This window comes from Parasteatoda tepidariorum, chromosome 5 (genome assembly GCF_982258835.1).
Source record: "Parasteatoda tepidariorum strain Cologne lab strain chromosome 5, Ptep-v5.0, whole genome shotgun sequence".
NCBI classification, from domain to species: domain Eukaryota; kingdom Metazoa; phylum Arthropoda; class Arachnida; order Araneae; family Theridiidae; genus Parasteatoda; species Parasteatoda tepidariorum.
The window spans coordinates 41842255-41914343 of NC_141759.1; the positions used below are offsets into that span (position 1 = coordinate 41842255).

At 28.4% G+C, this 72089-nt stretch overlaps 5 protein-coding genes, 1 long non-coding RNA gene and 8 other non-coding genes across 15 annotated transcripts; 4 read left to right on the forward strand and 10 right to left on the reverse strand.

The window, feature by feature from the left end:
* Nucleotides 1-2348: 2348 nt before the first annotated feature.
* LOC107448842 (uncharacterized) lies at nt 2349-3818 on the forward strand. The gene has a single exon (XM_087163778.1). It carries the CDS (start codon nt 2682-2684, stop codon nt 3771-3773), a length of 1092 nt encoding a protein of 363 aa, XP_087019904.1. The 5' UTR covers nt 2349-2681; the 3' UTR covers nt 3774-3818.
* Nucleotides 3819-11683: 7865 nt separating this feature from the next.
* On the forward strand, nt 11684-19267 carry LOC147809034 (uncharacterized). The gene is made up of 6 exons (XM_087162753.1): nt 11684-12062; nt 13326-13572; nt 13656-13893; nt 14445-14731; nt 17458-17643; nt 18179-19267. Exons 1-6 carry the CDS (start codon nt 11863-11865, stop codon nt 19265-19267), a joined length of 2247 nt encoding a protein of 748 aa, XP_087018879.1. The 5' UTR covers nt 11684-11862.
* A 1350-nt stretch (nt 19268-20617) lies between these two features.
* LOC107448924 (uncharacterized) lies at nt 20618-23512 on the reverse strand. Its single transcript, XR_001584713.4, has 3 exons — nt 23366-23512; nt 22496-22542; nt 20618-20803 (listed from the first exon to the last, which is right to left on the reverse strand). It is a non-coding gene; the product is annotated as an uncharacterized LOC107448924 (long non-coding RNA).
* Nucleotides 23513-28787: 5275 nt separating this feature from the next.
* mRpS17 (mitochondrial ribosomal protein S17) lies at nt 28788-33421 on the forward strand. Its single transcript, XM_043048160.3, has 3 exons — nt 28788-29023; nt 30276-30353; nt 33187-33421. The coding sequence occupies exons 1-3, from the start codon at nt 28916-28918 to the stop codon at nt 33355-33357; spliced, it is 357 nt and encodes a 118-aa protein (XP_042904094.1). The 5' UTR covers nt 28788-28915; the 3' UTR covers nt 33358-33421.
* A 5318-nt stretch (nt 33422-38739) lies between these two features.
* LOC107443507 (uncharacterized) lies at nt 38740-40904 on the reverse strand. Its single transcript, XM_016057403.4, has one exon. It carries the CDS (start codon nt 40739-40741, stop codon nt 39851-39853), a length of 891 nt encoding a protein of 296 aa, XP_015912889.2. The 5' UTR covers nt 40742-40904; the 3' UTR covers nt 38740-39850.
* Nucleotides 40905-47772: 6868 nt separating this feature from the next.
* On the forward strand, nt 47773-66251 carry LOC107443512 (beta-1,3-galactosyltransferase 5). Of its 2 annotated transcripts, none has more exons than XM_071185979.2 (2): nt 47773-47910; nt 64797-66251. In XM_071185979.2, the coding sequence occupies exon 2, from the start codon at nt 64840-64842 to the stop codon at nt 65878-65880; it is 1041 nt and encodes a 346-aa protein (XP_071042080.1). In that variant the 5' UTR covers nt 47773-47910; nt 64797-64839; the 3' UTR covers nt 65881-66251. The 2 variants fall into 2 exon arrangements, with proteins under 2 accessions (XP_071042080.1, XP_015912906.1); XM_016057420.5 differs by lacking the exon at nt 47773-47910 and adding an exon at nt 52107-52282.
* Nucleotides 66252-67920: 1669 nt separating this feature from the next.
* TRNAS-AGA (transfer RNA serine (anticodon AGA)) lies at nt 67921-68002 on the reverse strand. The gene has a single exon. It is a non-coding gene; the product is annotated as a tRNA-Ser (tRNA).
* A 953-nt stretch (nt 68003-68955) lies between these two features.
* Nucleotides 68956-69038, reverse strand: TRNAS-UGA (transfer RNA serine (anticodon UGA)). Its single transcript has one exon. It is a non-coding gene; the product is annotated as a tRNA-Ser (tRNA).
* A 340-nt stretch (nt 69039-69378) lies between these two features.
* Nucleotides 69379-69460, reverse strand: TRNAS-UGA (transfer RNA serine (anticodon UGA)). Its single transcript has one exon. It is a non-coding gene; the product is annotated as a tRNA-Ser (tRNA).
* An 85-nt stretch (nt 69461-69545) lies between these two features.
* TRNAS-AGA (transfer RNA serine (anticodon AGA)) lies at nt 69546-69627 on the reverse strand. The gene has a single exon. It is a non-coding gene; the product is annotated as a tRNA-Ser (tRNA).
* A 601-nt stretch (nt 69628-70228) lies between these two features.
* Nucleotides 70229-70310, reverse strand: TRNAS-GGA (transfer RNA serine (anticodon GGA)). The gene has a single exon. It is a non-coding gene; the product is annotated as a tRNA-Ser (tRNA).
* A 438-nt stretch (nt 70311-70748) lies between these two features.
* TRNAS-AGA (transfer RNA serine (anticodon AGA)) lies at nt 70749-70830 on the reverse strand. The gene has a single exon. It is a non-coding gene; the product is annotated as a tRNA-Ser (tRNA).
* Nucleotides 70831-71433: 603 nt separating this feature from the next.
* On the reverse strand, nt 71434-71515 carry TRNAS-AGA (transfer RNA serine (anticodon AGA)). The gene has a single exon. It is a non-coding gene; the product is annotated as a tRNA-Ser (tRNA).
* A 436-nt stretch (nt 71516-71951) lies between these two features.
* Nucleotides 71952-72033, reverse strand: TRNAS-UGA (transfer RNA serine (anticodon UGA)). Its single transcript has one exon. It is a non-coding gene; the product is annotated as a tRNA-Ser (tRNA).
* Between the last annotated feature and the right edge of the window lie 56 nt (nt 72034-72089).

Below are 72089 nucleotides of genomic sequence, written 5' to 3' on the forward strand. Positions count from 1 at the left end.
AAATTCTTAAGATTTATTTCAAAGTTGCAAAATAAATCGCTTGAACTTTATTTTTTTCTTGATTTTCAAATTTTTATACGAATCCCCAGTAATTAAGAATCAAAAAATCATAACAAATATTACAATTATTTAACAAAATACATAACTATTTTATTTTAAAATAAACATGTTAGCAATAAATTTCTTCATATTATGAATACAGTTCGCAAATATATTATTACCTTCATCGTTTAACATTAACGTCTTGTTTTTGCCAAAAGATATGGTGAAATACAAGAGAAAAATACATGTTTGTATTTTTATTTCTTTAATACAAATGAGTAAGCTTTTATTTTTCATTCAAGAAAGCAACAGTTGGATTTACTGCTTTTACTTTAATAATTATTGTTTTCAAATACAAAAAGCTTTTCATGCTTGTATACCCATTTCATAAATATATTTGCCAGAAATCTTGGAATCTGTAAATGCTTTTTTATAGGATTTTATGAAATGGTCATAAGTGTTATCCATTTTTCCACAAATAAAATGAGCAATATAGCGATCGCACTTATCTGTCGTCTCATCTACTTCAATCCATATAGGGCCATCTCCAATATCAGTCGAATATCATCCAGTACTTCTTTATATATCGGTTGAAGGTAGTTCTTTCTTAAAGTCGATTCATCGGGAATGATCTGATTGGTACAATATTTTTTAAAAAACTGTCTTAAGTTTGGATTATTTAACTTTTTTAAAGGAATATTGCTGCTTACTAAGGCTTTGCATAAATCACTAGAAAAATCACTTTCCTTTTTAGCTGCTTGAACAGGAATAGTTAATAAACTTTGAACAAATCCTTTTGTATTCTGCTTTTTCTTCGCGGAGTGAGCATTAGTCTTTATACGTTGATCGATTTGGCACTTTTTTTCCACAGGAAATGTGTTTTTGTCAAATCACACAAAATACTATTTCCCCATCGGTCGTAAAGTCCTTCCCATAGTCCGAAATCCATGTCTTCATTAAATTTGATTTAGTCGACTTAATTTTTGACATATTATAAAATTCAGCAGTCAAAAATCACGTTCCAAGCTTCACTAACTACGCATTCAACTGATGGATGTCGAAGCTATCTATCTATCGGATGGACTATCGAAATAAGTTAGAATAGCAGCTCTCTCCGAAAATGTATTCACTCCACCTTTTAACTAATCAATCACAGGAAAGGGAGGTCATTTTCTACCTACCACAGAAGCCTTATTTTTCCCACACAGATTGACAATTATTCATTCCAGGAAAAGACATCCCTTCATAGAATATCTGACCATCCCTTTCTGAGGTTTCTATGACGAATGTCTGTTTGGGTGGGCCCTTTGTACCCCCTTCCCGACACACACCTCATTTCTACATCTTTTTCACGTGATTGCAATCACCCCCAGCAACATCAATCCAGCTGACCCTTTCAGGTGATAAAGAACGACAAAACAAAATTTAAAGCGTTCCTTATGCTAACATAAAAAGAATAGTGATATGGTTTTAGGAGGGAAAGGCCATAAAATGCTAAAAATATGCATTTATAAGAGCAAATATATCTTTTTATGCATTTATATGCACAAATGGCAAAAAGTGCTAAAATATGCAATTGCATATGCACGTATGCAATTGCATATTATCCGCTGTCTAGTCATAAGAAAGGAATATTGTATTCCACGCGTTAACACACAGAGCAGGGGTTATTCTCTCAGTAGGACTAACCACAGCAATTTGGCTCAGTAATGCCATGAAGTTAATGTCATTTTCTTTTCTCTTCTTTTTTTCTCTAGTAAGTATATCAAAATGAATCTTTTGCGTTAAAGCCTCCAAACTTTGTATTGAAATATGTTTATGTAGCTCCTTGCAATAATATACTGTATTTGCTCTAGATCACGCGGAACTCATTATATCATTGAATTCATTTCTTGTGTGATATACTTTTTAAATTGTCAACTAATTAGTATTTAAAGACCATTTTCATGAAATAATGTCTACCTTTTATCTTAACTTTGATAAATAAAATAGAAGAAAATTTTGGTTTTATAAATTGTATAATTTGGACCAAAAATAATAAGAGCAAGGATTTAAAACTCTTATCAGATTTATATTAACTCTAAGTTTATTCTTTACTTTACTTCTTTTCTTAACTTTAGAAAAACGTCCAACTCAAACTTATTGCCTGATAAAAGCTAAGCCAATAATTAAAACTTCGATTCCTAGGATTGATTTTATCGTGGTAGTGAGGAAAGCGCCAATCACGCGAAAAGAGCCCAACCCTGGTAATCCAATTGAGAGGCTGTTGCCATGAGGCAAATTAGCATTTCCTTTTCTCTCTTGGGATTCCTATTTTCCAACTCGTGAAATTGTTCAGAAGGTGTTTCAGGTGCCTATTGAAACAAAATTAGGCAACCGGAAGTGTTGATAGCAACTAATTATTTGTTATTGTCATTAACAAAGAGACAGAAAACAAAACTAGCTTTTTGTGTAGATTGTCATTGCACCAAAGTCTTGCTACAAATTGTTATTATTATCCAACAATAGAACATTTAATCTCATAATCATAAAATACGGATGTATTTGATTTCATATTGCGCAGAGAGCAAAGGAATTTTTCTTATGATCTCATTTACCAGTCTACTTGACGTTCTGTTGAATTTGAACAATTGTTAAACATGCTAGTCGTTAATGCTACTAAAATCAAAAATAAAACACGATTAACTGTTGTTCCTCATGTTTGTGGAATCTGCAAAAAAGCATTCCTTCAAGAAAAATCATTGCTAGAACATTTAAAATCTCATGATGTTGAAATCTGTGAATCTTTCGAGTCGAAGACAATAAAGACTAAACTAACAAGTTCAACGAAACGAAATTGTAATAAAAATATAAAAATTAATGAGACATGGGCTGTAGGTTCCAAATTACGCGATAAAGTTAGTACTGAGACTAACGTCATCGGAAAAAAGTTGCATATTTGTGAAATATGTAATCGTAATTTTTCTTCAAAGACTTATCTTTTCAAACACATTAAGCTCCATAAAGGAGATCGATCCTACCAATGTGATGTTTGCCAAAAATCATTCGTTCTCAAAGATAATCTTGTCAAACATTCAGTGACTCATGATCCTGATAAAAAACGCTATTTTTGTTTGGAGTGTGGTAAAGGTTTCACATCCCGTCAATACAAAGAAAAACATGAACTAATACACTTAGGAGAAAAGCCACATGTTTGTCCTGTCTGCAAAAAAGCTTTCACACTAAAAACCAATCTTAATAAACATATTCTCATACATTCAGAGGAGCGGTTACGATTTTCATGTGGTGAATGCGGTAAAGGATTTTCATCAAAAGCCTACCTTGAAAAACACCATTTAATTCATGCAGGAGAGAAACCTTACGTTTGTGGCATTTGTTCGAAAGCTTTTACCTTGAAATCCAATTTGCAAAAGCATTACCTAACGCACACTGGTAACAGAAAATATGACTGTACTGTTTGTCATAGAAGGTTTAAAAGTCAAGTTGCCTTAGAAAAACATAGTACATTGCATTCCGATGAACATTTGTTTAAATGTTTGTTGTGTTCATTTGTGTCTAGTGAAGGTGCAGAAATGGAAAAGCATGCACAGACTCATACAGTTATTTCTAGTTCTGATAAAGATTTTTGTGATATAATTTCATTTAAAGGGGATTGTGTTGGCTTAAATGAAATTGTGATTGAAAGTGAGAGTTGTGAAAATTTTAAATATGAGGAGCCTTTAAAACCCTAATAATGATATTGTAATTATTAATTAATTAAAAGATTTTATTTAGAATTGTTTCATTGCTACAGTTTTTTTTAAATTTTTTATAAATGACATAATGATGAAATGATATAATTTACACCACAAGGTGGTCAATTCCTATATATAATGAAGTTATTTTTTTTTTTTTTTTGATACATAGTTTTTAAAATATTGACAGTGTTTTCACTACAGCACGAGAACGCATATTTTTTTCTTTTCTCACATTAAAAAATGATTACCGCGAGAAATTCGCGCATTCTATAAATCAATTTTAAAATTCGCGAATTTCTCTCATTTTGGAAAAAGCTTTTCATTACACAATTTGGAATAAAATCCGTTTCACTTTTCTTCCTGGATCTTTCATTTGTTTTAACATCTGCCCCGTTATCTAGCTTCCCTATTTACCAGTATTGTTTAGAACCTTTTTGAACGACTAAACACTACCCTTCCGAACCACGGAACCCCTTTCAGAACACATTTCTCTGCAACCACGTGTTTACTGTAGGTAAGGTTTCCTCATGTAGGAGATTCAAATTTTTTATGCACTAATGAAAGATGGGCAAATACCTTGTAAAAGCAAAATCTTCTATGATGATGCAGCAAAAATATTCAATGCTTTGAAAAATGGAAGATGTTAAAAATGTATTATAATTAAAGAAATTATTTTTTTTTTCAAGTCTATTTGTGTTTTTTTAGTTTTTAGCAGGGTTGGCAAGATTTTGCCGCAGGTGGAAAAAACCATGGTAAATACCTGTAAAAACCGTCCTGGCAAAAACAGGTTTTTGCCAAGCAAATTGGCAAAAAGTGGCAAAAACCTATATTTTCCAAGATGAGAGGACAAAAACACATTTTTGATACAAAATTATTCCTAAAATTGAAATATATTTTATGAATATAAATAGTTACAAAAAAATTAACAAAATTATTATTCCATAATTAAATGATAATGTAATAATATATCATTTTAGTAGTTTAAAACATTATTGATTGGAAAATTTGTGATTATTCTCTTTTTTCCAGTGAAATGAACTTATTTTAAATTAATATAACTATAATTTAAAGCATAAAATATCTTATCAACATGTGTAGTTAATTATTGTACAAATAATAATTTTTTATAATAAATAATAATATTATACAAATAATAATATTCATTTGTAAAAAAACATATTTTAGGATTCTAAAATGAAAGGAGATCAAAAACTTTCAATCTTTTAAAAATTATTACCCTTATATTAATTATTAATATGTTAAAAATAATTTTTTCATGTAATGTTTCAAAATTATTATTCCTTATGATTGATTTAAATTTGTTTCAATTATTTTGTAATAATATTTAATCGGCAATTTAGATAATTTGGTTTTTGCCGGTTTTGACCAGGTTTTTGCCACTGTCCTGGCAGCACGATTCCAAACCGTAATGTTCCCAATCCTAAAGACGGGGAATATGCAACTTTTCCCCTCTTTCTCGGGAATACGTGATTCTAAGCAATGACGTCAGAATAAAATAGGTTTGTGCGCATGTACCTCTTCTGGAAAAGTCGCAGCATGTTGATATACAGCTTCGAAATGTGCGAAGCTGAAATCGCCATGCCTGAAACAACTATTTATGTCATTTTCATTAAACAAAAGAAGAGAATCTGCTAATTTCCTTGGTTGGAGTATCGACACATTAATTTAATAAAGAGTTCGTGAGTGATGCTAGGTAAGTCTAATTTTCTTAAGAGTACCGATAGTTCTTTTCCCACCCAACTATAAAGTTTTAACGCTTTTTTTTTTGCTAGTTTTTCCTTTAAAAACCTTTTCCAGAAAGATACTAAGTGAAATTACGTTCAATATGTAAATAAACAGTTAGGATATGTATGTTGAATTATTAAACATTATTAAAAATATATGTTCTTAGTAGTTATAGCTTTGGCTCCGTTACGAATATTATATTAAGTTATAGAATTTTTTATTTATATTACTTTATAAATTTTTATTGCATTTGATTTGTACTGTTATTAAGTATCCTTCCATTAACAGTCATATGCATAATTCATGTCATTGTGCAGCTCTAATGCGACGTAAATAAAGTACCTATTAATTATTAATCTCTTCTTAACAAAATATCGTGTATGACTTTAGTTTAAGGCATTATTTTTTCTAACCAGTAAATAATATAAACAATTGTATCTATTAATTTAATTTTAGTTGCATGGAGAAAATTTTTTAATAAGCAAGACATTTCTAGTGACAAAATATATAACCTCTTACATGAGGCACATCTTAGTTTTAAAACACCTTTCAATTTCACAATATATAGAAATTGATAATTTAATATTTGTTGTTACTATTATATTTTGTTGCTACAATATATTTTTACTTTTGAGATATAAAGAGTATGAGTAAATAAGTTACCTTATATTTTAATGTTTAAAATATCAAAATTTATTTTCAAACACTAGGTTTTTATATAAAGCCATTTAAATAACATGCGTAGGTGTGTGGAAATCAGGGACAATCTCTTCTGTCAGATGCATCTGCAAAGTGGCATCCCAATGTTTTTACTGCAGAAGACTAAAAAATATTTGTAAATTTGAAGGAAAAAAATCATTGGAAAGATTCATATTTATTAAAATTTAAATATCATAAACTCATTTTAATTCTAATGCATGAAGAAATTATGGTACTTATGTATTTCAGGTGCAATAAATAAGTAACCAAATTATTTGTGGTGTTTAATTAAAGTGGATAATGGGGAACATAATAGAAAGATTGTGGTAATAGTGTTTTTCTGACTCCAAAGATTGATAATTAACAATATTATTCTTTTTTAAAAATTATTGTTTCTAACAAAATATTCTTCATTTTCCTTAGTGTCAAAAATATTTAAATTTTAATGTTAATCAAATGTTATTAAAATTGTTTAAAAATAGTGATTTATCCTAACTCGTTTTCTTATAGTAAGTACCTACCTAATGAAACATAAAATTTCTAGTAAATAAAGTTTGAGTATATTTATTTGTTAAACAGATACCCCTTTAATTGGATGCTTATGGCCTCACTTTCTTTTTTTTAAATTTTCAGCTACATTTATGCAGACAGCTTTCTATTTGATGAATGAGATGATTTTTCTACTGTAAAGAGGATTCTTATCCAGAAACAAGTTTTGATATCTAAATTGAGGACAGTGGCTAAGCTGAACTAAATATCACATGGCATCTACAGTGAAATCACCAGTGCAATTAAGACAATGACAAAGGCTAGTAATAGATCATCAAGCAAGGTTTTAACTGATCTTCCAAGTAACCTCCGTAGACCAGCGGCTGCTACTAACTATCATTTATCATAAGTTTCATAATATTTTACAATGCTCTACATTATTTATGGACATCTTAAGTCTTTCTTATTCTTTTCGAAAAAAAGAGCTGTGATAATAGACTGTAATTTATTGTACTTAAAGATTTTTAGCTGCAATTTTCATTTTTTAATATTTTGAAATTTCTGTTACCTTTATATTTTTCAAACGATTGAAATATATAAAACCTGTATTCATGAAAATGTCTTTGATAAATACATATTTTTTAAAATAATCTCCATGCTTAAAATATCTTAGTATTATGCATTAAAATTTTGTGAAAAATTATATTTAATCATATTTTATAAAAAATAAAAAAAATTCATTGATGTCTTAAACAATTTTGTGTTGAAATCATAAGATAGTGGTCACATATAGTAGTAACTAAAACTAATTTCTTTGTCTGAAAATCATTGAAGACACATAGCACTATTTTAACAATGCTCATTCGAAATTGCTGTAAAATTTATGCAAACATTTAAGACATATTGAACACTTGTTGAATTCAGTTGCATACAACAATGAGCCAGTTCCTTCCAACCTTGAGTGCGATTGTTGCCCAGCACATTGCAGGTTCAAGTGAATTTGTTTTGTAAGCCTGTGCTTGATTGTATTTAGTTTTATATTATTTTAAAAACAAATGATCATGGATTTTATTTGACATGCTGTGCTATTGATTTGAATTCTTTTCTTAGTTGCTTTAAATTCACATAATTTTATATTAATTCTACTTAGTAAAATTTTTTCCTCTTTTTATCTGGTAAACAAGTTTTTTAAAAACAAATAGAATTAATTTGTTTTGACATGCTTTAATGCATTGAAATTCACTTAATTTGATTTTAATGTTTACCTCATTTTTTCTATTTAGTATAAGTTTTTTAAAAATATCCATTTGATTTTTCTACTATGCCTATCAGTCAGCTTACTAAAAGGCATATAATATATAAATTATTAGTCGAATGGGAAAAATGCTATTGGGATAATAAATTTAAAAATTTTTTTAAATTATATTGGCAGATCAAGTTAATTACTGCTAGTTTCTTATTTCCTTAGGTGTAGAAATTTTTTTTTTCTGTCTGTATGCATTATTCAAGTGTTTCGTTCTATGTTTGATCTGAGTATGAGACCAGAAAAAAATGCAAGTTTTCTTAATACCCATGATTCATAAAGTTATTGTTTTAATTGTACTATTTTTAATTATTATTATTTCTTCAAAGCTTTCAGGTTTAAGTAAAGTTATTTCACCTGTGCATATTACAAAATGTTTAAGTTCATTATATTGTTTATAAAATAAGATATCTGAGATGTGCTTTGAAATCAGTCCCCATTGATAATAATTGCAATTACTAAAATATATAATAATTTATTAAATTGTTATTATTTACGTAATTAATTGTTATAGTCGACAGTAACATTATTTAAACCTCATTTACAAATTCAAATTTATTCTGTTTCAAGTATTGAATAAATTTTTTAATTTTTTTTTCTGTTCTTTATGAGGATATAAGATTTTTTCTTCAGTAATATTATTAAAACTGTATTTCCAAAATTCTGTTTTCATCTAGTTTTAAACATTTATTTTAACTGCATTTTACGATTTAGAATATTTTATGAAAAAGTATATTCACATTGCTTAGCAATTAGATTTTTTTATAATTTTAGTATTACATGCTTTATAATAGTTTCATAATCCACAGTGGGTATTGAATATTGTTTTAGTGCTTTTGAAATAAAAATTATTGTTAAAAAATTATGGTGCTTTCTTTTAGATTTTTTTTACTATACATAACAAAGTTAATACCTGTTTTTGAAATGTAACTGAAAGCTTTCTAGCATTATGTTCTTTAATATAATTTTTAATGGGCATTTTGGAGGCTTTTTCTTGAGGGATTATAAATATTTATTTCACTGGAATTGTTCAATTTAAGGTTATCTTCAAGAATTGTAGTTTTTATTCTATTTAATGAATTTGTTTTAATAACTTGACTTTATTATTCAACATATTTTATTTGTGCAAATGTTTTTTCCCCCCATGACCCTGTCCTTAAATTTTTTGGTCCCTGGTGACCTACAAAATAAGAAGTGTTAATTTTTGATTTCCGGTGGAAAAGTATATAAAATGTAAGAAAGTTTAGATCAACAAACTTTATTCTGCCTTACCGAATAGAAACTCAGTTTTCCACAGCGGTTTCTATTTTTTTTTAATTCATAATTTTTATATTCTTTTCCTCCTTTATCAATTATGCAAAAACATGAAAAGTTCGCTAAGACTTAAAAATGTAAATTGGATGCAATCAACATTTTTTGTGTGTTTAATGAAAATAACTAACGTTTGTTAAAAGTAAATATTATAAATAAATAATGTTTCGATTGAGTATAGATCTTTTATTTATCCTTTTTTAACCCTTTATTTTCATGTACTGTTGCTTTCAATGCATAAGTATTAACACCTTTTTTTTTAAAACTTGAATTCTAAAAAAAAGTGTTTAATGCAATGATTGTAGAATATCCTATTTTACTGGCTTACAACTTGCTTCTTAAACAGTTGCCCAAAATTTTTTTATAGTTCGTATTTTTATCCTGTTTGGTATGTGTCCTGTTACAAAGGTTAATTAAAATATATAAGGATTATTACAATTCATATTATCTGTGGAAAATATCTCAATACTAATGTAATGTAACACTTGGTAAATTATTAATAAATTTGTTCTTTGCTTATTGTGGTTTCTTTCAAGTTACATACTTCAAACAAGCATTTTTCAAAATTTTTAATTCAACCCATTTTGCTTTATTTAAAAAAATTTCTGGTAAATATCCTCATCTGATAATCAAAATTTAGATTATGTATTTAGAGATAAATTCAAGTTCTTAATAATGTTTTGATATAAAACTTGAAATCGAAATGTGTGAATCTTAAGAAGCAACTTTAATCATGACTAATGAAATAATTTTTCCAATTAGTTTTAGAAAAGGCAAAATTTACAGGCAATACTGGTAACCAGTTTTTGTCTTTAGAAAAAAAATTCCCAACTCTAACTACTGTTTAAATTTTAATAAATCTTGTAAGTTGATTTTAGAATGAATTCATATAGTTATGTTATTATAAATAATAAAATTTTGAACTTTCCAAAAATAAATTTTTTTTAAAGAATATAAACTTTAATACACGCATTATTGATGCTTCAAATAGTGTTCTTAATTAATGGGAAAATTACGTTTTTAAATTAATCTAAACTGATATTTTCTATTTTATTAATTAATGGAGCTGTTTAGGTGGAAAATTTTCCCAGGAGTATAAAATCTGTTCATAAAACGAATAAATATTTTAGTTAAAAAATCCTTAGAAACAAGTGATAAGATATTACTTTATTAAAAACTTCATTCTTTCAAAAATATACAAATAGGAAAAAACAGTAGACATATTTCAAGCGCTCTAAAATAGGCACCCATTTTCAAGACACGAAGAAAGAAAAAGTGATTTGAAATATAAAATGTGAAGGTACGTATTTTAAATCACTTGTTTCTTCGTATTCGCGTGTGGCAAAGTCTAAAAAAAAATGCAAGCTTTAAATATGTCGATCATTTCCAATGTATATATTTTTTTATCAAGTTATGTCTTCTAGGTTGTTTCAAATACTGTTACATATTTAAAATAAAGTAATCTACTTAAATAAAAATTATCTAATTTTCATTAAAAAAAGTCGAAAAATAAAACATGCTTTTGAAATTTTATTACTCGAAAAATTCTTTTTATTTTTTTTAAGGTCAAAAACCAGAATTCATCGAAAACTAAAATGTAAATTTATTAAAAACAAAGTACGCTTATATGTGATTACTTAACTCAAGATATCGCCTGCCAAAATTAATTAGCATATTTAGGGTTAGTTAGTTTAATTAATATTTAAGTTAAGGCCCCTCAATATATCAAGGTACATTCTATGAAAATATATGATTGCTGAAAAAAAAAGGTCTTCCGTTTTTTTTTCGCCCTCAGTACAATGGTTATTTAATTATTATTCAAAAATTAATTTTAAAAGCATTTCTAATTCAAATTAAAACTATCAAGACACTCCCCCCCTTATAAAACGAAAAAGTCGGTACGCGCCTTTCAGTTTCCAATCGTTACTTAAAACTCCTATCTTCAGAAAATCTTTATATCTATAAAATCTCCTTTATAGCCTTACATAATTAGTCCATATACATATATATATACACACAATTTGTTTCTCACGAATACCATATATATATTCTTATTTTTTCAAAATCTTATTAAGAACACATGTTCTAAATTTTAGCTTTCCATTTTCTTGATACTTAAATGATTCATATACTTCCATTAACTATTTTTAGATTTTACTGTAAAAAATGGTTTAGTTGTTATTGCTTAAAACCCATTACAAAATCCTGTAATTTTCAGTGAAATATTTCAACAATTTTTAAATTTAACATTGAATAAAAAACTCCTCTGAAAAAAATACTCCAGTCTGAAGACATATTTCTTCTATCTCTGGTGACCATAGTTTTTGATGGTCTAAAAGTCGGTGAAAATCCTTTGATTTCTCTCTCTGGAGTGCCAACGTCCCCACCCACAGGATCAGGGGTCAATTTGCAGGTGCAAATGTGGGGGTGTCAAGACATACTGGCAGTTTTAATCAAATGCAGACTTCTTTGTTTAATCTTAGCATTAGCGTTATTTTGTAACCCATGTTTTAATGCTGGCTTTTAAATTTGAGAATGGAGTTGAAAAGAAAAATACATTCCGAATTGGTTAAGTTTTATCCTAGTTGCGTTTTAGATGAAGATTCAAAAAATGATGAATTAATAGTTCGTCTGAGTCTACAAGATGTTAGTGAAGTTGAAGATTTTAAGAACACACTAAGCGGAATTACTAATACGGAGTGGATCACCAAAAAGGAAAATTCTGATTCTGAAAGGTATGTTTATTCTAATCTTCTCTGTCAAAAACTATATGAATTAATAAAACTAGCATATATATGCAAAAAAAAAAAGATATTAATTTCTATTAAAAAATATTTAACATAGTATATTATGAGAATTAGTTTAAGCATAATAAGTCTATTGTCAGAAATTATTTTGAACCATGATCAGAATAAATCTTTATTGGTATTATAATAAAAATAAATGTATAAATTACTGACCAGAACAAAAAACCTTTAAGCCAAAAACCATGTTTTATAATCATATTTCTTTTTAGCCTATACATGTTCATGGGCATCCACAATGAGAAACAAAAGTGTGCACTGGAAAATCCAACAAATTTTAATTTTTAGTTAGCTGTTATTGCTATTAATTTTTTATTCTAAATAAATAGAAATATTGCTACTTTTATGTCATATTGCATCTTTGCAAATGCATTAACTCGGCCTATAAGTTGCCTCTTTTAATTTAAAGCTACAAACCTTATTTCTGTTAATTATATGTGGTTAATTAATGTTGTGATTAAAAAAAAATTACATTTATCAGACAAGAAGAGCTGGCTTACTGTTTATCTTTTACTAAACACAGCCTTTGTTTATTTTTAAAAAAAATTCACAAAAAATAATTTTATTAATAAAAATTATATTACTTAATAATATTTTGAGTTTTATTTTAACATTAAAATGCATGTTAAGGATTTTTGTAGGCTAATAAAGTGCACAGCAATATTATGTATGATAATATGTAATTTTTTAAAGAAACTTTAAAAAAGGGGAAGAAATAAAAGACTTGTCACTAGGAATCTAGGATAAAATACAAATATTTCAGGTAGAGACAAATGAAATCTAAATTTTAAAAAAAAAATTAAAAAGGAGAAACATTATTTTGCATGCATTTCCCCTTTTCCCAAATATTTGTATTTTAAAAAAACAAATATATGGATAAAAATTTTATTTAGCTGTGTTTTCACAGTATTTACATTCTATTTTTACTATTCAATTATTCTTAAAAATAATTTTCACATCACTTTATTTTCAGCATTCGTGATTTCCTTTTTGTAATGATAAAGGCAATAATTTATTGTAGTAAAATTAATGATTAAAGGATGAAAAAATATAGAACAATCAGCTCTATTTTAAACATGGCATATATAGAACATTTGATTCATATCTTTTATCTTAATAGTTAATATAGGAATAGTAAAACAGCTACTATCACTGTATAAATTCTTGTTGATATAATAAAATGCCCTATTTCAGGTTTACTTTTTGGAAAAGATGGGTCTGTCAGCACAATCAACTTCATAAATCCCCTGATTCCAAAAGAAATGCAAATTGTAAAGCCCAAATGACCCTAATCATAAAGAAAATAACAAAACACACCATAAGAAAGGACAAGTTTTTGAAGCAATCACCTCCTTTACCAGTTTGGGTTACTCTGAGCACACAACACACTCATAGTGTTCATTCTGCAGAATCTCTTCGAATGTTAAGAGTTACTGAAGAGGTACTGGCATATATATTTGTGAATAATTTGTTTGTCTCTTTTTTTTTCTTTCAATAAAATAATTAGCTTTTTTGCATTTTCAGGTGAAAAACAACTTTAGTGAATATTTCTCTTCTGGAATGACTCCAGCAGAAGCTATTATGCATCATGAGACAAAATTTTTATTGGATAATAACTATGAAGATTTAGCAAATGCTTCTAAGAATCCTACGCGAAGACAGGTTCATTATTTGCATGATTGCTGGCGCACTATAAATTTAGGATCTTACTTAACCCCATTAGAGAAATTAAGAGAGAAAATTCCATCATATAATTCTAATGGTAAATTACTTTATTTTTTTTATTTAACTACTGATTCTGTATATTTAAAGATTTGAGAACTGTTTCATATACACTAATAAAAATTACGAAGCTGAAATAAAAAGGGAAATATAAGAACTTTATTATTTTAGAGAGACAATATTTTAAGCATAAATAATTGACCTCAATTGTTTGATCTATAAATAAGTAGCTTGCGAATTTTTTTTAGCAGCATTAATGGTACTACATCCTAACTCCATATGCTTTTGTCAATTCCTTGCTTTTCTCTTTAAAAAAAAATTAATAATGGGAATTATAACTTTATTTGTTCATACTTTTCTTGGAAGGGAAAAAAAACATATTTTTTTCTTTCAAATTTTTGTATTTAAAAAAAAACTTTTCAAGCAGCTTTATTACAAGAAGTTAAATTTGAATTAGATTAATGTTAACCTCAAATTAAAAAAAAGGAAGAAACAAAGATATTTTAATATAACAATTCAACATAAGCAAAAATTATTTAATTAAAAATATTTTAAATTTAGGCATTTAATAAAATTTTTAAATATTTCTAGGTTCAATAATAAAAATCTATGATGTGAATGATGGATGGGCAGTGCTTCTTGTTTCTCCAATCATGAAAAGAACCCAATTTTTGGCAGCTTCAAAAGAAATGATTTTCATTGATTCAACATGTAGCTGTGAGAGAACGTCATCAACTCTAACAGTTCTATTGTCAGCAACAAAAGCTGGAGCTATACCAATAGCCACACTTATTCATAAATGTCAAACTACAGAAAATTATCTTAATGCATTCACATTATTAAAAGAAAGTTTTCCCAAATGCTTCGGAGGTGAAGATGTAAGTATTTATTTTTAAAACATCTTATTTACATAAAGCAAAGTAATGAAAAATTCATCTTTTCTTAAAAGATTTATAAAAATAACAATAAATATATTAATTTAATAGAACCTTAATAAATATAAGCAATCTAGATTCATTAAGTGAATAATTCCAAGAAACTGAAAAAAAAAATTTTTTTTATTCGATAATTTAAAAATTTCATTCGCTTCAAAAATTATAAAAATGGAATATATCAACATGTTTCAAGAGCTATTTTATTCTGATATGTAAAAATTTTCTGCATTTTCCTCATTCACATAGGGCAGGGATGGCGAACCAATATCACGCCACATAATATTTTGGGCACGCCACCGATCATGAAGTTCATTGTGAAGCAATTTACCAATTAAATTAAAATTCACAAAAACAAACATAAAAAAATAAACAATTATTAACAAAAAAATTACAATTAATGCCAAAAAACAATTAATTACCATAAAAAACAAGCTAAGAATAAATAACTAGCAAAAAAAATTAACAGACCTGCTTAAAATAACATCTTACAACCTAATATAAATTATTTGTCATCTAATTTGCAACAACAGAAGTCATACTGATGTTACTTTAAGTTGAATTACGCTTATAACTGAGACATTGCGAAATGTATTCTTTTTCATAGTAAATAAAGAGTTTTGAGTTGATAGTATTTAGTGTTATTATTTTCCCAATTATCACGAAGTCAAAATTGTTTGACGGTACGTTTATGACCAAATTAAACAATTTTTTTTTAGAAAAAATGGCACGTTGGTGCATAAAGGTTCGCCACCCCTGATATAGGGTGAATCTAGAAAATGGGTGCCTATTATAGAGAACTCGAAACATGTTTACTTTTTCCACCTTTACAATATTTTTAAAAAATTAAGTATTTACATAATCTAGATTATAAATTCAAGATTAATAAAACTTTTCACAGTTATTTAACTTAAGGTAATATAATATATCTCAAATGTGTCTTTAATACAGTACAGAACCCGATATCCGGAAATCAGAAAACCGGAAAACCAAAAAACCGGAACGAAATTCGATAAATTTTCCCGCCATTTTTAAAAAAAAAAATTTTTTTTCCTCATAAGGTTTTAGGATTTTTTTTTCTTTTTTGAAAGATGTTCACCTTACCATCATTTTGGAAATAATCATTAGTGTATTACTTCATCGTTTTTTCTTCTTTTTAAGATTATTTCCAAAAAACATTTTTTTTTTTAGTTGGGTTTAACAATAAAAAAACGGCTTTTTGTAGCGATTCAGAAAACCGGAAAAATCAGTTATCCGGAATAGCGATGGTCCCGATCGTTCCGGATAATCGGTTCCCTACTGTACATACACAAGTGCATGACAACATTTTGATGAAAATTACCATTTGAGCTTAAAGAATGAAAATAAAAAAAAATCCTAACTATATAATTTAGAAATAAGCATTGAATTTCTCTAGTTAAGCAATGTATTGTTTCATTATACTGTATATTTTAAACATCTGATGGATTTAAAATTTATAAAATTTAGTCACTCATAAATTAATTTTCGACTCTGTAAGTACCTCTTAACTCTTTTTAAATAACTCTAAAACCAATGTTTTCAGAAAAAATATGAACAATTTCTTTAATGAACAAATTTTAAAATATGTAGTATAAAACCTTTTGGAGCTTAAAAACTTTAATTAGTATTTCAAAACATTTACTAACTGAAGAGTTTCCATAAAGTTTCAATAGTTCCATTATCACTCATATATCATTAAGCCATAATAAAATAATAAGAATAATGCAGGGTTCCAACTCTTTAAACAGAGCAAAAATTATAAGACTTTTAAGGACTTTTTAGAAAAATTAAGGACCTTAAACATAGTATGATTATCTTTAATCGAATACCACCAGTGACACTTATTTACTTTTCTTAAAAATCAAGTTATAAAAAAAAGAATAAGAAACAATTTTATTATAATGTAAGTACTGATATAATTGTATTAATTAACAGGGTTCACCGAAGTAGGACCAAATAATTTCAGCTAACCAGGGTTGGTTTTTTTTAAAAAAAAAAATCTTCAGATTGTTAAATGTTAACAACATCTATGAAGCTAAACTGTATTCCATTTTTAATGATTTCACTGAAATTGAATTGTAAAATTTAGTGCAGAAATTAAAATTCGCATTTTTTCCATACATTTAAAAAGAAGAGTAAATAATGAAATCTGGGAAACACATTGAAAAAATTATTAAAACAAGTTTTTACATTTCGCTGTCAGGCACGCATAACATATTCAGTTGTGGGTCGATCATGCTAAATATTAAGTTATGCCAAAAAGTTTGTCTCTCCAAAATTCTCTGCCGTCAATGCATGGTCTCATTCTAGGTGATAAAAGATTGACTTTTTTAAAAAATATTTTTGCAAGACTGAAAAAATTATTCCTATTAAGTAATAGTGAAGCAGAAAAAATTAAGGACTTTTAAGAACCTTGTACCAAAATTAAGTACTTTTAATGGCCCTTATTTTCCAAAATAAGCAGTTTTTAAGGACCGTGGGAACCCTGTAATATCAGAAATGTTTCCATACATTTAACAAGTTATGTTTGTATGCTTCATGTCCATTCTTCATTAAAATGCCACTATTTAATATACCAGGCTTTGATATAAGATGAAAAAAAAAATTTTTATATAAATATTTGAACTCATCAAAGAAACATATTTTTCTAGTTCCCTGCCATATTCATGACAGACGACTCAACTGCTGAGAAAACTGCATTAGCCACTGTTTGGCCGAACAGCACTCAACTACTGTGCCATTTTCATGTAGCCCAAGCGGAATGGCGTTGGCTATTTTCAAAAAATAGCAAAGTTCAGAAGGAAGAAAGACCTAGACTAATGAAACTTTTCCAAAATGTAAGTGTCATACATGGATTTATATTTCAACTAATTTCTTTTTAAACATCAATGGATCAATGCGAGGAATGTTAACAATATAGTATATTTTATAACATTAATTTGATTTTTTTTTTTTTTAATTAAGCAGAAAATATTTGTTCATAACATAATTTATGTACATAAGGCAAGCCTCAACTCCAGCACTCACCATGGCTTGAAAAAACCTGGATTTCTTTGGGGGAAAAAAAAAAAACAAAAAAAAAAAGACTAGTATAACTAAGGGCTAAAAAGTAGATACCGAAGGACTGGTTCATTCCTCATTCAGAGCTGAAGCTACGATTTCTCACCTCATGACATCTAGAAAAATCGCATCCAAGGGAAATAATTTTACTTAAATACTAAAGCCTTAGACTTACCCTGTGAAATTAAGAAATATATGCAATTATTAGATATAACTAATTATTATTAGATATAATTATTATTAGATATAACTTTACTTCCATTACAATAAGATAGTAGTCTAATTAAATTGTTATTATTAATTATTTTTTAGGTAATGTATGCTACTACAGAAAGAAACCTTTCTGAAGCAGTAAGGGAAGTGCAGAAGGAAAAAAAGCATCCGCAATTTGTAACAAGATTTAACTCCTTTTTCCTAAGAAGAAAAGAATGGGTCTTGCTAGATAGATCCCTAACAAGGGATAATAATACCAACAACTATGCCGAATCAACAATTCGCATAGTTAAAGATATTGTCTTAAATAGGACAAAAGCTTTTAACGTTGTAGCATTGATAGAATTTTGTCTGGAGGTTTGGGAAAAATTTTTAGCAAGAAAACTTTTGGAATATGCACACTCTCGCAGGAGAAATGTAGACTTAATATTTAAATCGGTATATGAGAAGAGTAAATTCATAAAAGATGAAAATGTGCGAGAGTGTGCACCAAATTTGTTTGAGGTGAAGAGCGATAATGTTAATAAATCATACACTATTAACACTGATTTAGGGGTTTGCACTTGCCCTACTGGAATGTATGGGGCATTTTGCAAACACCAGTGCTTTTTCCTTATGGAAAAAAAACTTTCTTTGCCTAATGCACCCCCCATTTCAGTAGAGGAAAAATATGCATTGGCCAAATTAGCTTTAGGTGATAAGTGTCCCCCTCCTTCCTTTTTCTCTGAGTTTATAGAAAGAGATACTTCAAATCCTCCTTCACTAGAGGAGGAAATGTCAGCAGAAAATAACCAATCTTATGAAACCTGTGACATGGAAATAGAACCTCTCAATCAAAATGCTAATGATGAAAAAAAAAATGAAATGGCTGTTGAACTCGATAGAATAAAAGATGTTCTTTGTCAAAGTACATTAAAAAATAGAAAAGTTAATGATATTGTTAATAAATTAAAACAAATCAAATCAGCCGATGATTTTGACAAACTAATGTTTTTCAAGTCTACTTTTCGTGAAAGAAAAATTAAAGTCCAACCGACTTCTATTTCCAGACGGAGAGTAGGCTTGACTCGCACTAAAACAAGAGTACCAGGTGGACGGCCTCCTGGAAAAATAACCAAATCTCTAAAAAGAAAGAGATGTTTAAAATCAAGTATTATCAAAAATATACCAAACGCTAAGTCACACTAGTCAAATTAATAAATTTTAACCTATTCTATTGTTTTCAAAATTAACTTTAATTTTTTTGTTACAATTTTTTTTAAACATAAAATTTGTTCACTTAATAACTTAGTGTTAATAGTATCATATTACGGATTCACAAACTTTTGTTTTTTTCCAACTTAAATTTTAATTTAAAAAATTCTAATGTTCTATAGCCATTTTCTTTCTGATGAGATAATTAAATACATAAATTCTTTTATCGAAATTTCGAAATTTTTTTAATAAATACTACAAATTCTTTTAATTACAAGGAAATATTAAATTTTTTAAAATCAATCTTTTGGTTATTTTCTGCTGATATTTGGGTAGCTCTTTGCTATAAAGTTTAAATGGTAGACGATTAGTCATGGTAATAGTTTAAGAAAATATTTTAATGTATTCACAGGAATAAACTTGAAAACCAAATAATGTTTATTTCCACATTCCCTAACTGAATGACATTCTTGAGACGCCTTTAAAAACATAAGAATCAATTACAAGTTAAAAAATATATTTGTATTTCACTATTTTAATATATTCATAAACAATTTTATTTTAAATTACTAAATCTAATTAAACTACTAATTATTTGCCAAAACAATAATTTTCATACTAAAGAAATCTCTGACATAAATCTTTATCGATGTTATATCACTATTTGAAAATAGTTCATTTATTTCAACAAATCTTCAGTGTTAATAGTGTAAGATTTATTAATTTTGCGCAATCAAACCAATTATTTTTATTTATTGTAATATAGCTGTATTATCTCATGTGTATAATTAAGAGAAAAAGTTTTAACTAAATTACTCCAGACTAGGTTAAGCTGTAATATCCATATGCCTACATTAATATATATGAAAATTAAACCTTTCCATTTCGAATATCAAACCTAAACAATTTGTTTATTTTTCTTCATGTAAATATTAAATGCGGGAGCATTAAAGTTTCCATTCTTGCAGTTCCTGTGCTGAAATATTTAAGAAATTTTACTTTTTTAATCATTTACTTTATTAATGTTTTTTATTTTATTAATGTTTATTTTAACATGTGTTACTTATTTTATTTTTTATATGTTTATTTTAATGTGTACTCAATTCATTAATTAAATATTTGAGAAATGTCTTAAGATTCTATTTCTTTTCTTATATGCTTGTTTGAATGTTTACTAAATTCAGTTTAACTTCAATTGAGAAAGAAAAAAAGGTTGCAAGATAAAAATCAGATTTTTTACACATATTTATGAATAGAAATGTAATTGTTAGTTGCAGCAATTGGTAAAATACCATAAAATAAATAAATGTAGGGTTTATTTAAGAATTAAAATAAAGTGAGAAATCAATTACGTAAATTTTTTATTTCAAAAAACATTTGCAAAACATTTTTAGCACAAAATGGTATCAAAGACAGATATAAAAACCCTTTATAATATATACCTGGAACAAAATAACTTTGTATCTGCTGTATAATAGAAGAAAGTTCCAAAGAAAATCTCAGACCCTGCACAACAATTTTTCCAAGAATCTGAAACAAAAATCATACACAATCTTAAATTACAGTACATTTTAAAAATAAAATCACTTTAAAAACATCATAGCAACTGAATTTTTGATGAAAATTTTTCTACAAATTATGTATTAGATAAAACTATAGTTGGGGTTACGACAAAACCATAAGCCAGAAGGTAACGAGCTTAGCTCAATATCTAGGTTTTTTCGATAATAAAAAGTAAAATAAATCAACAGAAAACTTTAAAAAAAATTTTTTTGCCCAGGGATAAAAAAAGTTTGTCAGAAATATTCTAAATATATATATGTATAAACAAAGGAATTAATATAAGGAACGATTTAGGGATAGATATTTTAGTCTTCCATTTATGCGCATTATAAAATTACGGAAATGAAGCTTCAGAAAATGTAAAGCCTGTTTTAAATTATAGATAAACACACAAATAAAGAGAATTACTAAAAGCATGTCAAATCACTCCTTGGAATGTAAAAGCACATATTAAAACATTCACTGCACAAGATAATTTTACTATATTTTACGATAAATTAATTTGCTGCAATATCTTGTAATTAAAAAAAAAAAACATCAGTTTGTATCTTTATAATACTTTTATTTTTATAATTTTTGCATTTGATTGTATGAAAAAAACTTTTAACACTTAAGTACAGATTACATAATTTTATGATTTAATTGGGTATACATAAATGTTTATTAGAATTAATAAATTAAGAGTAGACAAATAAATTATTCCAATAACGAACAAACAATTACAATGTGCATGCACATTTCATTAATATATGTTAATACATTTCATTCATCTTATACTTTCATGATGTTTATTATCCTACATCTTCACTACAAAATCTTTTTTACTAGTTTATTTGTATCATAATCTGTTAACAAAATTTAGAGTACTGAAATAATTTTTACTTATACATTCTTATGGGAATATGTATAGTTTCTGATTTATATTTATTACAGAAATAGTCAATTTTAAAGCACAACTTTATTTCATAATTTAAAAAAAATATATATATATATATATATATATATATTTGAAATTTAATTTTAACGGATAAAATTTGCAAACTTCTCTCTGTAGGTTCAAGCTATATCTCCTTGATAAACTCTGGATAGTATTGAAATCAACAGATACAGAACTGTCCGAAAAAATCAGAGGTCTAAATACTGAAATATCAGATATCTAAAAATACTTATTGGTTGCTAAGACCATGCAACAAAGTTTTAAACTACAATATAACAACCAAGATATAAGCTACAATAATACACCTAGGTGAAAAAAATAAATATCTAGGTCATAATAACAATACATCCAGAAGTATACTGAAATCATTATCAATAACACAAAAAATTAAAATGATAACATTATGACTAAAACAATGATAACTATTATAAAAGGTTAAAAATATCATTCGGTACCAAAGATATTGACAGATGTTAAAATAACATAAATTATTAAGGTTGGAAAGCCTAGAAATTTATTATTAAATATTGTATTATGTATCATAAAAAAAAATTTACTTTAAAGATATGCACGAATCATTAGGCATATTAATTTAAACTAAATGAAAACTATCTAAGTAAAAATAAATATCTGAATGACAAACTTTTAATAAGAAATTCTTTTATTTTATAACTTGAGGGATAAGCAATAATTATTTTAAATATTAATGAAAATTTAATTACCTCTTATGACTAAAACCAACCATTGCTCCTTCCATCTCCACCTGCATCTGAAAGGTAAATAAAACAAAAAAAAAGGATTTAATGCTTATTATTGCATGCTAATTAATAATTATGCTCTTTTAAATATATATATTTTATTATAATAAACATTCTATTCTGATATATTAATAATAAAACAGTCTTCTGTTTAAATAACATAGTTCTGAACCAAAACAACTGGTTTTATCAGTTGCTGCTGAACTAATTTTTTTTTATAAAGCAAAACTCCCATACATATCAAAATTAATGACGTGAACATAATTTATAAGAGCAATTTAAATTTTAATATATATAATTGCACCTGTAGCCTACACTAGTGCTATATCTACAGTAACTTCTCTTCCTGTTAGTAGTTTTATCTCTTTTCTAAAGCATATAAACTTAACAATTTGCACATGGATGTCCACAACAAAATTAAGCTATCTAGAAATTTACATATTGCAATTTAAAACTTTACGTTTTGGGGACATAACAGAAAAACGCAACAGCACAGCATTATTCAAACCTTTGAATACTGCATTACAGACACGTGTAACATTTATAATAAGCAATAAAAACCAATACTATTTAAATGTTTAATTCACTATTGCACGATTACATAATTATAATTTATTTAATTCTAGGATTGATTATGGAACGATGAAGTATGCTCAGCACATTCCGTAACTTTAATTAATGCAGGGAAAAACTAATGGCACACACACTATAGCGAGATGTATGGGGTGTTAGATAAACAGTAAAAGCAAAACAATTAATTAAAAACAAAATATATTAGACATTTATCAGTTGTAATCACAAACAAAAGTTTAATGAAAATGATAAATTACTTACTTCACTGCATTATTAATCCACAGTTTCGCGCTCAACAGTTTCAACTGAAAATAACAAATAATAATGGTTGAAGAGCTTTGCTGATTCCCGCCACAGCACAGCGCCAGAAGACAGTATATGGCATGCTGCGCGCGCACAATTTTATTCTGACGTCATTGCTTAGAATCACGTATTCCCGAGAAAGAGGGAAAAAGTTGCATATTCCCCGTCTTAAGGATTGGGAACATTACGGTTTGGAATCGTGCGTCCTGGCAAAAACTCCAACCCTGGTTTTTAGAAATCTCACTTAACTTTTTGAAATCTCACCCTGTTTTTGAGAAATTCTCACCCATTTTTTTTTTCCTATGTACACTGTATTGAATTAGTTTATTTGTGTTCAGTATTATTTTAAAGAAATAGGATAGTTTTGTTGACCAAAGTATTAAAAAAATCTATTTCTTCTAATAATTTTGTGCCTAATTAATGAAGCAAATGACCTCGGTTATGTTTCACAAGCTCATTAGATTTTCTCTAAAGTGTTGTATCTTATTCAAACCATGTCAAGTTTTTTCAGGTTTTCTCAATACAGGGCTAATCCATCTACATTTCCACTTTTAAATTTTGCAAACACAGATTAATCGGCAATTTTTTTAGACATTATTTATAGATTTTATTGATGGTTCTGCTTGCAGAATGTGAAATATCAGTCTCATTAATAGTACAAATATTTATGTTTATAGATCTAAAGTAAAACTAGTGTTTTTTTTAAAGCTAATTGGCATAATTTTTTAATGCAGAATTTACACGAATGTGTGAATGCAGTTCACAAAAAATTTCTCACCATCGTGAAATTTTTTTAAACTATTACTGATTATTAAAAGTAAAAACTGTCAGAATTTCCATATTCTTACCAGCCGTTAATTTTAAAAAACTAGGATACAAGATCAGACAATTTGTTAAGTTAATAACTAGTTTTATATCTTTTAAAAACTGCTAAATTTAAACAAATACATGTTAATATGCTTAATAATCAATATAGAGTTTTATAAAAATTAAAACACTTTTTTAAAAAAATCAATAATTTTGAATAAATTTCGTCAAAATTAGGTGGCAGTGAAAGGAATTGGGACTAGTTACAAGAGCATATAATTACTTACAAAAAGAAGTTTTTTAATTGATTTTTTTTTATTTGTTTTGAAAAAGTTTTTTATTTGAAAATTAAAAGTTTTTCTTTTTATCTAAGTCCACTAATTGGTAGATGGCAGATCAATTATCAAAGAAATATCCACTTGGTGTAAACAAATATTTATTACCACTTTTTTATATAAGTATTTTTCATCATGCATAAATTATTTTTTGTTATTTTGAATTAATGAGTTAATTTATACAAATATACTTACCACAGCAGACTGATTGTAAAAAACGGTTCTCAGTAAATCACTAAAGTCAAGCATCATTGACTGTGTTCAGTGAGTGTTGGTTGACCATTTTGATTAGCCTGTAAAGGGAAACCACAAGACTAAACTGTTCTACTGTTACCAAAAGTGAGATCATCCCCTATGCAGCGGATTAAAATTGTGATGGCATGTCTTCAGATCATTTACAGGGATGTTTATCAAGACTTTCGCTCCAATTGACTGTTGAGCAGCTTAAAGTAGTAGTACTACTATTGTACATATGTATAAAATTTTGTTAATAATTATTACATCGAAGTGAAAATTGTAGTTTTGAGCTGAAGAAATAAATTTTAACTTTATATTCACATTTTCTGTTATTGGTTTATTTTATTATATCTCAAAGTGTCAAGGAATTTTAAAATTTTTAAATGTCAAGGAATTTTAATGAATGTAATAACAAATATAAGGTACATATTATTTTAGTTTTCTTAATAAAATAAAAATATTTTATGTTATTCAGCAATTTTTTTGGTCTTTAACTATAGTTTAACTATAGGTTTTAGTCTTTTAACTATATAAAATTTCAATTTTGAATTAATTCATACAAAATTGTCTAAAGAAAAAAAGTAATTTAGAAAAAAAAAAAAGACGAAATCAATACTTACATATTATCCCGTTGACCATTTTCACCAAATCCCAAAATAAATTTGTATATGATTCAGATCTAAATATTTTCTCATTTTTTTGCATGGAATAAGTTATATTTCGCATTTTTTCTATTTCTTTATGATCAATTACTATGTAAAAAAAATTTGGAAGATACGAAAATGACGTTGCGAAATGTTGGCGAAAATCATCATACAAAAGTACCAAGAAATCTTATAGTTAAATAGAAACATATTGTGTGGAATCTGCATTTAATTTACAAACCTAAAATCTCACATTGTCTTACCTTTCTAAAGTAATGATGGCATAAATCTTTGATAGAATGATTAAAGTTTTTCTATTTTCAGAAATGTATTCTTTCAACCAACTCAACAACCATTGAGCTTTCAGTGGATCTTTAGTTAACTCATATTTTTATTGTGGTCTATATTTAAAGTATACTTATGCTATAAAAGGTTATTTAATGCCAGTAGATTTTTATTTAATATATTTGATCTTCTAACACTATTATCTTAATTTTATGTTTTCTTATAGTAATTACCAAAAATAGCATTAAAATTTGTTCAGTATTAGATTTTTAATCCTAATTTAAAGATTTCAATAGCTTTTCAAATACACAATTGTTCAAAATAAAATTTTTATGTCTTCAACTGTGTTACCTAGCTGAGATTTAAGTTCCTAGTAGTTCTCTATTAGTTAGGAACATAAAAAGAATTATTAGACTTGGTTTTTGGCACGTGTATTAGATTTATAGCCTAAATATATTTTCATTGTTTCTCTTTCAGTTAAAATTTAAAAAACCAGCAGGGCAAAGTTGCCCAAAATCAGGAATGACTGAGCTCACTATATAATTCCAATTGAAAACAGTCTCTGAAGTCAACTTCTCAGAAATGTTATCTTTGCGGAGGGTGAAATGAGCAAAAATATATTTGAGAGCATTTAAAAAAAAATTAAATGTTTTTTTTTATAAATCATATTTGTAGTAGGCTTTTGTTAGATATTCATTATAAAATTTTAGTAGATAGCTGTAATTTAAAAATTTAGTAATGTGACTCGTGTGTTTTAAATGCATTTTAAAAAATCTTTAGAAAGAAAACTTGCATAAGCATTTCCTTTGAGATGAAATTTTAAGAACTACGTCGATCAGAGAACTTTTCCGGAGAAGTGAATAAGTTCCTTTTGTATCTGGTTATAAAAAAAGGAAACTTTTAAGTTTCAAATGTAATGTTTAAATTCTTGGTGGAAAATCTCAGTTTTTTAAAACAAATTTCACAACCATAAAGCTCTATGCTGGTTAGAAAAGAGTTTTTCGTCAATTGAATGTTTTATTACATTACATTTCCTTTTTACTCTTCCATCATTATAACTACCTGTTTCATTAGTAGAAATGTAACATCATTCTCGTTGCATATCGTCATTAACGCATACTCCATATTCTATTGCATCATTTTGACTCTTATAGGGGTAGGGAAAATTAATTCTAAATTTCTTATGGATTATGGGGTAAAAAAATTTATTGAAAAATTCATATAAAAATTAAGTCACAAAAATCACTTTATCATATTCTACATTTTATTATTGTAATTCACACTAATAAAAATGATATAAATTACTAGTCATTGCTATGGGCTTCACGGATCAAAGTAGAATAGGTACTCAAAAATATTTACTTAAAAGTTATTTAACTAATTGATTATTTCCACATCGATAAACACTCACTAAATGGAAACACAACTACCTCAATCTAAACAACATTGCAACTCACAGCCATTATTACAAGAGCAGAGATCAACAAAAAACTAGTATTGACCTCTCAAGCCATTTTTTCTTTTAAAGAGAATACATAAAATAACTTTATATAGTAATGAAAAAAATATTTAAATAAATTACTAAAACTAAATATTAACTACAAATTTGTCCTTATACTATTACGGAATTAAAATTTATGTTTAAATGCTTATCATTGATTAACAGTATAAGTAACTAGCAATGAAAGCTATTTTAAGAAAAAATATCTAAAGGGACCCAACCTGGGAGGCCTGTATGCAAGCGCATTTTTAAGAATCATCGCCTCAACGGCTATAGCCGTAACAGCAGGAGAACAACAAGTAATTGTTTACTCAACTGCCCAAAACCTTGAGTATTAACTCGATGGAGAAAGGGGAGCGAAGGCTTAGGTCCGAACCCACAGGCCCCGTCATTAAACAACCTAGCCAAGACTAGGGGCTGCATGTAGCAGAGCAAACAGACTCACCCTGACCCATTGAACCAACTTCAAACGAAAAGGCAATCGAACCGTCTTTATTTGCATATATACCTTACAAAAACTGGAATTCAATCAAAAAATAGTCACAATTCAAAATTTCGTTATAGATTTACATCGAATTTTAATTAAGTAGTTAAATTTAGAAAACTTCACATGGCTCAAGAATCTATCAGACTCCAGGAACCAATATATATAGTTGATGTGACTTCTCAACCTCTTTACTGTAGTAGTTCATTTACGTCGCACTAGAGCTACACAATGGGCTATTGGCGACGGTCTGGGAAACATCCCTGAGGATGATCCGAAGACATCGCAATTTTGATCCTCTGCAGAGGCGGTGGCACCCCTGTTTCGGTAGCCCGACGACCTGCGCGCGAAGTCGAGCACTTTACGGTAGTACAGTTTAACGAGGACCAATACCGCACACCCTCGGTCCCTACGCAGACTGATCCAAGTGGTCACCCACCCGCGCACTGACCGTGGCCAGTGATGCTTGACTTCGGTAATCTGCCGGGAACCGTGTCTTAACGATCAGTCCACTGCGGGACTTTATTCTATATGAAAATCAAGACAGAAACTAACGTACTTCCATATTCTATGACTCTCTACACGCTAATGGTGAAAGAATGTGAGGTGCTGCCATAGGTAGAGAGTTCTGCTCGACGCCATCTGTAGCCCATTTCAATCGCCAATAAACACTAGAAGGTTATGTTCATTTTACCCCGTACGTGAACCGCACACAAAAAGAATGACCCTAAAGAAAACATACATTACTATATATCCATAGCTACGCGTCCCGCAGTGGATTGATCGTTAAGACATGGTGCGGATGGGTAACCACTTGGATCAGTCTACGAAAGGACCGAGGGTGTGCAGTATTGGTCCTTATTAAAACTGCTCTATCGTACAGTGATCGACTTCGCACACAGGTCGTCGGGCTACCAAAGTAAGGGTGGGGGGGGAGCATCCCATCTATAGAGAATCAAAATTGGGATGGCTTGTCGTCCTTGGATCATCCTCAGGTATGTTTCCCAGACAGTTGCCAACTGTGCAGCTTTAGTGCGACGTAAATAAACTACAACTATCATAGCATCGCAAACTAAGCTCAAAGCAAATGTTTTGATACAATTATAAGATTATTAATTTGAAATTATATCAATAAAAATTGTTACACTTGAAAGTTTTTTAAAATTATTTTTGTAATTTATGATTTAATCATAAAAATTCTAATTCTTTAGCACAATGAGCATTCGTAGTGTACTACTTTTTGCTAAAGTCATTACATCTGACCTGCGTGATGTAATGAAAGTTTCTATAAGTAAATATGTCATGGATGAAAGATTAACAATGGTATTTTATATTTCTGTACAATTAACAAGTTTTTTTAGGGATATTTACGTATCGTGATCTGTGGCAAAATATTATATATATATATATATATATATATATATATATATATATATATATATATATATATATATATATATATATATATATATATATATATATATATATATATCACAGAAGGAGACTAATTCGTATCAATACCTGGGCTAACCTTTAAATTTTTTTGTAAAAAAAGAACTAATTATTATAAAAATACTTAAAAAATAAATAAATAATAACTTCTAACCTAATTTAAAGTTTAGAATCAGTCAAGCTCTATTGAATGTTAAACTTTTTGTGTTTAATTAAATTCATTTATATAATTTCTAAGAAATTTACAAAGAATTCATATATTTGCGATCTTTTAAATGAAAATGTACCCTAAGATTTTTTTCAATTTTAATATAAAAATAAATTAAAAATTTTTTTAGCACCTTAATGTTAATATTTCAGCTTATATACGAAGAAGTTAAAAATTCTGCTCTGCTGATGTAAAGAATATTTTGTCCTTTTGTTTTATTTCTGTTTATTTTATTTCTTCAGTGACTTTTTTTTATTACTAAAGAAATCGTGAATTTGTAGAAAAATCATTCCCTTCAAAGAGAGAAGAATTTTTTTTTCTTTGAATATCTTTTTGATGTGATTTGTTTTTCGTCATTTTATTCTTTTGCATTTTTATTCTTTCTTTTGGTTTGAATATTTATAAAAAAAATATGAATTTTACTTTTATTTTTATAGGCATTTTTTCCCCCTACCATATGCTACTTCAATGCACTTTTCACAATCAACGCAACCAATTTTCAGGATTGGAGAGCTAGGCCATAGCACCTACCAATGTATATTCATTTTAATTAAATTATAAGAGTTAAGGTATTGAACACACACAAAATTAAGAAAAAATGAAAGCGCGAAGCAATCCAAAAAAAAAATAATAATACATTCACAAGTAGCTCTGGGGATGGCAATTCATAATAAGCAAATATTCTTTACCTTTAATGTATTCAAATTAAAGTATAAAAACTGGTGGTATTGAGTAAGACTGAGATAAAATTGGTGAGTGAAGCAAGATAAAGCGTATTGGTCAAAAACCTCTAAGTCATTAGTGACATAAATGTCTTTATGTTCTTTAGAAAGCTGTTTTATTTATTTAAGTGATTACTTTATATTTAAAGCAAATCTATTTGTGTAATTGATTGGAAATATTTTTTTTTCTTAGTATTTTAAGGAATCTTCCCAGCACTATGTTATTGATACAACTAACAAATGTAAAGAAGGAGACTATGTTTTAATAAGAGTAAGTTTCTGAATTTTCTTATCCTTTTCTTTACAAATAAAATAATAATAACATTTTAGTCTTATAATTTAAAAACTATTTGATATTCATTGATATTAGTATTTATATTTATTTATTTGTGATATTTATTTATTGTATATGTGATATTTATTGTATTAAGTGATATTTATTTATAAATTTCTCTACATCCTATTTTTTTTCTTTTATTAGGTATGTTCTATTGTCAATTTTAAATAATTTTTTTCTTCCAATTCAATAAAAACTTTGTTTTAAAACATTTAAACACATACTTAACCTTTTAAATGTGAGGCATTGTATAGTATTATAATTTAAAAAGGGTCAAGCATTAAATAATTATAGTTTGAGAACAGGAGTCTTAAAAAGCAAAATAGCATATCTCACTGATTTCTTTATCGTTTAAAAAAATAATTAGTTTTTACAAATTAACACATAAAACAAAATATTTTTGCTTGGCATAAGGAAATAAATAGTTTAGAAAAATTAACTATTATTTTCAAACATTTATATAAGTTTTATTTAAAAAATTTTATAGTTATTTTATTTGGAATATATTATGTATGTGCTATTTTGTTTGCAAAACCAGCCAAAACTTAAAATTTCTTATCCAAAACTTAAAATTTTCAAAAAAGGCTGATTTGTAACTTTTAGTCGAAATGAGATAGGAACTAAAACTCTTTTGTTTAAGAAGCATTAAGACTGTGTGTTTTAAAACACAATATGAGGAGGCTGGGGCAAGTCAAACGACAGAGTATTCATTTTTAAAATTTTGGATTTGACCTGTTTTGAAACTCATTTTGGCATTGCCTGGTTTTGTTATAAATTCGAACTTAAATTTCTTTAATTTACTGTAACTACTGGATTTTTCAGATTGCAAATAAGCAAGAAGGATAAGTTTAATTAAATTGCATTAAACTAAAATTGGAATCATAGTTTAAGTGAACTATATTTCAGATTACTTTTCTATTTTTTTGAACCCCAGGACTTTCAGAAAAGTGACTAATAAAAAAAAATGAAATAAATAAATAAATTAAAAGAAAAAAAATTTAGAAATCATAGCAGATTTTAAAATTGACTTTTGAGAATTATGAAACTCATAATATTGACTCTTAAGTTATAACATCTGTAACTAAAAAATAAAAATCTTGTTTCAAATGAGTTTTATATAATATAATATGATAATACGTTTCTAAAATATTAACCAGTGATGAGTAAATATTATGAAATCTTCAAATAATGTCCAAATATAACTGATGTAAATTTTGACTACATGTAGCTTTGATGCTCGCTATCTTCAAGATTAGGGCTAGGTTTGCAGCAGAACATATTTTTCCAATTTATATAAAACATGAATTTGATAAAATTAGCCATGGTTTCTGGTATTTAATCAATAGAAAAGTTTAATTAAAAAACTTATTGAGCTATAAAAATGCATTTCCACAATCTATGGAGGTGGCTATTTTTGCAACTGAAATGCATGTTTAATAATAAGTGATCATTAGTGTAAATTATAAACCATTATAAGGTTTAAAAATATATATATATATGTAAACGAAAATAGAAAACTAATCATAAAATGTCAAACACTGAATGCCACAGTTCCATTAATTTTAGACTTCCTAAAAGGGAAGTGGACACTACGATCATATTTATTCAATTTTGGGAAAACCTAATGGCACATCATACAATCATGAACTTATTCCACTGCTCCATTACGTGCTGCACAACTTCCTTACACACCTCTCAAGCCATAACTTCAGTATCATTTGATATATATACATACCCTCCAACTGCTACGGAATTTCCGTAATTTCAAAAATCTTCTTTTCAGACGGTAGCAAAATTAATGTCTTAATATTTTAAAAATATTAATTTTAGCGTAATTTGTCCACTATTACTTATAAAAGTGTAGGCCATATGGCTAGATTCTTAAGTTCTGATAAAAGTTTTATGAGAGATCCATTTGCTTTAAAAATTTCTACTTTGGTTCTCTACCACTAGAAAGAATTATTTTCAAAATCCTCATAAGTTAGAGGGTATGTATATATATATGCTATTGCATGTAAAAGACAGGCTCCATTCATGGCACCATAACACCTATAATGTTCGAAATTTCTGCAGATATTTTAGAAAGAATCGAAATTCAAAGATCAATCACTTTGTAACTAAGTTTTTATTTCTAATATTGCACTGTATTTTTATTTTCGCACTTTAACTATTGAAATATATTATTAACTGTTTGAATACATTACGCTTTAAAGGAAAACTTATGATATTGAAATAGGACAGGTTGTTAAAGTATTCTGCATTTGCATTTATTAATTTATCAAATCTTAATTAAATCTGAATACGTTCTACACTATTATAGGCTACATGTTTCTTAATGATGAGATATTTAATAAAATGATCAGATATTTAATAAAAGTTTATTACACTGCCAAGGAGACAAAAATCTGAAAAAAATTAATTAAGTTGCAAATGATTTTTTCTTCAAAATAATTTTTAACCTCAAGTTTAAGTGGATGAACATTTATTCTTTATTTCAGTGCTTGATTTTTATTATTAATTTTTTCTTATTGATTTTTATTATAAATTAAGTTGCAATTGATTTTTTCTTCAAAATAATTTTTAACCTCAAGTTTAAGTGGATGAACATTTATTCTTTATTTCAGTGCTTGATTTTTATTATTTATTTTTTCTTATTATAAATTAAGTTGCAAATGATTTTTTCTTCAAAATAATTTTTAACCTCAAGTTTAAGTGGATGAACATTTATTCTTCTTTTCAGTGTTTGATTTTTATTATTTATTTTTAGGAATTACCAGAGAAGAAAGGAGAAATTACTCATGCAATTGAGAAGATTATATATGAGAGAGGAAATCTTATTGATCCTTTAACTGGTAAAAAATGTGCTGGACATGAATATATTGACGATATAAAGAGAATATCAGAGTTATTTGGGAAGAAACCTTCTTATTTAGAATGAACCTTGCTTGCTACTGCATATTTTTTTGTACATAGAATTAGCTCATAAATTTTCATCAACATTTTATGGATTAAATTTATTTTTATTTTGATAACACATTATAACTTTATTTCTTATTGATATTGAATGCATATTCAGGCTAACTTTTTTCATCATTGAAGTTTTAACAAGTATGTAAAAAAAACTTATATTTAAAATACAGGTTGCAAAATGATACACATTTCCACCCTCTTAATTGTATCAGCTATAGTTATAAAAAGGTGTATATTAATGACACAGTGGCTATGCCTTAAATGATTGGATTTTTCCCCAGCCATCTGGTTACGAAACTTTGGAGTTTCTTAAGAACGGTTGAAGATTGACCTGAAAATTCAAATTTTCAGTTAGGAGCCAGTATTCTAATGACTAAGTAGCTACTTTTCCGTCAAATTTAATGAGTTTGTGACCAATATTAATAAGTCCTTTTCATTTAATAGCCACTTTTTTTTTTGCTTGGATTTAATTTTAATTAAAAAAAAAAAAAAACTCATATTAGAAAAAATCTAAGACTATAAAAATTTAATTCAACAATAAAAATAATATAAATAAGTGACAAAATTTAGTTAAACATACTGACTTTTAAGGTTTGGAGAGGCAAAATTACAAGTATACATTACAACTTTGAAATATGTGAATTTTCAAAGCGAATTATAGCTTTGAAATATGAACCACTTTCCACCACAAATTGATGGATTCTGAAGGATCAAAATTTCGAATAGTGGCATTGAACATAGTAAAGAAAATTCTGTTTTCCAGAGTTTCTTTCTACATTGATGTAGTTTTATCATTAAAACGATTTTTTAAAAAAGCGATATGAAAAAGTAACCAGTTGTTTATTTAATTTAAGTTCATTCCTTTTTGGTTGACTCACCACGTCACAAGTGGTTATTTTCAGGTCTAGTTCAAGATAAGGAGAAAATGAATTACTAAGTTGTAGAGAGCTTTATCAGTTTAGCACACTTTAGTAAGGAGATTAAGAACCTATGACATTTGTACTAGTAGACTAGTAGATGGATCTTCACTGGTATGTCAGTGGCACATGAAAGATACATATTAAATTACTTTAATACATTAACATGCTGTAATTATAATACGTTGTATATACTGCTGTAATTATATATATGTAGTGGTGGTCAAACTAGTTTATAATTATTATTATAGTGAAAACATCGTCAATGATAGTTGTCATTATAGGCAGATTCAGAAAAAGTACAATTTTGAGTATCAATATGGCATTTTTCTACTCCACTAAGGAAGTCCATATTGCAAAAGAGATCTAAAAAAACTAAAAATGTTTAGCATTAATTACTTCAATTTAATATTATTGCTTAGAACAAAGGGAGCCTGCTTTAGGAATTTTTATCTTAGCTTAATGTGAAACCAAAATATTTTTAAAATACTATTAATTCGGTTTCCATTTGAAGCAAGTTAATAACTTAACCGCAAATATAATTACACAATTAAGTTCTATAGTTTAAAATCAATGTATAATGGTTTAAAGATTATTTTCCTGGAAGAAAACTGAACAAGTGGCAAGCTAGACGCCTAAAAATTATAAATCGGATTTTAACTAGAAATCTTTTCAAAAAGGTTCACCATCTTTGCCTCAGTACAATTAACAGCTAACAAAATAGCACTTAAAACATACATTTTTTTGTTGCTCACAATGTCCTGCATGTTGTGACACGATGAAACATTCTTGAGGGGAAAGAAACTAGTCACTTTATACTTTATTGTAAATGCACTAACAGCGTGTAAGTTTTATTTGAAAACTTGAAGCTAAAAAAATAATACTTAAAATGCAAGTTTTATTGTTCACAATATTCTTCGTGTTGTGACATGAAATGATTTTAAGTAGGAAGAAACTTATCACTTAATGCCCTTGTAACTTTTTTTTAAATATACCTCTTACTGTATTTGAGATAGGTACTCTTTACTGCAAAGTTCCATAGTTTCCCAATAAGTGAAAGTGATTTTATCTTGTAGTATAGTCATTTTACGATACCTAGACACTACTTTTATAACTGTCACTAATATTATAATTGTTCTAAAGCTAAGAGGTTGTTTAGGGACTTTAATGAGAACTCTGAATGGAATATACTTTTAGTTACTTTCTGAAAGGCAAACAGTTTAATTCACAAGATAGTTAGCAATGCTTTATTAATCAATAAAATAAATCATGAATGTAATAAAATAATGTAAAAGTGAAATCTTCTAAAATTTTTTGGTTAATGTAATAATGATATCTTCCATTTAACAGTGAAATAGAAGAGAAGAAAATAAGAAGGTTAACACCATGCAACCATAATACATGGTAAAACAAAAATTTATCTAAACACAGCTTAGGCCTGGAAGCTGCTGAATAACTTTTAATTAGTTTATTAAATAATGTACTTATACTAAATATAAAGAAGAAAAAATGTATGTTTGTATTATAATGAAATTTGTTGGCTAAAAAAGCATAGCTGAAGATTTTAACAAAGTTAAAAAAAATATTCAAATTTTAAGAGATTAAAGTATTGTTTCCTAGAATATTTTAATAACTATAATTTTGCATTGACAAAGAGGTTTAGAAGTTATAGAATTTCCTTTTAATGATTTCAAAGTAAATTACAAAACTAATATGCAGAATTAGAAACACATTTAACATTCTAAGTTAACATTTAAACACTTAATATTGCAAACAATTTTCAAATAATTAGCTTGAACTAAAGAGTTAAAGTATAAAATTTTTTCTTTGAACTGTAAATTTTTTTAGGTGCATTAGTCATTGGTTAGTGGAATCAAAATAAGTTACCAAACCAAAATGCAAACAATTTTCAAATAATTAGCTTGAACTAAAGAGTTAAAGTATAAAATTTTTTCTTTGAACTGTAACAATTTTTTAGTTGCATTAGTCACTGATTAGTGGAAAAAATTGTTTATTGTCATCTAATTGGAATGGAATTATTTATGTATTATAATATTAAAATTCCTTCAGTTTTTTAAACCCCAAATGCTGGATATTGCACTCAAAACTACTTAGTCGCATCGAAATTTATAAAAAAGTGAGATATGGGTCAGAAATGTCCTGGGTAATGTTTTACATCTGGTCTCTAAGAAAACCTCAGTTTATAGGTGTTAAACAAAATATTAGGTTCTTTTTCACATTCACTTTTATGACCACATATTTATCATTGCTTTTACAGAAAGCTAGGAATCTCGATTTGTTGGAAGGTAAAAGAGTCAGGTGTATGTTTAGAAAAAGGAGTATTTTTATTTAAAAAAGAATAATGTGGTTTTAAATTAACAAGATCCTTTTATGTACCATAGTTTTTCTTAAAAGAGGATTTGGCTTTTACTAACTAGTAAAAAACTAGGATGAAGGCAAAATTATCTGAAACATTCCAAAGAAAAAAAAATATCTGGGGTCCATTTTAAAATAATTTTTAAACTAAATCTGGATATAAAACTTTAAAAAAAATTTACATGAATTCCAATAAAGTAAAAGAGTCAGGTGTATGTTTAGAAAAAGGAGTATTTTTATTTAAAAAAGAATAATGTGGTTTTAAATTAACAAGATCCTTTTATGTACCATAGTTTTTCTTAAAAGAGGATTTGGCTTTTACTAACTAGTAAAAAACTAGGATGAAGGCAAAATTATCTGAAACATTCCAAAGAAAAAAAAAATATCTGGGGTCCATTTTAAAATAATTTTTAAACTAAATCTGGCTATAAAACTTTAAAAAAAATTTACATGAATTCCAATAATTTGGAAATAAAAACCTAGACGAAAATAAAATTATTTTAACAATTTCTGAAGAAAATTTAATATGATAAAATCTATATCCGTTTATTTTTAAGCTTACGAAATACACTCGGAAAAATTCATTATATTAAAAAAAATTTTCATAAATGAAAATTGAGCTTTAAAACTCCTATTGTACAGATTGTAAAACAACTATTCCTATTGCTGTGAAGTTTCAAAAATATTTTACAAGGATGATTTAAATTAGTAACTCAGTACATATTACATACCTGCCAATTTTCTCTCATTCCAAGAATGGATTTTCCAAGTGGTATAAAAACTATTACCAAAAAATATTCTTACTCATAAATATGATTATATTTTGATCAGATTGGAATTTGGCTATTATAAAGATTATTATGCTTTTACAAATTAGTTGTAATTATTTACATGTAATGGTGATCAAACTCATTTATAATTATTATTATAATTCAAAATGTTTAATTTATAATTATTATTATAATTCAAAATGCAACTACTTGAAATGTGGAAATAAAATCTTCTGGGAAAACCAGAAGAGTTGGCAGCTATGATATTAGATATCAGTATTCCTTTTAGAATTATTAAATATGCCCATTGGTTCAAAAAAAAAAAGGTTGAAAACTATGAGATTTTTAATTTTTTTCATGTATTAAATGCTTATGCATATATAACAGGGTTGCCACTCCACAGGGAGAACATGAAAAACCTGGAAAATACAAGGAATTTAAAAATCACCTAAAAAAGCAGGGAATTTTTAGTTTTTCTTTAGAAACTGGAAAAATACAGGGAAATTTGTATCTTATTTTCTTCTCTTAAAAAATGGTAACCACTCAAACTGTAATATATTGGATATTTCAGCTGTATTAAAGTAGAAAAGAAATATTCAATGCTTAATAAACGTCTGAATTACAAAAATATTAGCTATCTGGCAGGCGGGCAGAAATATGAAAAATCTTATTTTCTGCGCGTATAAGCAGAGAAAATAGCTAAAATAAGTTAAAATGCGGAAGGGTTGGCAGCTACGTAGATTGAATTTTCTGTTTATCTTTGAAAATTGGAAATGAATATAATTATTTTACTTCAATGACTGAATTCCCAGAAAAAAAAAACGGAATATTCAGAAGGAAAAAAAAAAAAAAAATGCAACTTTTAGAGAATCGGAGTTTTTGATAAAAAGGCTGAAATTTGGGAGACAAAAGCGGAAATCCGCTAAAAAGCAGAAAAATCTCATCCCTGTACATAAAACCTTTCTTATCTTGGCAAGGGAGAAGGAGTCATGATTTAGGAATGGCTTAAACTTAAAGAGACTTGTTTAGGCCTTACTTAGATTTCTTATAACATCTAATTCTAAAATCAAGTTTAGATACAGTAAGTCCATTATGTTTGATAAAATTTTTTCCCCTTCAAATTTATGCAATACGAGTCATTCTAATGTATAATATTATAGAAATGAGCAAATGACAATTACACAGCTATACTAAATAATTCATAGAATCATTTTAATCAGCAGCAAAAAACTTTAATATTCAATCATAAAATGAATTTGTATGTTCAAGGTAAAGAAAAAAAAAAGATTTTCTTTGGTAAACAACTTTATTGATGAAATACTGTAGTTATAACTAAATAGAATAATGTTCATTTAATAACAATGCACAGAGATAAAATAGGCAAACAATAAACATTATGAAACAAAATGCAAAATGTGAATTAAAAAAAAAAAAGTAGGAAAAATCATTAATTTTTGCTAAAAAACATTATTAACAACAATTAGAAAATCTTAAAAATGAACAATGCAAAAATTTTAATCTATAATTATGTTGGAAGAATAACTTCATAAACTTAGAACTCCTATGTAGGTCAATTTTCTTTTCAATTCAATTGTTCTTCTTTTAGATATTTTAAAACATGGTTATTTAAACATATTTGTTATAGGTCATAAACAAATATCTCAAGCATCTCGTTGAACTTTATCAAGTGGCATATTTTATTAATAAAAATTTGACCTGTTAAACAAAATTATTTAAGAGATATTATTTTACATAAAATCTTTCCTAACTTAGCTTGGGAGAATGCATACAGATCCTGATTAGGTCAAATGTAAGCGACCAGATGCACAAGTGCTTCTAACCTGCACATGTAAGAAAATGTAAAGAGGTTTGCATGAAGCAGCTTGTTCTCTTCTGTGATTCTTTTTTCAACTTTTCATATTGATTTTACTTTTTACTTCAGTGCAATTGGTTGTGACCACACTTGATGACATTTAATACAAGCATTGATATAGTAATTTTCTCATAATCTAAGTGAATCCCAATAAAATGCACGGTTTCACTTGTAATAAACAGATAAGATGTCTGCCAGCCAAGGTTTATTTTAAATGTAATATTAACTTTGACGTTAACTGACATAATAAAACATTAAAAAACAAATAATTTTATACACAAATAAATCAAAAACAAACATTGTAACAGAAAGGAGGCTTTCCTATAATTAAAGAGATTAACTTGCATTTCCTGAAAGCAAACCTAGTTATGACTGTTAGCAATACCTTAAAAAAGGCACCACCTTATACCTTTGAACAGTAAAAAAAAATTGCTATTGACAAATAACAAATTCAGCTTTATAATTATTAGCTACAAATAATGATGCATTTATTTATAATATGAGTATTTACAGGTTTTAATATCATCAATCACCAACAACCAGATGTGTCCTTTCATGTTTTTCACAAGCTTTTTTGTTTTTAAATGTCTTAGGACACGTTGTACAGCAAAATGGTTTGACTTCAGAATGTACTGCATAGTGCTGGTCAAGTCCAACCTTCATTTTAAATCGCTTGCCGCATTCCGGACATTCAAACGGCCTAATCGACGAATGCGTAGAGTAATGCTTATGAAGATTTGTTTTCAATGTAAATGCTTTAAAGCACACACCACAAACATGAGGCCTCTCATCCATATGTATTAACCTGTGTTTCTCTAAATATCCTTTAGATGTAAAACCTTTCTCACATAAATCACATACATATACACGCTTCTGATCAGTGTGGGTTAAGAAATGCTTTTGGAGGTTGGTTTTCAATGTAAATGCTTTACTACATATGTTACAAACATGAGGCCTTTGGCCTTTATGAATTAAATCATGTTTCTTAAGGTATGCTTTTGAGGTAAAATCTTTTCCGCAAACCTTGCACTCATATCTTTTTGCTTTCTCAGGATCATGGGTATAATAGTGCTTCTGTAAATTTGACTTGTGACTAAAGGATTTGTCACACACATCACAAGAATATGGTTTTTCCCCACTATGTAACGAAATATGTTTCATAAGATATGCTTTACTAGTATATCGATTTAGACATAAATTGCATCGAAAAACTTTGAGATCATTGGAAGTGACATCGGGTACTATTACTTCAGAACCATTGCTGCTTGATGCACTTTCATATCCATGGGTTTGAAGAAGATGCTCAGAAAGATCAGTATATGTAGTAAAAGCTTTTCGACAAAACTTACACAAATGAGGTATAACCATATAAGTGGTTACGCCATTTTCCACCTTTAGAACATTAGACACAATCATTTTAAAAAAATGTTAGAAGATATAATTCACTAGACTGAAAATACGAATAATTATTTAAAAAAAAAAACAATCAAGAACTTTATGATTGTAAATAAATAAATGTAATATTTAAGTCAAAGTAGCAGTAGTAACGTACGGTACCAGTCTAGTCGAAGTAGTAGTAAGTGCGATTTTTCTGATGCTGCTGCATTAACCAATAAGAAAATGCACAGCTCTTGCGCAGTATTTGCAATTTGATTGGCTTAAGTTTTTCGTGAGAGGCTGTTACAAGTACAATTTCAGTTTTTACTGCATACAATTTACGCATGTCCGATCATCTTCCGAAAAAAATGAGAACCTGATTAGTGAATTCTCTGCCTAAAGCTTTGATAGCATTTTCACTTTATATGATTCACAGGTGCGATTACACATAAATGCGATTCATGCTAGCTCAAGCAGTTCCTTTTAAGGACCATTCACCCTGAATGCTGCTGCCGCACTTCCGATCGCCATATAAGAAATACTAGAAGCTGATTTATGAAATATATTTTGCCGCTAAAAACTCGCCAATCAAGTTCTTTTCTTTCTCAACGGCGATCGAAGGTGAGGCAATCATATTTGGTATGAATGCTTCTTTATATGTAGTATTCTAAACATTCACGTGCGAGTCCAATGGACAATCAGTCAAATTTTCATTTTGTGACGTAGCTATAGCTACGCCTCAAAACTTAAAAGTTAGCCGTTAATCTAGCTTAAAGCCAAAATATCTGTAAATACTTTTTTCCAGACACATGTTATACTAGAAAAACCACTCATGCCCAATGAGATCTGAAAAAAGCTACGCGCTATTAGTATACTACCTACGTGACACTACAAGAAGGGATAGTTTGGGTTTTCGAGGAATTTTCCTATTCCGTTACAAAATTGGTATTTTCGAACAAACGAAAATTTATGTCTGCTTATGTATCTTACTTTTGTTTACTAATATCCTTTTACTAATATAGCAATCTAAAATTCGAACTGCTTAATTTCTTATTTTAAATAATTATCAAACAGTATTTTAGTTTAATACTCTGAGATATATATTTCAGATAGCATATAAAGATTTAATTTCTTTCAGACTATAAAAGAAATTAAAAGGTAATTAAAATTAAACCTACTAACCTAAAGGTCGTAGGTTCGAATTCCAGAGGTTACATGAGAACATTTCTTTTATCCTATTTTCTAAAGTATTTTTAATTTATAAATCAAGCACTAAGCACCTATTTTATATTTATATATTGCTATTTATTTTAAATTTATTAAGCCATATGTATTTGAAAATGTACCTTTAATTTGAATTTTTATAAAAAATTTCTAAAAATGTTTTTAAATTAAACATTTTTATACCTTTATCATTTAGTGACTATGATATATTTTAATTTTGCATAAATGACTGTAGTGCTTTTTTTTAATGTAATAAATTGAAAAAAAAAAATTTATATATTTCAGTTTTCTTTTCGTTATAAATAGTTTGAAGCAACTCTGAGCAAATGTGATTAGAAACGTAATGATTCATTTTCATAAATGAAATTTACTAAAATTCTATAATTTATAAAATTTTTTGATTTTTGGCAGTCAATTGAAGAAAATTTTTAATGACTAGGAATTTTAACTATTTAGTTAAAAATGGAATTATTAAAATTTAAATTGTATTAAGTTCTTTATATTTAAAATTATTTTGATTTTATGAACAATATACGTTTATACATATTTTTATTATTCTAAAAAATTTTATTAATTTTTACCAATAATATAGATATACATATGAAGAACACATACATCTAAAGCAAATATTTATTTCTATATCATTAATTTGTTTAGCATTAACACATACAAAAAAGGTAATATGTAAACTTCTAAATATTTTAAAATGTATATATTATTTTAAAAAGGAACGAAATTTCATTAAAATGAAAATAAAACATTTTATTTTCTCTATACATAAATTGTTTCTTAAAAAAGTATCGTAATTATGTTGATTACAATTAGTCTTTTGAAATTTAACAATAACTTTAGTTTGGTCATCATAAATAATAAAAATTTTCAATTTTAAATAAACATAAAACTTATTTAATTAGAAAAATCTATTTTTTATCTATCTATATAGATAGCTGCGCCCGTTACAAAATTGGTATTTTCGAACAAACGAAAATTTATGTCTGCTTATGTATCTTACTTTTGTTTACTAATATCCTTTTACTAATATATTAAATGAGAAAGAAAGAAAAAAAAAGAATCAATGCTAAAGGAGCTGGGATTTAAAGAATATCAGAACCTATTTAGATGTCAGATAAAATTTCAATTATTTATTATAATTATTTATATAATAAATAATTATAAGCAATGATATTATATAAAGATATTATTAGAGTTTAAGTAGTCACATTTTTTGTTTGAAGATTTAATAACAGAGAGTAACTTCTCTTCATTATATGACATTCATTTTTAAAATTTCTAATTTGAAAAAAAATCGAAATATTTTTATTTTTTTAAAATTCTTCTCTTCTTTCAATAATGATGCCAAGTAGCTTAGGTCTGCTGTTCAACGATGGTTATGATATAAAGTGTAAAATATAGTTTCAGATCAGATATAGTTTCAGATATAGTATAAAATATAGTTTCAGATCAGATATAGTAGAAAATATAGTTTCAGATATAGTGGAAAATATAATTTCAGATCAGATATAGTTGGAAAAAAAAAATGAAAAAAGAGAAGAAAAATTATAAAGTTATTTTTTAAACTTAAAATCACAAAAGGCGGATAATTTAAAATGCATTCATCTGTTAACCAATGTATGAACTACAAATGCTATCATTAAAATTATAATACTGAAATATTTGCGCATTCATCTTAAAAGGTGGTTTGTTAGGACAAGTTCACGTAGCTGAACGTCAGCAGCAGGCAGATAATTTAAAATGCATTTATCTGTTGAGTAACGTATGAACTACACATTCTATCTACAAAATTATGAATGGTTGACTGTGTAAGGATATCACCTCCTACATCAAGAAGCCTCCACATGGTCTTTTATAAGTAGTCCGCGCAGACTGTTTAAAAAGTGAACCAGTTGTGCGCATGAACCAAAATCTTTTATAAAAGTAATGGAGAGAAATTTATCTTATATATTTGAGAATTGAATTTGTATTGGTTGACAAGTGAATAAAGCAAACCAATAATATTCATAAATAAAATAAATTTTCAGTCATATATTTGCTACCACTTTCTTATTTTAACTATATTCTGTATTAAATGACTCGTTCAGTAAGTGGATATCCTTCACAGTGGTCTGATCGGACTAACTATGAAAAACCGTGTGAAGGCTTTCAGTTATAGGAGGCGTTGGTAAGGCTAAGCGCAGATGGCTCTAGGGGTTACTTCCTAATGATTTTTGCGCCTAAGCTTGAAAAAACGCACCAACCAATATGGTTATATTTGTAGTGTTCTCAATATAACACGTACGTACCTTCTATCTAGCTTTCAAAGAAACATATAACAAATGAATTCAAAGACTCCACAAGCTTGCTATGATGCTACCCAAAAACTAACAAACAGTGCTATTTTACACAAATATAGCCAAATAAGTGATAAAACTCAAAACATGGCTAACCTAAAGGCCTGTTTACACGGTCCAATTTCTTGAATCCGAGAAATTGGACGGATTTCCCTGTCCAAGAAATTGGATGATTCGTCGACACTATCCAAGTTCTTGAATGTCACTGATTCCTTGAAAGAAAAACTTGCGCATGAGCGTTGTTCATATTCAACATTATGAAATAATACTGACATAAGTTTAAAATTACTAAATAAATTTAAATAAAATCATAATAACACAAATAAATCGCAACAGATCAATTTATTTGGACTAAAATGACAACAAAATGACATGCCGCCTGTTTGTTGACGTTACAAAACCTAAGACGCTGATTGGTTAAGGGAGAAAAAACTTGGATGGAAAGTAGAACATGCTCTACTATCGTCCGAGAAGTTGGACCAAGTTCTTGGATGATTGTTTACACGATCCAAGCTCAAAGCAAAACAAGTTTCCATCAATATCAATCAATCTCTGTCCAAAAAATTGGATCGTCTAAACAGACCTTAACATTTCATTTATGCTGTGATATTCATTTTGTTAAATTTGTTTTAGGCTTACTAAATATTAGGATTAATTAATTGCAGAAAACTCTTATGAATGGCAAAATTTCGCGTGAATTTAAACAAAAATTGCAATAATAAAACTTACTAGAATATTAAGCCTGTTCACATGTCACCTCGTAAGCATAACATAAAGCGGAGAGATACACTGGAAGTTTTCTAAATTTCTTCCAGTTTTAGGAAGCTTGTTATTATTTACATTCAGTCAACCATCCATAATATTAAAATATTTGGGTATTTATCTCAAGATGTGGTTTGTTAGGACAAGTTCACGTAGCTGAACATCAGCAGCAAATGAGAGTCAACCCCTGATTGGCCTGTTTGCGAAGTGGTCAGCATACGTCATCAGAGAACGTGCTTCAGATCTGTTTCGTTTTGATTTCAATGAAAACAATTGCCGTTATTTTACTGTCCAGAAATTTTGAACTGTCTCTGTAGACAATGAGCAATTGTTTTTCATTTTGTTACGTAGCAGAGCTAACATAAACTTTGCCGTAAGGAGAAGAAAGAATTCGGAGAAATAGAAGAAATTTCTTCAAAAAGCTTAGAAAATTGACAGCCCTGTTGTTGTTGTTTCTAATCCCACACTAGCAAGCCTACTTGCCACACTAGCAAGCCTGCTTGGTGAAACCGAGCAAATTTAAAGCAGAGGGTACGTTTCTTGTTCTTCAGTGTTCATCTATGGCCAAGAATTCGTCTTCAGTCACACACACGCCACAGCCTGTTTATAGGGCAGATCCATTCATTCATCCATTCATTCATCCACAGATCGTAATTTTGACCTGAATCAGAGAACGGTTGATCTCCAATCCTGTACCCTCAGAGGTATTGATTTTTTATGGGAACATGGAGGACTATGCGACTCGACAGATTTAACGTGCATTAGTCACCACATTTACTACACGGGGAATCTTCGGCCTGCGGGGTTCGAACCCACGAAACTCTCGAATATGGTCCCAGCGCCCTACCGACTAGGCTATCAAGGACCGACAGCCTTGTAAATATAGCTTATTTAAAAAAAATATGTCTGTCTCTTTACAATTGTCTGCACACAGTGGTTAGATCGGGCTCTTGTCCCTAAGGGTACGATATATCTATTGACATTAGCTTTTATCATTTTTTACTAGTTCAGTTAGATTTAAAAATTTCAACGAGAAATTCTAAACACTAAAATGGAATTAAGAATATGAATTTATGATAGCGAAAGAATATGAATTTATGATAAATGAATTTATGATTATGAAAATTTAAAGAATATGAATTTATGATAACGAAATTATAGAGTTAGAGTATAAAATTACAATTAAGGTATTTTTAAAATCATCATAACTTGTTTTTGTTTATGAACCATTAAAATTTTTTTTATATTCACTGAAACTGTCCATTAAAGATGGGATTTACTTGATTGTTTTTTTTTTTTATTTCAGCGAGTGTAAGTTTCTCTTTTAGCTTCCTCTTTTTTCTTTCTCTTTGTAGCAGCTGTCATCAAATCTAAAAAATCGCGAATATCTCAAGTTATTTTCCGCTCTTTGATTTCTCCTCTATACTGTACAGAAATCTCTCCTATTTTTATGATTTGTCTGTCTGATTCTTAAACATGATATCTGCTCTTGGTTTCCCAATCGTAAAGCTACTTAGTTCCATTTAAAAGAACATAAGAAAGATAATTTCAATTCAGATTTCCTGTTGCGCATTTCTCTTTTTAACATTTACCATTTAAATATTCTCATACCAGACCTCTATACATCTCCCTTTTTTAAAAATGCATGAATATCTTTTAAAAATAATTAAAATTTTTTTATAGTTATAGAATTTTTAGAAAAAGAATTAATGAAAAATAACTTAACCCTTACTTTCATTTGATTTTACATTGGCATTTATTTTTTATTTCATTTAAGCTAAAAAGTTAAAGAAATATAATTTCACAAAAGTTTAAAAAGAGCACTTTTGGAAAAATATGTTAAATTAAAAAAAAAAACGTAATGATATACATTTTATTCTAACTAAAAAATACGTTATCAGCAATTTTCACTAACTTACCCCGTTATTGACGGGGCCATAAATAAATTGTACACAAGAGTGAGGGGGAGGGGCAAGTGTTAACAAAAGCATGTTCTTTTTCTTTCTAATCTCTCTCTGTATATATATATATATATATATATATATATATATATATATATATATATATATATATATATATATATATATATATATACATGTATTCCACGTAGTTGTTTTTATCTCCAAGGGAGGTTCTTAAAGCATATTCAAAAATTGTTAAATTCTATAAAATTTAGGGTTATATTCTTCCACTTTATAAAATATTTTTGCAGAAAGCGGAGCGTCTGGCATCTCTGTATGTTTAATTATCCACACTAGTCCCCTTCTCCCCTACGTGAAAAAAGTGGTTGTACATATTTATTTGCATCAAGTGGTAGTACATATTTGTTTATAATTCTTTCTTTCTGTTTTATATCACTTTAAGAAACCACTGTTCATTCATTTCAGATCAGATCCAAATATAAATATTTACATTGGTATCCATATTTCGATAGACAGAACTATTTTATTTTATTGAAATTAATCTTTACAATGAAACACTTTTGTTTTTTATTTCTACCTTTTCATTTTTTAATTTGTATTAAAAGGAACTGTACCTTTAAAAAGAAGCTTGGCACAAATGGGTTAAATTTTCAAATACAATTGACCATGACCGGAGAAATCAATAAGGAAATGGGAGAAGCCGTTATAACAGTGATTAGTTTTTTCCTTCTACTTTATTACGTCTTTTAATTAAGAAAGGTCAGTGTTTGCGGAATATACAGATTATACGAAGCGTGGGATTAGGATTTAGTTAACAATCCCGGATGCCACCGATGAGTGGGTAGGAGGTGTGGTTGTCCAGAACACCGAAACTTGTCACCCTTTCACGCCCTGGCGAAGACTGTGGATTATTTTTAAAACAATAAACAAGTTTTCTACATACTAATTAGAAGTAAATTTTTCTCCTATACTATTTAAAACGAAACAGTTCGAAACGATGTTTTTATTTATTGCAAAACAGATTTTAAGTGTTTTGTCGAAGAATATTCTAAGTGACAATTTTGAAAATTTAAAAGTAAACGCATAAACCTTAAGGGTTTAGAATTCTGTCTTGATAAATCGTGATACTACTTTTTAAATTAAAAGTGATAGCCAGGAGTGGTAGAGAAACTTGTCTGATTTTCTCACATCAGCTATCAATTTCTATTAAAGCAGGCATAAATGGTAGATTTTTCTTGTTTCTTAATGGGGACCGTGGTTGGTAATGGGCTTTAAAATGGAAACGTTGATATAGAGAAATGCTATGAAATACTTGCTTCTATTATAATTTCTAGATCGCATTGAAATATTTATAAATATTAACTAAATTTCAATGTTAAATACATTTCAACGTTACTTGGTAATTACATTTGGAACAAGTAATTCATATAATTTCTCTATTCAACTTATTTTTAAAACTTCGTTTTAAAAAGGTTATATGCATACATATAAAGATAAACCAAAACACAAAAGTATACAGTAAGTCAGTGTTTCCCAAACTTATGACTTTTGTGTACCCTTTCTTAATTTTTCGAAGCGCTGTGTACCACTAATTAAAAAATGAATGTATTTTTTACAATAAAAAAATTACACAAAAGTTAAAAATCACAACTGACTGTTGATACCACTAATTATTAACTGTTAACTCTGCAAAAAATTGCCAATAGTAAAATATGTAATCGTTAATTTTCATGGCTAGCTTTATTTTTAAATAAAATTTTTTGAAATTTACGTTTGCTGCTAGATATTTCGCATAAGAACGCGTACTCCCACTAAACTGTTCCCGTACCCCTGGGGGTACGCGTACCACACTTTGGGAAACACTGCAGTAAATAAATGAAACGGGTTCGAATTGCAAAGAAATCCTAAAGGATGATTGTTGAGCTCAGGAAGCTTGGAATAGGGTCTGCTAGTAATTTTTTATTTTTCATTACTTCCTTGAAAAATAAGCGAAAACTTTTAAAGTGTAAGATATGCTAATTCTTACATTATTTTGAACTTAGTAATTTTTAATGCCTAAATCCAAAATTGGAGCATAATCGGTCAAATAATTATATAAGTTTTAATTGGCTGAATTGAATGAATATCGAATTGAATGGTTAATGAATTGAGTGAATAATAGAATGAATGAATAATAAAACGAATGAATAATGAATTGAATGAATAATAAAACAAATGAATAATGAATTGAATGAATAATAAAACGAATGAATAATGAATTGAATGAATGATCACTATCAAATGAGGAAAACTTTTTAATCATATGAGTTTTTGTGACAAAGGCATCATATTTTCCATTGTCATCGAAAAAAGTTCTTATTCACCACCATCAATAATAATAATAAAAACGTAAAATATATGAAAATGATATTTTGAAATAATATTTTATTAAAAAATTTTTTGAGGCATAAAAGGCTAAAATTATCTATTCAAAATCAATTTAATATTGAAATTCTTTCCTCATTTATATCATCTGACACATTTAGTTTACAAGTAAAATAGAACTTTTTCAATACTCTTCCAATATCATCAAAATGTTAAAAGGTTGTATTGTAATCGGGAGCAAAGACATGAGCTTATAATTTAGACTTTAACGACACAGATAAGTAGATGAAAAATCAATTGAATTCATTAAGTTCATAATGAAGTTCATTAATTCATAATTTCTTTTTCTAAAAAAAGAACTTATGTCATGGTTTTGTACTGTTTATTAAACATCATAAAATATTTATTCAATTAATATAATTCTTAATCAAAAATTCTATTTTGATTTTGAAATGAAAGTTTTAAAATATATTATGTAAAACTTATAATTTATGTCTTAAAAACCATAAATTATCCTTAGAATTTTGATTTTCACATTAAGTTGTGATTCCAATGAACTTTCTAAATAAAATGAAAAAAGCCAACAATGCATCTGAATCATTCTGAAATAAATTCTACAGTGATTCGTATAAACGATATAACTCAATATATTAGGCATACTAGTGTCACTTATACTTGTAACTTTAATATTCCCTCAAAAATATAACTTTTAATTATGGTTTTCGAAAACTTACAAATCATCTCTAAATATTTATTTAAAAAAAAAATGCCGAAACAAAAAAACTGCAATGTAACACGTAAAACTCACAATTTCTTATAAGAATTATTAAAAGACTGTTATTTTCTTTCCGAGTTTTGGTCGTTATGAATTTTATGAACATGCATCAAAATTATGAATAGTAATAATTCATGAACATTTAAAGGAGTGCATTAGTTTTAAAAACGCTGAAATAGTCTACAGATCTTAGAAAGAAATTTTTCTCAAAAAGGTAGATTTACTGCCTGGTACAAAATTCGAACCGATTTTACTTCTATCTAGTATAAAATTCAGTGATTATATCAAAATGATAAAGAAAGAAAGAAAAGCATGTACCTGTAAGTAGGGATGGGTGCTTGGCTATGGTCGGGTGATGATGATGTACATGTGAGCCTCATTTAAAAACAATTATAATTTTTATTTTTCTTCTGAAATAAAATTCTGCAATTGTTCTCTCAAATCTTTTAGTCAGTTCTGCCTTAAAGTTTGATATAGCAAACGTAATTCGCAAAATTTTATTTTCATTCCGAGGTAAGCTTCTTTTAATGATTTATTAAATCTCCACATTTAAAGATTTAACTAAAAAGTGTAATTTTTCTCAGAATTTTATTTTCAGTGTGAAATAAATGCTCTCAAAAAAGGCGCAATATTTATTTCTCATATTAGAAGAGTTATTCGAAAGCTATATATCTTGCTCAGAACTTTTATTTTACATCCAAAAAAACTTTATTAATGGTGTAGTACTCTACATTCTTATATAAATTCTACGATTATTTACGTAAAAATTATGAAGCGTAATTTACTTAATATAACATTAAAATAAACCCATGAAGCGCAATTTGCTTATTTTTTAATTCTGATTCAAAAATAAAACTCCTGTAATGGTTTTTGTAAACTTATGAAACATCGTTAATAATTAATTCAAGAAATGTAATTCCCCTCCAGAGTTTTTATTTTCGTTTTTAAATAAAAATTCTGTATTAGACAACATAAAACTTTCAGTTCATAATTTAAAAACTTTCGAATGATGATAATTCATGTTTACAATTTTTATTTTAATTTCCGTGTTATGATCCTGGTAAACTTAAAAAGTATTATAGAATTCTTCAAACAGAAATAATTTCAGTAGTTCTCACTATACTTATAATTTGCCCATGAATATTAACTCATAAAGCTTAATTTTTGGGTAGAATTTTTTGTTCTTATTTGGAAACAAAACTTCTGCAATGGTTTTCGTAAAACTCATGAGTCATCTTTATATATCAATTGTATTTCCCACGTAGAATTTTTGTTTTAATTTTGAAATGCAAGCTTCGATCATGTAAGACAGTGTTTCCGAAACTTATGACTTTCGTGTACCCTTTCTAAATTTTTTATAGCGCTGTGTACTACTAATAAAAAAAGGAATGTATTTTTTATTATAAAAAAATTGCACAAAAGTTAAAAATCACAACTGGCTCTTGACACCATTAATTATTAACTGTTAACTCTGCAAAAAATAGTCAAAAGAAAAATACGTAATCGTAAATTTTCATGGCCAGCTTTGTTTTAAAATAAATATTTTTGAAATTTTCCTTTGTTGCAAGATATTTCGCATAAGAACGCGTAACTCCGCTAAACTGTTCTCCCACCCTTATGGGTTCGCGTACCACACTTTCGGAAACACTGATGTAAGACATTATTAACTTCATAATTAAAATTTTTTTCAAGAAGTATTATAGATACTATAATTTTATTTTCATTCAATAAAACTTCAGTAATGATTTCTGTAATAATTAAATATTTTTATTAAAAGTTTAATGTATATACATTTTAATTTTCCTTTTGAGTCATAGTTCAAATAAAACTAATAAAAAAATGAGAGGCAAAATTATGAATAATCATAATCCATGTCATCTGAATGTTTTATCAGAAGGACACGAATTACGTTTTTTACCTGCGCCATTTTTAATAACCCTTATGTTATGCAGATCTTAGAAAGAAATTTCTTTCAAGCATGCAAATTTACGAGCCAAAACAAAAGACAAACCGATTGCGAATTGCCTACTTATGTGGCCAAATTAGTGAAACGCCTGCAGGTCATTTCTTTTTCTTCTGTTGCATAAGTTTTTCCCTTTCTGCTGGAACGGTTTGCGAAGAAAGAGTTAGTTCCATATCTGAGCCAGATATGAATTTGATCTCCATTTGATAACAGAACTTGAAAGTAAGTCGTTTTTTTCGATGCTAATATAGTTGTTTATTATTTAAAATTCTTATCTTTCTCTGAAAACCAATTACTCCGTTAAAATCTTCGCCTGCTTGTGTTTTTATTTCGTTTTCTGAAATGAAACTACATCATGATAATCGTTTTTTTTTTTATGTGATTATATTGCTAATTTATGCTTACATTTAATTTTTTTTCATTAAATATATTTTCTGGATTTTTTCCTTAATATATTTTATTCTTTCTCTCAGATTATTACACTAGGGGTAGGGAACAAATTTTTTTTGCATTTATTTAAGTAATTGATCTTATCTAAGTGGGAAGTGGATGCTCCGAATTTGAAATTAGTTTTGTTCGGAAAGCAGCAGATTTCATTTGAAAAATGATATTTTTAGTTTCGTTCACTTTTTGTTCAATTGTACAAGTTTATAAAAAAAATCATTTTATATTTATATACATGCATATACACTTGTATACATCTTTTCCTTATAAACTAATGCAATGAGGAGAAATTTTATTTCTTCTAATGTATGAGTTAAAGTATTAATTTTTTAGTTAATTGTAATTAAAGAGTTTTGTTTACCATTACGTATGTTACTTTAATACGAATTATTATTTTTTTTTCTCTCTTGCATGGGATTTTCGAAAGAATATTTAGGCGTATTGATTTCAAATCTGCTATCGGTTTCTATCAACAAACAACAGTTTTTAAGCAATTTAATAAAATATTCCTAACAAGGATTTTTTTAAAGTTCACTCAGGAGTGAATACTTATACGTTTTTTATAAACTTATACATTCTGACTAATATAGAAATAAAGAGCTAAAAATACAATTATTAAAAGACTGTAAATTTTGGAATAACGCTTATTTTAAATAAGAAATCCCCACGCACGGATAAGATAGGATCAAGTGCTAGTATAAATTCAAAAAAAAAGATTGTTCACCAATGTTATTCCATTGTTTGTTCACCAATATTTAAATTGCTTGTGTTTACCTTTTCTCTGAAATAATGTTACGTTATTTATTTTGAATTTATTCTTTTATTAATTTGTTTATGCAAAAAGCAGTTTGATAGAATTTATGTTTTTTCCTTTAAAAGTTATATTTATATTCTTTTTTAACAATAAGTTATCTTAAACTTAAATTATCTTTCCTTAAGAAATACCTATTAGTTGGTTCAAAATTTTCATGCTTCATTTTTTGTTGTTGTTATTTTGTTATTTTATTTACTTTGACTTTATTGCTTAGTTTATGTAGGCAGAATATATGTTTTTAATTTCTTTTAAAGATTTTTTAATAAATTCATCCTTAAAAATAAATGATCTAGCTCTTAAATAAGTAACTTTCACTTAAAAAATAAAAATAAATCAATGAAAACGTTTGCTTGTGTTTATATATCTTTTCTGGTAATGATGTTACTTTATTTTAACTTGATTATTTTAGTAAGGTAGAAGACAATTTAAGATAATTTATTTCTCCTTAAATTATATTTAGAATTCGTTTTGCAGGATAAATTTTATAAATTTTAAAATCTATATATATTTACATGGTTGCCAACTACTAGACTTTTGGCAAAATATTTTATAGAGTAGTAAACATTTAAAGACCAAACATTTCAGAATTTTTGGGAATTTTGCCAACATTGTGAAATTTTCACCTACTATAGGGCTGGAACAAAGTGGCGTTGCATATAAACTTTTAAATCATTTATATGTAGTGGCGTGGAAAATTAGTTTTCGTTTAAATGATTGAAAAAAGAATACATTAAAACATAAACTTAGCAACCACTTGAATTCTTTTTTGCAAAAAGCGTAGAACGTAGTCTGCCCATTTTTCATAAATTTTAAAATGACCATATACTTCCAAGTAATAAATTTTAATACAAACAGAAAATTATAATTAAAAATGGCAGAAAACATAATTAGGTTTAGTTATAAATCAATTTACACTTCCAACAAAACTTTTTTGGATGGTTGAAATTACTTTGAACCAATACGCACCGAAATTTACTTTTAGTAGATTTGGAAAGTTTTTAAAATCTTTTGAATATTGGTGCAAAATTTTTATCTAAGAACTATTTAAAGGTTTCCTAAACAAATATACACTTAAACCTTGATGAAACATATTTTTCAAAATCCTTACACTTTTCGTGAGTTTTAAAAAATACTGTTTATCCCGTAGTCATAATTATCCCACTTTACCCTAAATCAGTGTTTCCCAAACTGATGACTTTTGTGTACCCTTTCTAAATGTTTGTAACACTGTGTACCACTAATAAAAAAAATGAATGTATTTTTTACTATAAAAAATTAAAAATCGCAACTGGCTGCTGACACCACTAATTATAAACTGGTAACTCTGCAAAAAATAGCCAACATAAAAATACGTACTCGTAAATTTTCATGGCTAGCTTTGTTTTTAAATAAACTTTTTTGAAATTTTCGCTTGTTCTAAGATATTTTGCATAAGAACGCGTACCCCCGCTAAACTGTTCCCGCACTCCTGGGGGTACGCGTACCACACTTTGGGAAACACTGCCCTAAACCATTGTGTTAGCCATAGCAATAATGTATAAAAATTCAAATTTTTGTTTAAAAATCACCATATGTATATATATATATATATATATATATATATATATATATATATATATATATATATATATATATATATATATATATATATATATATATATATATATATATATATATATATATATCCTCTGTTATTTACGATGTAAATTTAGGGAATTTATGCAAAATATAACCACTTAAGTAACGTGGTAGAAAAGAAGATCTTAATATGCAGGACTGCCAAGTACATAGATTTTGAAAGATATAGATTGGTTGTCAATCTCAAGATTCCCCGGTTATTTTGCTTACATTTTAAAACCTTAGCTCAAAAGATACGAAACAAAGCTTTTTATATGATTTGAATAATTTAAAATCATTCCTGAATACGCATTGGTTACTTAAAAAGAAAACTTTAATTATAATTTCTTATGTTGACTATAACTTATTTTTTTAAACATGTGTTTTTACTCTAAATATTTTAAATAAGAGAATGATATACTTTGTTTTGTAAATCATATAAATGAATTGAAATTTATCTAGCAAATAGCTAATCTTATTCAAATACTTCTACATAAAATTCGAATTTGAATAAAGTGAAATTTTCAGAGAAGTTTGTCACATCTTCCCTAAATAATTAAAGCTCGTAGTAATTGAGAATATGAAATTAAGTATAAATCATCATTATATTTGCAATCTTAATACGTTTTTTTGTAAGTTAGTTTTTATACATGTTATGAAAAATTATGGAGCTAGCTTCTCTGTTCGATGCCACTCATCTACCTCGATAATTGCTTCGCTATAACTGCTGTTTCTAAGCATAATTTTGATATGAAAGTTGAAATTATTGACTTGAAATATCAGTTTTTCATCTCAATAACAAATGAGTATTACTAAAAAGAATTATATTTGCTTACGCTTGTGGCCTTCCTTCACACATCATTCTCTTTTCCTTGATAAATACCCCTGAAATATCACTAATCCACTAAATTCTTCAATTTTAGGAAAATATATTCAAATATAATTGTTAGTTCGTAAACCAAAGTGAAATTTTATCTAGTTCCTAACTTTAAAAAAATAAAAATTGGTATACTGGAAATTCTCGATAAGGAAGCAAAAACCATAACTAGGAGTCAGGTTAGTGAGATAATTACTAGTCCACGTTTTGACCTTAGTTATGAAATCTCATCATTTTAATTTAAATTGAACCCTAAATTATTTATGTGTATCAAGAAGTCTATATTTATAATTAATTTACTTTCGATTTTTATCTAAGAGGATAATTACAATTAATCTTTATGTCAGTAGTTAATGAGTTGTAAGTCTTGATTTCATAACGGAAGCAGTGTGATTAATAGTAGCTAAGTTCTTTGAGTTGATTTTTTTCCAAGATATTTTTTCAGGAGAAAAGTAATAATGAAAATGAGGCCATTTAGGGATGACCTAAATTAGGAATTTTTGTTGTGTGTTGGTTACTTTTATTATTTCAATGTACCCAAGATTTAAAAAAAAAAATTGAATTCAACGAATTTTTACAAAAGGTTTGGGCCCAAAATAAAAAGAGGTAAACCTAATCAAACTTTGATTCAATGGTTAGGTTTTAGGAATTAAGATCTAATCATAATTTTTAAAAATTTCAACATTAAGTTTATAAACTACGAAATGAAATACGAAGATTTATTTTCTCTGAATAAATGAATATACGATAGAGTCCTGATTATCCGGCACACCCGAGACTAGAGGTTGGTCGGATAATCAGTTGACCGTTTCAGGCGTTTAAATTTTAAACAATGTTTAAAACTTCTTAAAATCTGTAGTAAATGTAAAAAATTAAAAAAAACTCTAATTTGTGTTTTATTTTTCTATCATGCATCTAATTTGCATTTAATTTTTTTATCATGCTGCTTTATCTCGATTAAGCAAATCATTTTGTATTCCCCCGAAAATGTTTTTAATAAAACCTCTTATGCTTATTGGGAATTGTGTGAACATTCTTTTTATTAAAATTTAAAGTGAAAGCTAATATTCACTTAGTTTACATGCTAATATATTCCCACTTTCACAATTTAGAGGATTTTTTTATATGATTTTAACTTTGTGATAAATTTATGTGCTTATCTGTGAAATCTTATTATATAAAACGCTAATACGTACGTATGTATGTATGTATCAATAAAACCGATGATATTTCTTTTCTCGAGGTGGCAACAGTTTTCATTTTTAATTGATTGGATTCGGCGCGCAAGAGCACGTAGTGAGCAACTAGATAACAATAACCAGAGTGAGCATTATCAGGTTGTTCAATTCAGATTCATGCACTAAAAACATGACAATATTTAATTTAAACTCAATTAGGAATTAATTAATTAATTGGGTATAATATGAAAAAAACACAACTACTTCGATTTAGTAGGAACAACATATGACGCAATGCTAAACGAATGGAATTTAGTTGTTGTTTATTTAGTTATTGTTATTAGTAGTTGTTGTTATTTGTTTTAGTTGTTGTTGTTTATTTAGTTGTATTTAGTTTCAATAACTTTTCTTTATAATGCAATAAAATCTGCCGAGCAGCTATTTAAACGATCGAACACTTCGTTTGTTTATTTGTGGCTTGAAGTTAGGCTCGCAGAAAATGCCGTTCATGGGTTAAATTTAGTAGGAACAACACAACCTGTGACGTAGGCTATATTATACCCAATTGAAGTGAGAATGCTTTAAAAGGCCGCTGTTGAATTGATATTTTTCTACTGGGAGCTACCTTAACGTCTAAAAAACGTTTAAGTGTTTGTATTGAATGCATTGAATTTTTTTATATTTCGCGTTTATTTATGCATTGAATTTTCACGCTTTAAAATGCAGAATATTAGTGAAGCAATATTTGATAATTTATTTTGCTAATATGTTTCTTATTTAGCTAATGTTTTGATTTTTTCACCATGTACAATCTAAATAGCTAATATACTTTTTTAAAAGCCAATAAGAACATTGGTAGAATTCTTCTACATAAGTACAATACTATGTCTTTGATGATAAAATACTATGTCTTTGATGATAATATATTATGTCTTTGCGCTAGAACATTGTGTTCATTGGCGAGCGAGCGCAGCGAGCCATGGTTCACGGCGTGAACCACCTAGGGTTGCGTAGCAATTCTGGGGGATTGGCGAGCGTTAGCGAGCAGGGGGCGAAGCCTCCTAGTTTAATTTAAAATTGTAACTTAAATTTACAAAATGAACAAATGAAGAACCAAATAAAAGGTAGTAAAATAGTTTTTTTTTAAAAATTTGTACGAACTTTTAAATTTTGTGGTAAGTTTGCTTACCATTGCCTTAGAAAGTAGGGTTCAGGCACATAACTTGTATAAAAAAATATAAGTACTAACTTCTCCCATTTTTCTCGAAAGAGTTTCCTTAAATAGTTTATTAATGTAAGTTTAGTTTTTATAAGTGAGATTCCTAAATTTATCTCCACTTCATCCATTTTGATACTATTATAATAAATTTCAATCAGCGGTGTAATTTTATCATAATTATCTCGAAATAAGGCATTAATACTACAAAAATTTGATATCTGATATTTATTTAAACGAGTATAAAAATTTTAAATTGCGTTCTTGTGAAATTGCTTGTTTCTTGGTAATATTTACATTATTAAGATGAAATTTTTTAAACATGTCTGACGAAACCGGACAAACATTTTTAATTTGTGATCATTTTTATGCAATTTAATATTTCAAGATTTTGTAAAAAACTATATACAAATATAATATTTTACGATATTTTAATTTTCTTCAAGTGTGAATTAAGCATGAAATTATAGTTTTTATGACAAGAAGTGAAAAATATATTTTGAAACAGATGCTTAAGAGCATTTTAAGAAATTACTTAAAATTTGTTCTCCGTGGTTTTCTTTTTATTAGTCATTCTTAAAAGAAACTAAGAATTATGATTCGATTTAGTTGTAATCTTTGTAATCACCAAAATTCTTAAAATAAACAAATTTCCAAAGTCTAAGTAAGAGCTAGAACGACATTTTCATGAGTATCTCTTGCATAATAATTTCAATGCACTTTTTTATACAATAGCAACCTTTACTTACCCTCGAGAGCTTCGAGTTCTAAAACTTATTTAATATTCCATTTCGGTACAGTTACGTCACGTTCAGCATATTTAAAATTGAAAAAAACCGAAAATCTGCCAAGTTTATTTTGTAGTTCTCTACATTTTATTAAAATATTTCATCAAATCTGGAGCAGTTGGCATTCCTGCCAACATATTTAATCGATGTTAGTTCGAACTCTGATGTGATGAATTCAAACTGTAATTATCCCGCCCACAAATAGGCTATTTAGCTACCAGTTTTTTCTTCACAATGATTGCCGCCACCCTGAGAATACATATATGACCAACCAGTCTCGAAAAAGTTTTTAAAAATTCAATATTATATATATATATATTTTGCTACCGTTGGAAAAGTCTTTGCGTTAAAATGAAAGAATTGACATCTATGACGCAACAGCTTTTATTTTTAGTAACTTCATCAGCCTCAGATATAACAAGCATTTTGAGTTAACGAGCGAATTGTCATGGTCCCAACGTTCGAGTTATAAACCAGCACGGCATATATCAACCTAATGCAAATCAACCTTTAAGTAAAGACCGAAACATGTTTAGAATTTGATATTTCTGCTGAAAGAAATCCATTGACAGTTTTACAGTTGGCATTTCTTTCAAGGACAAAAAGGAGAAAATTAATTCCCGAAGGAAACCTTCTATTATTATGCAGCAAATGATTCGAATAAAACATTTAGAAGTCATTTATGGAGCATAAAGGAGTGGCTCCTGGTTTTCTGATTGACGAAACACATCATTACGGCTACCTACTATCTCTGCCCATCTAACAGTTGTAGATTAGATATAAGTTAAAAGCATATTAAAAATAATACATTTATGTCAAAGACTTTTGATCTTCACAACTTTTGGGATACTTTTTTATATTTTTTATTGCAGTTTTAGACTTATTAAATTGCCACTAGCGTATATATTTGAAAAGCTTAGTGGATGCAGGGCAAAAAACATGTCAAAAAACAGAAAAACTGATAATAAAAAAATTTCTTTAATATCTGTTTTTCGAGAGGAACAAAATAAGACTTTACTATTCATAATTAGAATTATCTATCACTATTAACTTTTCTGAGGTAAGAACAGTTTTATGTATTTGTTGTACATCATCATCTTTGGCACGACAGAACAGGGTGGGTTTTGCCCTTCTTCAGAAGATTTTTCTATTTTTCCAATCCACTCTTTTGATTCAATATATAATTATTATTACTGTTTAAAAAAATCTTGTTTGTCGAGTTTATGTAACTCTTCCCAAAAGCAAGCAGAATTCAATGATTTTCTTACCAACTCTCTCTCTACCTTTTTTTTTTCGAAATAAATATAAATTTTCAGTTTTGAGTGAAGGTAAATGACATTATTTATGAATTGTGAAAATAACATAAAGTGGTCGCATCATTACGGGTATGTTTAATGTAACAGGATTGCTTTGGTTTTCATTTATATTTTAACGTAAAAATCATTATTAGTTTTGAGTATAGTTTTTTTTCTTTTTTTTTTCTTTTTCTTTCTAAATTAGGTAGTGGTAAATGAAGCAGGACAAAGGATTATTATCCTCGCCTTCTAATAAATGCACAATAATATAGTTCGGATACCAATTTTTTTCCCCTTCTTACCCTGATTTTAGCCACTCTGAAAATGCCACTATCTCGGTGAAATCCCTAAGCTCTTCATTTAACCAGGTTTTGCATCTCTTAAGAATTGTTAAAATTTTAACAATTTACTCCGATATATTTGAAGACAAAGAATAATAAACGGTGTATGTCCATTTTTCACAAAAACAAGATTGGATCGCCATCACTTGGGTTACTACGTTTTGACAAGTCAATAATGTCGAAAATTGGTGAGAAAGTTATTATACAGTGTAGATGTGTCGTACTGTAGAAAAACCCTCTCTTTCAGCGCGCAAAATTCCCTCCTATCAAATGAGCTGTTGCTGACATAAAACATTTTTCTTCCGTGGGCTTCATTTATGAACTCTGTGATAACTGATAAACTCTGCTGCTACATGTGGATAATTATTAAAATGATGTGAAAAAATTTACACCTTACAAATCAAAAGTTTTTCGACAATTACATAAAATAATAAATATTAACTTAAGGTTATAATTGCGTGTAAAATTTTTTCAAATAACTTAAAAAGTTTTCGATATTTGGATGAAATACGTAACAAGTAAAATTAACATAAGTTGTCCAATCTTCGGATCGCTTTCCTGACAGAACAATTAAGCCCAAATTCCCCTGATTGGGGCTACCCCCAACATTTTAGGGTTCAGAAATCCGAATCCGTTGGAAAAAAAAAGGTATGTTTTTTTCAGAAAAAGAACGTTTTTGTGTCTTATTTTTTGGTAACTTGAAATATCGTTTGCAATAATTAATTATCAAATTTTCCCATAATTAATTAGCAAAAAAATCCCTTTGAATCGTTAAGATTGAGTCCTAGAACGTGAAGATCTGATTATTGTATCATAGAATTTTTTTTTAGACTTATTAATTGTCTTAGTGAAATCGAAATCAATCGAAAATATAACCACAAGCAACACTAAACTGAATGATGCTATATAATTGACAATTGATATTATCGAGTTTACCTTTGCTTTGTAAACACAGAGTAATTAAATTACTAACTAGGTTTTTAATTTCAACACTTAATTGGTGAGTTGTGAGTAATTTCATAACGTTCGCTCGAACGCTATGTTTGTACAGGTGGAGTATACACGCTGTGAACTTGAAACTATCTACACTTGATATATCCACATGTTGTAATACGTACCTTTTTTTTTAGCTCAGTCTAGAAAATTGTTACGTGGATGAATATGGTAATTTATTCTTTCCAATGCTTCGGAAATGAAAATGTTTTGATATTTATGAAACGGCGACCAAAATTAACTAATGCAACTTCGGAACAGACTTCGAGTACACAGCTGAGATGATGTAACACTATACAAACATAAATTAGTCACTTTACGATCGAAAAACATATCTCAGTTGATGCAAGTTCGTTCTTCAAAGTATATTTTGCTTGAAAAAAGTTTTAAAAAAAACTAAGGAATTGTTTTTTTGTTGTAGTTAGAGCAAATTTAAAAATTGAAAATAAAATTCTAATTTAAAAAAATAAAATGTATTTTTATGCTGTCATTTTTAATTTTATCTCTTTAGATCAGTATACCCCAACCTTTTTATCACCGCGGACCTGTCAATGTTTGATAATTTAACCGCGGCCTGCTGGGGGGGGGGGGGGGCGTTGATTGTTTATATGTGAGATTATTTTCATTTATTAATTTTAATTTAATTGTATTTAAGCATGCCTTCAAAATAAAATACAGTTACACCAAGAAATAAACATAAAGTGATTTAATATTTTAACTTACTGGAACGTTAAATCAATGAGAACCCTAAGCTTGTTTCTTTGCAATGAGACTGTGCCATCTGGGGTAATCGGAGACAATGATACCCGAAGTGTGTTGCTTACGTCCAGTTTATTTCGTTGCTCTGTTTCGGTTGCTGTTACTTTTTTTTTCTTTCCTCCAAGCCCTGGGCATGTACCTAGGTTATAAAAAACCCTTAACCATATAGTCCAAGACTTGACCACTAATCCAGCTCCACTCCAGCCTATATAACATGATATTAATTTCTTTTTTTTTAATGTTGCTGTTACTGCCGAAAACCCTGCTTCACACAGATTGGTTGGCGGAAATGGCAATAGGGATATAAGTGCTGTGGTGGCAATCTCGGGGTATTCTGCCATGAATTTAATCCAGAATACCGGCAGAGTTGTTGTCTCGACCGTAGTTTTAAGGCTGCCGTCACTTGCAATCTCCAGCAGTTGATCTTCTTGCACAGACATGCTAGATTCACCCGATTTTTTAACAAATGGGTCGCAGATCCATCCCTTACCAGATATTTTTAATTTGGGGTATAAACCTAGGAATTTAAATACAGTTTCAATGAAGTAGGCGGCCCGGTACCATTTGATCCACGGACCGGGGGTTGGGGAACACTGCTTTAGATGACTAAAAAGTACCGTTTTTGAATTCCTCCCTAAAAAGAGTTAAAAAATGTATGAGTGTAATATGCACATTAAAAAAGTGTAAATTTTTTCCTTTATTCTCTCGCCGAGATTACCAAAAACGATTAAAGATCTGAAAAATTTATTAAAAAAAAATTACAGAATTACAGATGGAAATGCACAGTTTGCTGCGTTCTGATCAGGAAAATTTTTTTCTTCTGTGGAATTACAAAATTAGTTACGAAGCTCTTTAAAAAATTGTGATTTTGGCAGCAAAAATTATAAAGCAATGTTCCATTCTGAGTAGGAGACATTCAAAGTGTTCCAGTCAACCTAAAGAATAGCTTACACTACCATGACTACTACGGAACATGTCGCTATTCTCGAGATTTATGTATATAAAAAAAAGCTCTCAAAAGTGTTCGGTTTCTACTTTCAAACTCCCATATCCCAACCATCCTGATTTAGTTAAGTAGTGAAGTAAAAAAATAGTGTGAAATATGTAAAAAGTGACATAGAGGGAAAAAAACAACAACATATAACCTTGCAACAATAATAGTACAGGATAATCATCATAATAAAGTTGAAGCACTGGGTTTGAACAAGATATTATGTCAACTGCTAAGAATGGTGAAAATACGATTAAGAAAGAACAATCAGAATTTGAGAGATTTTCCTGGATTATTTTCTGGATTATCTGAAAATCTTTAATCTATTTCTTTGTAGTGGTGGACAAAAACCTTTAAAATTAAATTTATAGATTTAAAAATAAAAGCGAAAACGTATAAATTTTGTTTATCACTTCAAATATAAAAATAAAATATATTGAAAAATTCACAAAAGTTTAGAGTTAGGAGATACGTTACCGTGCATGTAATCTATCGGGTTATCAATAGGTTAATACAACATTCAGTCTTTGAGTTTTTTATTTTGGTAATTATTTAAGTAGGTCTGCTTTATAAAATGGATATTTCCATAAATTGCGTGTTTAAAGATATCAACAGAAGTCGAAACGCTCCTTTTCAAAAAAGTTAAGGTCTCAATTTTTGAAACCAAACCATTGATAGTCTTCCCCTCTGAGAATTTTCAATACGGTAAGTTAAATAAGAAAACTTTTAAATAAACTAATTTTAAACATAATTGTTAAATAACAATGAAGATAGTGGACGTAAAGAGAAACGCTTTCATGACTTTTGATATAATTATCGGATTTTATGTCATAAAATTCTGTTATTAAAACAGGAGGGGCTAACTTAAAATATGCTAATAATTCTTTTCGAGAGATAACTTAAATGAAGAAATCAGACGCAAAATGTGCTTTATACGTATAAAAATGTTTTTTTCTAGGGCTCTGGATTCTAGATCGTCAAAATATAGAGGTGGCTGTAATTCGGAAATTATGGTCACAATAGTTTAGTCAAGGGGACAGTCAAAGATCCTTAATGTTAATTTCACTATTTGCGTATTTCATTATATCTATGGAATTCATTGGGTGAACAAAAGAAACCTTCCTAAAATTATTAAATTTGTTTATCCAAAATTATTACTTATTATTATTGTTATTTTAAAACTAGCACCAATCGCGACGTTGACTAATTTTTATGTGTATTATGAGAATTACAGGTTCTTAAAATATTCAAAGCTGTTGTATTATAGTGATTGAATTTAGCAATGTCTGTTTTCACCGGTGCATGTTTACATATTTTACCTTTTCGTATAAACAGAAGTCATTCCAAATACATTTGCTTTTATTTATATGAATTTTATCTTTTGGTCATTCTATGCCTAATTGATATTTTTTATAAATTGCAGGTTGAATATATTGTAAAGGAAGGTTAAAGATTACAAATGATTTATGAAAGGCTCAAGTCTTTTTCGCTGGAAAAAGATTTTAATTTACATATGTTTTCTATCTACAACTTTTCTGCTCGTATCTTTGATTTCCCTTCTTCAGAAAGTTGAAGAGGATGACCTGCCGTTTGATCAAAAAGATCTGAATGAGCGAAGAAATTCCAATAATTTCCTCAACTTGGAAGATGCCTTTAAGCAACCAGTGCCAGATGTAACGCGACTCAGATATTATCAGAACTCAGCAAAACCATGCAACTCAAGAACCCCAACTTTACTGGTTTTCGTGCACTCAGCGCCAGCTCATTTTCTACATCGGAACTCCATTCGAAGCACATGGGGTTCTTTTTCAAACGATTTATCAATTCGAACAGTTTTTGTGATTGGACATTCTACGCAAAATCTTGTATGGCAGCGAATCATACACGAGGCACAGAGCCATGGAGATATCATACTTGTTGATATGCCGGATTCTTACAATAACCTAACACTAAAGCATCTGGTTGGACTTCATTGGTCACTCAAGAACTGCCCTGACGTTCCTTTCATTATGAAAACGGATGATGATGTTTTTGTTGATATGTATCGTTTGGAAAAAACAATTCTATTGAATCTTCCACTTAATGCTGTTGCTTGTAGAGTTGTACCGGCTGGTACTGTGCCTAAGCGATCTGGAAAATGGAAAGTCAATAGAAACGAGTACCCATTTGATGATTATCCGGAATACTGCAGTGGGTTGGCTTACGTCTCAAGGTCTTCTACATTAAAAAGAATACTTAAATCAGCTGTATCAGGTCAAGTTCCTTACCTATGGATAGATGATGTGTTTATTACTGGATTTTCGGCTGAACACGCAGGTGTGAAGCGAAGAGACTTAAGTGTGTGGTTTGCCAGAACTGATGAGCAAGTCTTAAATTGGTTAAGCAATGATGGAATTGTTAATCCTTTACCCTGGATTATAGCAGAAATTTCCCCTAGATATTGGCCGTTTAATGCTACAGCTATTTGGAATAAGACAATCAAAACTCACGAAAATAAACATATTTGATTTTTTTCTTTATTTCTTAGATTTCTATAAATTAATAATCAGCATTTTTAAAAATTTTGACTTTAGAATCAAAACGTAATTTTTCAAAGCATTTTTTTGACTAAGATAATTTTTACTGCATAATATTGTACAACAATTTTATTTTTTAAATGAGAAGGTAAAGTCATAAAAATTGAATATTTTCGCTCTATCGAATTATTAAAAATGAAATTTAAGGCTTATGGATTGCAGGCAAATGAAATTTCCTACACTTATTTATTGAAAATACATATCTCGATAACCATTAAAGGGTATTGAACAATAATATCAGAAATTATGTGAAAATGTAAATGATTTAAACGAACCAATAAAGATAATTTTACAATTTCTTACACTGAAGTGAAATTCTGTGAAAACTGGTAAAAATGCATTTATAAGACTAGCTTTCAGATTTCCTAGATGTAAGCTTCCTGATTGACCTAAAAAACTAAACAATGCCAGTAAGATTCGTACCTACGCCGGAAAATCCCTTTGGTTTTCTAATTGTATTAGGTAATTATATGGTTTTCTAATTGCATTCTCATTCTGCAAAAAGTCCTTACCCTCTATTAGTTGGTGGTCCCATAACACTATTAGTTGGTGGTCCCATTAAGATAATTTTTTAAAAAATAAATTAGACAGTTTGTCGACACGTTCGCAACACATTCCTCATTTTTTTTAAATAATCATTTTAATTTCTAGTTTATTTACCCTGGTTTATTAGATTTCAAGTCTATATTTGATTCTATTCATTAGTAAATTTCAAGTCCATGGCATTAATCAATTGGGCCATGACAGCTCGGCACTCAATATATTCTGTTTCGAAGACTGGGTGAAAATTAGAATGAAATGAAACGAAAAATGGAATACTCCTCTGTTTCACTTTCACAGTCGGTAGGATTCTAACGTAAGCGGGAAGATCAAAATGGATCGCCAGTCCATCACCTTAACTAAGCCACAACTGCTTGTTTACTTGAGTATAAAATACATTCTGATCTTCAACTGCATTATTTAAAACAATCGGAGTGCAAAATAAGTTTTGACGCATTAAACTAGTCGGTCCCATCAACAAAATTTTACTATTTTTTAGAGAGATTTAACTAGTGATCGAAACACGAATAACGAAATTACGGCTAATAAATTGAAGAACACTTAATTTGAGCTCATTTTTTGAAGTGTAATAATTGGAGCTAATCTCATTATCTAATTCAATAAGAATAGCCTGAGTATTGTTCCAACGTTTTATTTTTGAAAGTTTCATTAAAGACTTTTGAAAAAATTTCTAGTCGTCCCAAAAAAGAGTTATGTGTGCTTCCAGTCTGGGCTTTAAAATTTAGCACAAAGGTAGGATTCGAGATAACGCTGAAAGATCCCTATCAGTTTCTAGCCAACCGCCTTAACCACTCGGAAACGACTACCTGTTTACTTTTGCCCTAGCATCATACTGGTCTTCAAAAACTACATGTAAAACAGTTGAATTCTAAAATAAACCATGTTGCATTAAAACACTGCAGTCTAATTGTGCAGAAAGTCCTCGTCTTCTGAGTGCTACTTTTGTTCTGCGATTAATAATAACAAAATAAGCTTTCTCAGTCAGTCCATTTAAGAAAATTTTCCTTTTGCAGAACAATTGGTCAAATTTTTGACACATTCATAACAAAATTGTTAATATAGGTAAAAGTTCAATTTCAAGATTATTAGAAACCATTTTTTGAAAAGTAACTGAAAGAGCTTATTTTTCTTTTTAACTCAATTAATTGAACCGATGCATTTCTTTTATTTTATTCTTCGTGAAAGTTATATTTTTGTCACAAAAACTTAGGTGTAAGTTACTGACTAAGCATTTAAAATTTAACGCAGCCGGTAGGAATAGAAAATACGCGGGAAAATCCCAATGGATTTCAATTCCATCGCCTTAACCACTCGGCCACGACTGCTCGGCATTTTCTTATATCTGTTCATTAAGATGGGCGAAACTAGAATGAAAATTAATTAAAAACTAAGAATCAGCTGATTGTCATTCGCAGTCGGTAGGATTCGAACCTACGCTGGAAGATCCCAATGGATTTCTAGTCCATCGGCTTAACCACTCGTCCACGACTGCTTGTTAACTTTTCCACTAGCAACATGTTGGTCTTCAAATACTACAATGAAAAACAATTGAACTCCAAACTAAGCTTTGTTGCATTAAAAACTGCATTTTTATTGAAGACAAAGTCATCGTCTTCTGACTGCGACTTTTCCCCTCTGATTAGTAATCAACAAAATGATTTCTCAGTCAATCCATTTAACAAAATTTTCTTTTTGCAGATATATGGGACAAATGTTCGAGCTATTCATAACGGAATTGTTGTTTTAAGTAAAAATTTTAATTTCAAGATTATTAGAAACCATTTTTTGAAAAGTAATTTAAAGAGCTTACTTTTCTTTGTAACTCAATTAATAGAACCAATGTATTTTTTTTTTTCATTTTTCGTGAAAGTTATTTTTTTTGTCACAAAAACTTACATGAAAGTTATTGACTTAGTTTTAACATTTAACTCAGCCGGTAGGATTCGAACCTACGCGGGAATAATCCAATGGCTTTCTAGTCCATCGGCTTAACCACTCGGCCACGACTGCTTGCTAACTTTTCCTCAAGCAACATGTTGGTACCAAAATACTACATGAAAAACGATTGAACTCCAAACTAAGCTTTGTTGTATTAAAAACTGCATTCTTATAGAAGACAAAGTCATCCTCTTCTGACAGCGACTTTTCCCCTCTGATTAGTAATCAACAAAATGATTTCGCAGTCAATCCATTTAACAAAATTTCTATTTTGCAGATATATTGGACAAATTTTCGAGCTATTCATAGCGGAATTGTTGTTTTAAGAAAAAAATTTAATTTCAAGATTATTTGAAACCATTTTTTGAAAAGTAACTAAAAGAGCTTACTTTTCTTTGTAACTCAATTAATAGTACCAATGTATTTTTTTTATTCATTTTTCGGGAAAGTTATTTTTTTTGTCACAAAAACTTATATGTTAGCCACTGACTAAGCTTCAAAATTTAACGCAGCCGGTAGGATTGGAACCTACGCAGGAATATCCCAATGGATTTCAAATTCCATCGCCTTAACCACTCGGCCACGACTGCTTGTTTACTTTTCCTCAAGCAACATGTTGGTACCAAAATACTACATGAAAAACCATTGAACTCCAAACTAAGCTTTGTTGCATTAAAAACTGCATTCTTATTGAAGACAAAGTCATCGTCTTCTGAGTGCTACTTTTCCTATCTGATTAGTAATCATCAAAATGATTTCTCAGTCAATCCATTTAACAAACTTTTCTTTTTGGAGATATATTGGACAAATTTATTTATTGTAACTCAATTGATAGAACCAATGTATTTTTTTATTTCATTTTTCGTGAAAGATATTTTTTCTTGTCACAAAAACTTATATGTAAGCTACTGACTAAACCTTTAAATTTTACGCAGCCGGTAGGATTCGAACATACGCGGGATTATCCCAATGGATTTCAAGTCAATCGCCTTAACCACTCGGCCACGACTGCTATGCATTTTCTTATATCTGTTCATTAAGATGGGTGAAACGAGAATGAAATTTAAATAAAAATTAAGAATCAGCTGATTGTCATTCGCAGTCGGTAGGATTCGAACCTACGCGGGAAGATCGCAATGGATTTCTAGTCCATCGCCTTAACCACTCGGCCACGACTGCTTGTCTACATTTCCTCTAGCAACATGTTGGTCCTCAAATACTACATGAAAAACAATTGAACTCCAAAATAAGCTTTGTTGCATTAAAAACTGCATTCTTATTGAAGACAAGGCCATCGTCTTCTGAGTGCTACTTTTCCTATCTGATTAGTAATCATCAAAATGATTTCTCAGTCAATCCATTTAACAAACTTTTCTTTTTGGAGATATATTGGACAAATTTATGAGCTATTCATAACGGAATTGTTGTTTGAAGTAAAAATTTTAATTTCAAGATTAATAGAAACCATTTTTTGAAAAGTAACTAAAAGAGCTTACTTTTCTTTGTAACTCAATTAATAGTACCAATGTATTTTTTTCTTTCATTTTTCGTGAAAGTTATTTTTTTGTCATAAAAACTTATATGTAAGCTACTGACTAAGATTTAAAATTTAATGGAGCTGATAGGATTCGAACCTACGTGGGAAAATCCCAATGGATTTCAAGTGAATCGCCTAAACCACTCGACCACGACTGCTCAGCATTTTCTTATATCTGTTCATTAAGATGGGCGAAACTAGAAAGAAAATTAAATAAAAATTAAGAATCTACTGATTGTAATTCGCAGTCGGTAGAATTCGAACCTACGCGGGAAGATACCAATGGATTTCCAGTCCATCGCCTTAACCACTCGGCCACGAGTGCTTGCTTACTTATCCTCTAGGAACATGTTGGTCCTCAAATACTACATGAAAAACAATTGAACTCCAAACTAAGCTTTGTTGCTTTAAAAACTGCATTCTTATTGACGACAAAGTCATCTTCATCGGTGTGCTACTTTTCCTATCTGATTAGTAATCATCAAAATGATTTCTCAGTCAATCCATTTAACAAAATTTTCGTATTGCAGACATATTGATCAAATTTATGAGCTATTCCTAACGGAATTGTTGTTTTAAGTGAAAATTTTAATTTCAAGATTATTAGAAACCTTTATTTGAAGAATAACTAAAAGAGCTTACTTTTCTTTGTAACTCAATTAATAGTACCAATGTATTTTTTTCATTTATTCATTTTTAGTGAAAGTTATTTCTTTGTCACTAAAACTTACATGTAAGCTACCGCTTAAGATTTAAAATTTAACGCAGCCGGTAGGATTCGAACCTACGCGGGAAGATCCCAATGGATTTCTTGTCCATCGCCTTAACCTCTCGGCCACGACTGCTTGTCTACTTTTCCTCTAGCAACATGTTAGTCCTCAAATACTATATGAAAAACAATTGAACTCCAAACTAAGCTTTGTTGCAATAAAAACTGCATTCGTTTTGAACACAAAGCCATCGTCTTCTGAGTGCTACTTTTCCTATCTGATTGGTAATGATCAAAATGATTTCTCAGTCAATCCATTTAACAAAAATTTCTTTTTGCAGACATATTGATCAAATTTATGAGCTATTCCTAAAGGAATTGTTGTTTTAAGTAAAACTTTTAATTTCAAGATTATTAGAAACCATTTTTTGAAAAGTAACTAAAAGAGCTTACTTTTCTTTGTAACTCAATTAATAGTACCAATGTATTTTTTTTATATCATTTTTCGTGAAAGTTATTTTTTTGTCACAAAAACTTATATGTAAGCTACAGACTGAGATTTAAAATTTAAAGCAGCCAGTAGGATTCGAACATACGCGGGAATATCCCAATGGATTTCAAGTCCATCGCCTTAACCACTCTCCCACGACTGCTCAGCATTTTCTTATATATGTTCATTTAAGATGGGCGAAACTAGAATGAAAATTAAATAAAAATTTAGACTCAGCTGATTGTCATTCGCAGACGGTAGGCTTCGAACCTACGCGGGAAGATCCCAATGGATTTCTAGTCCATCGCCTTAACCACTCGGCCACGACTGCTTGTCTACTTTTCCTCTACCAATATTTTAGTCCTCAAATACTATGTGAAAAACAATTGAACTCCAAACTAAGCTTTGTTGCATTAAAAGCTGCATTCTTATAGAAGATAAAGCCATCGTCTTCTGAGTGCTACTTTTCCTATCTGATTAGTAATCATCAAAATGATTTCTCAGTCAATCCGTTTCAAAAATTTTTCTTTCTGCAGATATATTGGACAAATTTATAAGCTATTCATATCGGAATTGTTGTTTTAAGTAAAAATTTCAATTTCAAGATTATTAGAAACCTTTTTTTGATGAATAACTAAAAGAGCTTACTTTTCTTTGTAACTCAATTAATAGTACCAATGTATTTTTTTTCATTTCATTTTTAGTGAAAGTTATTTCTTTGTCACTAAAACTTATATATAAGCTACCGCCTAAGATTTAAAACTTAACGCAGCCGGTAGGATTCGAACCTACGCGGGAATATCCCAATGGATTTCAAGTCCATCGCCTTAACCACTCGGCCACGACTGCTCAGCATTTCCTTATATCTGTTCATTTAAGATGGGCGAAACTAGAATGAAAATTAA

What these genes read in the sequence shown, in the direction of transcription:
- LOC107443512 (XM_071185979.2), top strand. Translation starts at nt 64,840, where the DNA reads ATGAAAGGCTCAAGTCTTTTTCGCTGGAAAAAGATTTTAATTTACATA.
- LOC147809034 (XM_087162753.1), top strand. Translation starts at nt 11,863, where the DNA reads ATGGAGTTGAAAAGAAAAATACATTCCGAATTGGTTAAGTTTTATCCT. An exon ending in GAAAATTCTGATTCTGAAAG is followed by an intron (nt 12,063 to 13,325) that starts GTATGTTTATTC and finishes GCCCTATTTCAG; the next exon opens with GTTTACTTTTTGGAAAAGAT. An exon ending in TAATGAAACTTTTCCAAAAT is followed by an intron (nt 17,644 to 18,178) that starts GTAAGTGTCATA and finishes ATTATTTTTTAG; the next exon opens with GTAATGTATGCTACTACAGA.
- LOC107448842 (XM_087163778.1), top strand. Translation starts at nt 2,682, where the DNA reads ATGCTAGTCGTTAATGCTACTAAAATCAAAAATAAAACACGATTAACT.
- mRpS17 (XM_043048160.3), top strand. Translation starts at nt 28,916, where the DNA reads ATGAGCATTCGTAGTGTACTACTTTTTGCTAAAGTCATTACATCTGAC. An exon ending in TGGATGAAAGATTAACAATG is followed by an intron (nt 29,024 to 30,275) that starts GTATTTTATATT and finishes TTTTTTTCTTAG; the next exon opens with TATTTTAAGGAATCTTCCCA. An exon ending in GAGACTATGTTTTAATAAGA is followed by an intron (nt 30,354 to 33,186) that starts GTAAGTTTCTGA and finishes ATTTATTTTTAG; the next exon opens with GAATTACCAGAGAAGAAAGG.
- LOC107443507 (XM_016057403.4), bottom strand. Translation starts at nt 40,741, where the DNA reads ATGATTGTGTCTAATGTTCTAAAGGTGGAAAATGGCGTAACCACTTAT.